General features: G+C 44.1%; 2 long non-coding RNA genes across 2 annotated transcripts; both read right to left on the bottom strand.

Moving 5' to 3' along the window:
• Nucleotides 1-14,508: 14,508 nt before the first annotated feature.
• LOC125944051 (uncharacterized) lies at nt 14,509-33,125 on the bottom strand. The gene is made up of 3 exons (XR_007466084.1): nt 33,045-33,125; nt 32,012-32,054; nt 14,509-14,693 (listed from the first exon to the last, which is right to left on the bottom strand). It is a non-coding gene; the product is annotated as an uncharacterized LOC125944051 (long non-coding RNA).
• Nucleotides 33,126-52,238: 19,113 nt separating this feature from the next.
• Nucleotides 52,239-55,663, bottom strand: LOC119444096 (uncharacterized). Its single transcript, XR_005190454.1, has 3 exons — nt 55,640-55,663; nt 53,491-53,570; nt 52,239-52,510 (listed from the first exon to the last, which is right to left on the bottom strand). It is a non-coding gene; the product is annotated as an uncharacterized LOC119444096 (long non-coding RNA).
• Nucleotides 55,664-72,089: the final 16,426 nt, after the last annotated feature.

The following is a 72,089-nucleotide window of genomic DNA, read 5'->3' on the forward strand; positions in this document are numbered from 1 at the left end:
CGTATTTGGATGATTGTGCGCGTTCTTTTGCGTTGCTAGGCTTGCTCTTCAGCAACTTTGTGTTCCGCAGAATTATGACACAAGCTTGAGGTTTAGATGCTAACAGATCTGCAACCGGTGACACATTCATTGCTCTATTCAAAATAGCGCTGGTGCTACCCCGGGGAATCTGGACAGGTAGCTCCTACGGTTCACTGTTCACCATAAGGGGTTCTTCATACTCCATAAAGTATTCTTCTTACTCTTCAAGGAGCTTCGAAGAAGTGAAACAATTAACCAAGAGGGAAGTCGTGTGTTCACGTGGTGCTGCTTCATTTCCAAACTAGGTGGCGCAGGCGGTTTCCCGCTGCTAATGAAACACCTAAGACATTTTGATGTGTTCATTGTGCTGCTTATGGTTTCAGACGGAAATTAAAGGTGCAGATGTCCGCAAAGTCCATGGAATTCTAATAAATCTCTGAACGCATGGCCATATTACTGACTTCACAGAGAGCATTTTTACCAAACCGTTTCTCTTTAATAATTTGTGGCAATTTCCCGCAGTCAAAAACACAAAACAGTGGCGCTCTTACTCCGGCAGAAAAGTTACGCCAAGAACCATTTTAGATGATTATCTAAGGTCAATACGAACCAATTTTCCCATGCACATTATTGAGCAAAGCTCGAAGGAGTTGACGTCCTCCCAGGAAAATTCTCGCTCGAGGACCGCCACTTGGGCGGTACGCGACATCCTGGCGACGTACTATGGCAACCAGAGGCAGTCGCAGACGCTACACGCCGCACCAAAGTCGTCTTCGACAAACTGCTTTAGAAAGCAGGCATCTGCGACCCCCAAGTGCCGTTCCTCCAATCGGCACCGCTTGGTCTCGGCGGCCTGTTCAACGGCCGTTCGCTTGGCGTGCTGCTGTTCTTCGGCCACGCGTCTATTCTTTTCTTGCTCGAGCTCTGCGGCCGCGCGTACCTGCTTTGCCCGTTGCTTCGCCTCCGCCTCGTCGGTTTGGTACCCATCGCATACCTCTATAGTCTTTGCAGAGCCTTTGCACTCTTTCGCTGCTTTTTCGCTTGGTACTTTCAAGGGCGCGTTTCTGTATATGCGTATAGAGGCCTACGAGCCACGTAACGTGCCTGCTTATTTACCGTACGACCGAGTGGAGAAAGAACGCACCAAGCCGACAGCAGCGTACAAGCGGGCGCGTGGTGGTGCGCACGCATGCGCAGAGTCAATAGCGGCAAGCGAGAGCGCATGGGGTAGGGCGCACATCGGCGACGAACTATGTGACAATGGATGGCCTCGCATTTGACCTTGGCTACGAATATTCAAAGAAATGCTTCGCATTTACAAACGGACTGGGCTAGACAATAAGGAAGGATAAGAAAAGAGCACTGACTAACGACTGAGTCACACTGTGCTTTCAATTTTGTTGGTTTGCGCATGCGCGAGTTTTTGATTTATATGCGATTTATTAGTAATGAACTTTTCAGCCTGAGTCAGAGCTCGTCTCCTGTCATCCTTTCTTCGTGTCCAGTTGGTTTGGTTCGCGCTGTTGGCAAAGATGATAACACCGTCGGCACTGTGACCGGCTCAATGAAGCGTACGAAGAGGATATGCATTCGGGGTGCCTCCGATTTCATTGGGCGCCACGACGACGTAATTCACTAAGCGCTCCTGTATTGGTGCTCTCTTTTCAGTACGGTGGTGGGGGAGTTAAACGCTTCATGAATGAGTCGTCTGCACACGCCTGATCCTGCCTGGCACCATGCCCCTCAACAACCTTTACCTACGGTGACTAACCACGTCTTCACCAATTTTCTTCCTCATCCCGCCGATGCGCCTGATCCACTCTCCCAACTGTTTTCGATGATAACCCACAAGGCGGAGCAGCCATGGATGGTTTCTATAACGCCACTAATAAAACTACACAAATAATAAACTAAGGAGACACTTAAATGGATGCTAATGATCATCTTATACTTACTTTGTTTCCGTTTTTTTGTTCGTGAAAGCTATCTGCACGTATTTCTATAGTTGCCTCGCATTTAGACTAATTGTTCCATGCGTTGCTGAAGCCGCTTGTTTGCCTGGCACGCTTGATTAATTGTTCCAAGCGTTTCTGAAGCCGCTTGTTTGCCTGGCACGCTTGATTACTTTCCAGCTTCAACTCACATCGGACGCAGTGTTCACGTGGTGTTTTCATAGTTTTACTCATGTTTCACGATACATTTGGATGCACAATATGACGTCGCCTTAGGCAGCTTTTTTCTAGCTACATGCATAATTTTTCAAGCCAAAAAGAAGTCACGTGTCTGCCGGCACACGCCGCACAGTCGCAGCGTACGTAAACTGCAGGAGCGGCTCCATAGGAGCTCCATTTTCGGCAGCACGCACTAGAGGGTCTTCGCGGCGAAGTCTCTGCCAACCTTCACTTCGAGGACACAAATAATATGTCTCGGTAAGGAGGGTACGCCCCTTATTTACTAACGGCAGCCACTTCTTTCCCATCTTTGCACACGGCTGTTTTACATGCCAGAAATCCATCGTCCGCTGTCAAAAGCAGGAACACTGCACAGCTTTCGCTGACCTGCAAGGCGTTTATTGTACATATTCTGAAACACAGTGGTTTCACTCTGTGATGACACGTTAGCATGAATTCACCAAAGACGGCAAGTAGATTCCCAGGTCGTCCGTGGGGTGGTACGTGGTGTACGCGTTGCATGCGCGCTCGTTTCACACCTTTTACTTCTTTCAGTCCAATCTGGCTGCAACAACAGTCGGGCGAGCACGGACTAGATAAGACAGTGGAAGAAAACTTGGAGACTAACGCAATGCTGCTCACACGACACCTTTGCCATGGTACGACACCTACGGGGCCTGCCCACACCACCATTGTGCTCCGACAACATGGCCTCCACAGTGAAAAAATGCCATTTGACTTCCTCCACACTTTACTCATAGCACGCGGAGGGGGTAGGGCCTCTCCTCAGTTTTTTTCCTTCCTCCACGACAAAAACCGAGTTGATAGTCTCATACTAATGGTGTACACTAAGAAACAGTGCTCATGTGGTTGCGAAGATCTGTGACTGAGCTTAGGTTTACACACACAGTTACAGATAGCAACAGCGATGGTGGTGTATTTCGTTGAGTTTTTAGTACGCCATAGAGAACCTGATGTGACTATGAACATTATAGATTCCATCGCTCACATATAGCAATGGTAAATGAAATGTTAAAAAACAAAGTACGGTTGTGTTCGGATCAAAGAACAAAACAATAACAGGGATTTCTGCATGAAATATCGCACCAAGTGCCATGTCCGTGAATCAAAAATCACGTTTCTTGGCTTTGCATTTCAAAGTAATATTTTGTGACCAGAACACATACGATATTTTACTATATTAGTTGGTTCTATAGGCAGAATAAATAAATTTCGGTATGCATTACCCGTTAATGCAAATGTGAGAGTGTATTAGTCTTTTGCTTATTCTTATTTTTATTACTGAGTACTAATGAGAGAATTGACTACTGAATGCAACCTAATTAGAGTTTCCATACTTCGAAAAAAAAAAAGCTGCACGCGCCATTAAATATGTGTAACTTCATGAAAGTACAATGAGTTCGTTTTTAAAACACAGCCAACATACTTGAGGAAATTATCAGCCTATAAGACAGAAATGAAAAACAAACGTTTGAGCAAGAATATTTACACGTTAACATATCCTTCGATTTAGGACAGACATTATGAGGGTATTACGACAAAAACAGTTACGGTGCATTACGTTGAAAAGCTTATGGTTATCACACCACGAACCTTAAATACTCATGAGCAAATTGATTTTCTAATAAGGAATAATTTGAACGGCACCCGTCTTTCCGAACATTTAAACAATTTGCTGTTAGGAAAGATGTATTGCCAGTATCATTACATTTGTCTTGTTTTCTTTTCAGTTACCTTGTTGTGTTTCTTTATCAACAATGACTGCTTTGCTACTACCTACGGCTGATTTTTTCAAGTTACTGTTTAGCATACCAAATAATATTTTCCATTGATACAATGCATTGCAGCATTGTTTTGTTGTAATAATACACAGTGCACAGGCTATAATGTCACTATCTTCTTTATTTCTAACTCCCGGGCACTTCTTCGTCTTTGTTCCTTCTCTAGCTTCTGCTTCACAACGTCCACGTACAATTGTTATTTTGGCATTTGTTTCTTATTATTACACTGGGACGAAGAACATGTTCTAATTCCACTTAGTGAATATTTAAAGACTATGTGAAACATTATGTAACGTTATGCAGCAACCAAATGTGCTTGAATTACCGTGGCGAGGCTGGACATTTTTCGGGTGTTGCAAAATACATTTAGCGCAATTTCCCTCCGTTTGCAATCTACACTGTGAATGAAATTCAAATGTTTTGTTATTGTTGTTGCAGGAAGGTTACCGCGGTACATAAGTGTGTGTGTGAGCGCACGCCTACTTGTCTTGCGAAGCAAGGAGTGCCATCGACGTGAACATATGTAGCAATTCCTCTAAATACTGCGAACTTCCCTCCCCCTGTATACGCTACCCTGTCATTTTAAGATCGCCTGCAGTTCGCGACGTAGGCATCGTACAGAAGCGTTACAGACGTTGGCGATGGCCGACTGGTGCTATCTGGTTTTCCTACGCCCATAGAAATGCACGGGAGAAGACGTTTATTTTGTAAGATCTAATACAAACGACATTTATGCAGTGAGCATTTAATTGAAGTCTTTGTCGTAAAACAGCGCAGGCAGTATTTATAAACAGGCCACATATTAAAACAGGGATCTGATGGCAGAAGCAAAAGCCAGGTTGCGCTCACCTATTAGACTAAATGTTCAAGAGTGCTTCACAGGCGCCTCAATTATTTTTGTGCTGGCCAATAAATGCAGGTAAACTAAGCAGCGCGGAATAAACAAGAAAAGCCCGAGTAGCGTGCTTTTTAACAGCCAAGTACTTATCTTCAATCCGCCAGCCACTTTTATTGTGGATTTGCCAAGTTACGAATAGCGGAGTTACGATGAAAGCGTCGGGCTTTGATGTGTTGTACTTAATTTTTTTCCAACCAATACAATAATTCTGCTTCGTGGGCACACATGTAAAACCATCTGCAATTTGATGTCGTTAATTTAGTCCTATGTACTAGAAATAAAGGTAACCAGAACACAAAAAAGAGTAATTTCCTTTCTTTGTTTTTTACTGCGTTATCTGCATCATTAACAGCGAAAATGGTACGGGAATGATTAATTTGTTCCTGTGAGCAACAAAATGCGTGGGGCTGAATTTTTGTTTCTCATAAGCCATGGTACAATGCTCCATCAGGTGTGAAACAAGGGCGCGATTAATATTGCGCAGCAATAAAATATGCCCGCTGTCCAAAAACTTGACATATCGCGTAGTCCGCGGAAACTAGGGCATTATTTTTGTTGTCCTCGCAAATTTAGAACACAGTGAAAGTTGTTCTTTACTGCAATTAATCGAGCCGCACGTGATAGACTTTGTGAAAGACATTGACTCTACGCGGGAAATAGCGTGGACATTAGAACTCAAAGCAGATCGTGTTATCTTTATGGCTCTATTTCACTTGCTAAGCACACTCAGAAGAGCTACAGCTCCAAGCAATACACTTATTGAGTTAGGCAGGGTGTCTCAAAGGTCACTGTGATTGAAAACGAACGCAATATTTTTTTTTGTAAGAGAGTCTTTCATGATACAAGAAAATATCAAGCTGGACCAGCGGCTATGCGTCGCGCTGTAGCAATTTGAAGTTACAACAAAACCGGGGATGTCGGATGAGGAGAGTGTGCAGTGTATAAAGAACAAAAAGTGAACGTGTCTCAAAAATTAAGTTTCTTATGCGATCATATTGAGCGCACGCGTTCCGGAGAAGACAGCCCTAATGCTGCACTTATGGTGTGTGTGCCTCAGTGTGCATTTCTGGCGCTGTAGTAGCCAAATATCTCATATTATTACAGTTCCAGTAAGTTCAAGGTTCCCTCGCTGCGTAAATGCAATCGACATCCCCCCCCCCCCCCCCCTCGTGCTCTCCCGACCATTCCACGACGCTCCCTGTATTTAACTTCTTGCTTCCCGCTGCTTGCCCTGCGTTATACCGCTAGACAACGGACTCAATTTATGCGTAAAACCCTCATAAAGTCATTTAGACAAGCAAGCCAATTTTCCAATTAAGACACAAGAATACGACAACAAGGTAGGAAATAGCATCACAAGCCGCGTTCAACAGTAATACATTTTTAATAAGTTCTAGGGTTTTTACGCGCCAAAACCACGATCTGATTGTGAAACACGCCGTAATGGGGGTTCAGGATCAATTTCGACTAGCTGGGATTCTTTACCATTTACTAATTTCAGCGCACACGGGTATTTTTGCATTTTACTGCCATCGAAACGCGGCTGCCACGGCCGCGATTTCATCTAGCAACTTCATGCTTGGTAGCATAACGCCAAAGTCACTGAGCAACCACGGTGGGGCGTTCAGCGGTATTCAGACTGCACGGATGTTAGAAAAAGAACTGATGGTGGCCTGTAGCACAACTTCGCTTTTGCGAGCACAACATGAGAAGAAACAGCGAAGCAGCAACCGTCAGTAGTGAACCTATCTGAAGTCCCATATATTGGCTTTCTTGACATATTGGTTTCAGAACTTGCTGTGGTGTCTTAGGGGTTATGACGTTCCTCGGGTGAGCCGTCGCTGTGTTCGATTCCCAGACGTGACGGCCACGTTGTGATGGAGATGAAAAGCACAAGCTAGTCTGTGCCTAAATTAGCGGGGTAAAAATAAATAGTGGTCATGGATACGATGTGCGTGAGCACCAGATCTACCGCTTCTGTAAGCAAAGCATCAAACAGTTGTTAACCTTTTCGTGCCTAAATGTGATTACTGAACAGGAAAGATATTTAATTTCTTTGAATGAAAAAACCGCAAAGTTAATGAAAGAAATTCCGACGGATTTTTCGGCAACTCATGAGGCTTTCCCTTAAGTTTTTAACAATATACGACGTTTGAGATAACTTGTGGTTCTGGGGATATTTTTATTTGCACTCACAACGGTGCGATGAATGATAATAAATTATTAGAAGACTACCGTTTTGGCACACAAATATCAGGTATATGCCTCAGTACCGCTTGCCTGAGACTGCACAGAAGCCTAACCTCGGGGTATTGAAATGCATGGGCATTTGTGATATTTCAGGGACGCCAATGAACTATGTTTATGCGTAGCACTAAGTCGACAAATAATTAAAAAGAGATGCACACAGTAAGATTCCTGGTATTAGAATTGATTTGTTTTTCTGCATATTGAGTATTTCTTGTGCAATATTACGATTCCAAAAGCCACGTTATAACCCCAGAACGGGTTATAACGTGGCTTCACCAAATTTCTGAGACTATCGGTGCCCAATCAGCTACCCTCAATGTATACTATCATTTAATACTTTGATTGCACGGCAATATGCATAGCTGACACACGAACAAGCCTCAATAAATAAATGACAAATCAGCAATTTGAACTGGCAAAGTGAACTGGCAAATGAGCAATTTTTTTCCAGATGGATGGCGTTGATTCGCCTCCGATGCCCGTAGACGTGCAACCCTTTTAGTTTAGTTGTGCTCATTTTTCACGCAATTAACGGCTAGCTGTTGTCGGCTGGAAACGGGCAGAACGTGCCGATTCTTAATTTCACACGATTTGGAGCAGTGGGTATGGCTGGGCGACAGGGATGTTTGGAGACCAGATTTTTAGACGCTAGCATTGTGAGTTTGATGCACCTTAAGCAGGGACCTGTAATTGCGAATTTTAGCCACAGTAGGGGCCGAAAGAGCGACCACACCTTCTTCACAACGACGACTTGCTTTATTCTTTGAATGTTTCTAGCCTGCTTTCATGGTAAGAAAACCGACGTAGCGTTAATGCATGATGTCTCATCCACATTTTGCAAGCCATAAATTTACGGGGTTTTGCTGAACACACGAGAGGCCAATTTCTGTCAATCCAGATAAAGCAACCAACAGGTTTAATGCATTTTTTCTCATACAACAAGTAGGTTGTGTATAATTATTAACTAAGCTTTGCTACTTAAAGCGGCTCATCAACTTAAGCAAGCAGGACAACAGAAAATATTTCATTGAAGTGCTAAACTCTTGTGAGAGAAGTTAAAATTCGTGCCTTACGAATCGAAGTCAACAAACGTTTCTCTAAGAGGAGAAGCCTTGAATAGAGAGGAGAAGCGTTGAAAAATTAATACACCAATGACTGGTCCCCTTTGTAGACTTTTCCTGACTGCGATTTTGCACAATCTTTTTTGACAGCGGGTGCAATTAGCACACACAGGATGCATAAATATGTGTTGTGGTGTAGTAGCTGTGCCACGACTTGGGATCTGTTTACAAGGCACACACAGGATGCATAAATATGTGTTGTGGTGTAGTAGCTGTGCCACGACTTGGGATCTGTTTACAAGAACTATGTCTTAAACGGTATTTCTATATCGCTATGACGTCATTTTCGTCAAAATGTTTATTTTACAGCGAAGCTGTTCTGGGCTCAGTCTTCGATGGTCGCGTCCGGATGTAGAAAAAAAAAACTCTCCATGGCCGTATGCTGAATGTGTGTGTGAAAGCGCCCCAGGGACGCGCGCTTTCACAGGGAGCGAACGCACGGCGTAGAGCAAACGCCACTTCTTCCATCGCGCGAAAGGCCGTGGGGGGACGGTAGGTAGGGAGGGGAGGCGACGTTTAGCTGCGGCACCAAATGCACATCTTGCGACCGGGCGCAAGGAGAACTGGCGACTCAATCTCTCACGCGAAAGGAGGACAGCGGGAGTTCTGTTTGATCGTTACAATGTGCCGGTCTGAGTGGATACCCTAATCGACGGAAGAAGCGTTCGGCCTTACTCCGTGGCATTGAGCCTTTCTCGTTGTGCGATCAGTGTTGCAGGCACGAGTTCCTAAAAGTGTTGCTAATACCCATTGCCTCAAAATAGCTGTGCTAGTGCAGATCGGTAGACCAAGCGGCGCCTTATAAGCTGCGCGTATCAGGGCGTTTATTTTAGTTTCCTCGGAGTTTTATACTTTTTGGAATGGAAGGCCGAATGTTACACGGCTTATGATAAATGCCTGCACGAGCTTTATCGTCTCTTCCTCCTTGAAGCCTTTTCTGTTTCTTGCCACTCTGTTATCATCCTAGACACACTGTTAACCGTTTTCCGGAGATTTGCGATCGTGTGTCCTAGCTGCTCCATTTTCCTGTGTCCATAGTCCGAGTATACGAGCTTTAGAAACCTCCTGTATCGTTTCACCTCCCAGAGCAAGCTTTATCGGAAGTTTATCGTCCTTTCGTGTGTAAGGCGCTCTTACTCGGATTAGTTCGGACTTCTCCGGGCGCAATTCACGCTAGCTTTTGCCACATGATCCTCTACAATGCTAATTGCCTTCTGGAGTGTTTCCTGACGTTCCCCTAAAGATCCCTTTATGGTCCAAAGAGTTACGTCGTCCGCGCAAATCGCATGTCCAATAAGTTTAGAATCCGTTGTAGTTTCACTGCTAGTCGTTTCATCCCTATATTGAAGAGAAGCGGTGAAAGAATTGAACCTTGCAGCGTTCCCTTTTGGGGGTCTGTAGAACGTCTGAGCGGGTGAATCCTAGCCCTATAGTGGCTGTGCGGTTGTCTAGAAAGGATTTTATGTATTTATAAGTCCGCTGTCCGCAGTGCATGTTCGATAGTTCCGTTAAAATGCTCTCGTGTGAGATGGTATCGGAAGCTTTTTTGGCTATCTAATGCCATTATGAATATGTCTGCATTTCCTCTCTCTGGGTTTATTACTTCTTCTTTCAGTAGGAGAAACACGTCTTGTACCGACATATGCTGCCTAAAGCCGAACATAGTTTCCGGGAAAAGGTTGCTGTTTTGTATGTACCTAGTGAGTCTCATCTTTATAACGTGTTCAAAAAGCTTACCCAGACATGAGGTAAGGGATATGGGTCGGACGTTTGTTATGTCCCCTGGTTTCCCTGGTTTCGGTATTAAAATTACCTGTGCATGCCTCAATGCCTGTGGGATTTGACCTCCTTCAGTCCATACATGTTTGTTAAAGAGATCTGTTAGCCCTGTCAATGCATTGAGGCTAAGATTGCGAATCATGGCGTTTGTTATTTTGCCCGGTCTGGGCGCCGTATATTTCTTGAAAGTTTGCGCTGCCGCGAAAACCTCTGCCACCGATACAGAGGCATCTAGCTCCTCATTGTTCCCTCCTGAATATGTGGGAGTATCATGATTTTGCGTGTAATTTGCTCCTATATATATGTCTTCTATGGTGTGTAGGAGATGCGTGTCAGCGTCTTGAAATTCGCATTCAAGTAATCGAAGAGCTCGGTTTGTCGCTGTTTTTGTATTTACAGAATCTATCATGATTCTCAAAATGGCCGATGTCTTTTTTGTGTGTAGGGTTCCTTGTAGAGATTAACAAAATTGGTGCCACTTATTGTTTTCTAGTGGCTGTGCATAAGCATTAGCTTCCTGTGTTAGTGGTGCTATGCGTATTTTTAGCTTTCTATTTAATCTTTGTCTTTTCCATCGTCTCGTCAGGCTTCTGCGTGCTTCCCATAAATGTAAAAGGCGGCCGCCTACCGCTGTTACATCCGATGTTGTAGCGATCTCCTTCGTTGCTCTTCCGTGTGTTTCTCGCATTTGTTCCACCCAGGTTTCAATATCTTCTGTGCAAATGAGCTGCTCTTGTTTATCTCGATATACAGTCCAGACTGTAATACAAGCCCTCCCCAGGGAGTGACGGATTTTTGGGGAATTTAGACCTATCGAGACAATGTTATGGTCACTGCCCAAATGTTCCTCCAAATTTGTCCACCGGGTCTCCCTTGGATGGCTCGAGAAAGCTAGATCTGCGCTTGTATCCGCAGCTACACTATTGCCTAAACGTGTGTCACACCCCGGTATTGTGATCAGTTCTAACCCACATCGATCTGTTGTCTCGACTAGTGATTTTCCCTTTACTGAGTCTTTGTTGTAACCCCAGGCGGAGAGTGGTGCATTGAAGTCACCAACCACTAGCAGCTTGTCTTTTCGCTCCATGTCTGATATTCCATAAATTTGTAGAATATCGAAGCATGGTGCTCGCTCTCGAGGAGGACTGTATATATTTACGATTTATTGCCTTTGCATGGCCACACCGTTAGTATTTGATGCTGTGTGTCGTGCTGTGGCGTATACGTGATGCTGAGGGCCAGGTCTTTTCTCGCAAAGGATAATCACCTTTTCACCCTAGGATAATCAGGATTGGAATATGTCTCGTATCCTTTTAGTTTTTGTGTGATTTGCCCGATTTCTTGTAGGCATATAATGTCGGGTAGGACTGGCGCTGACTGTATATATTGTGCAATGGCAGCATGTTTGTTACGTAACGTGCGGCGATTCCACTGCCATACCTCAAGGTTTTCAGTGTTTCTGTGCGTCGAGTTAGCCATGAACGGCACTATCGCTATCCGTTGTCTCTATCACTTTAGGACGACGGGTAGGAGCTCCTGGGCTATCATTAGTGCGTTTTGATGGAACTTAGGGAGTCGTCTATGTGTTTCTTAAGAGCATGTAATTGAGCGAACATTATTTGTACTTGATGTGTGATTGTTTCCAGCTGCTTGCCCATGGGCTCCTCTGGTGTTGGTGGGGGTTTAGTAACCTGTGTTGTAGACGCTTCTTTGGTTTTGTTTGCGAGGTCGTGTATTGTTTGCTTAAGGGCAGCCATCTCTTTCTTCAATTCTGCCAGACTGGTTTTTAGTGATCTATTTTCTTCTATGAGTTTCTGATCGACTACCTATTTGTCATTGTTATGATGTTGGGCAGTGGGAGCTGCAACATGAGCCCAGCTTACTTTGGTGCCACCATTTGTGGTTGGCCAGTGTTTTCCTAGACTGAGGGTGTTTCCCTGGACTGAGCTTGGACTTCTCTGCTCCCCGCCTGGTTTCTTGACGGTGTACTTCCAGGAAATTTTCCTGATCGAAGGGAATAGATCCTTCCATGGTATACCCTCGCTCTTCTTCCTCCGACTAGAGCCACCTGCGTTTACGCTTGAGTCTACGTTCTTTTGATGGCTTTCGTGCTTGGCGCCCTGACGACGGTTCTGGTCGGCGAACCTGTTTTAGACGCTTTTTGCAGCTTCGGTCCCCCGTTAGATGGGTTTCACTCATGAGGCACACTTCCGGTTACATTCTTGTCCGTCTGCAGGATCTTTCGTTCCACAAATCCTACACACAGACAGTTCCGGTTGTGGGCACACATCAATTCTGTGACCCACCCTCTGACATGTTTTGCAGACTTGCATGTGTTTCGATACTGATAGCAGGCCATTTCGCCTCCTTCGTAGTACACATATCTTGGTACTAGGTTTCGAAGAATACAATGACGGCACTCTTGGTGTCCCCCAGCATTCGTGCGTGAGCGACTTCTACATTTAGCGTGCGCACTCTGATTTTCGATTTAAGGACGTCTGAGGGCGTATGTGGGGTGAGTCCATGGATTACCTCCCGAACTGCTCCGTCCCCCTAAGCTACATACGCTTTCATCGCATGGGGTTTTCCATTTATCTTGAGTGATGTATTCTGGCGCAATGTGTTGGCGACTTCCTTTACTGGGGTTGAAACAATTACAATGTTCGATCCAGGATTGATACGTAGCAGAAACTGCTCACTTTGGATCTTTTCATCGCAAGCCTATAGCACGGGCCATCACAGGAGTTGTATTTGCTCGAAGCGGGAGTCCTTGATGCGGTCTCACAATGACCTTGAAATCATTCTTTTGTAAAGGTGCTAGTTTCTTCCCGTTGCGTGCTCGGGCGAAATCTTGGATTGTCTGCGTTCTTCGGAGAGTCGTTCTTCCGGTGCTCCTGGGCACGTTCTCTCCGTTGAATTTTTCTTTCCCTGATGGACACAACCATGGTCCATGCAAGGCAGCCTCCTTGGGTACATACCTATTGGGCGTCTTCCATGCGTTTGTCGGTCGTATTCTCACCGTTGTTGATGGAGGACGGTAGTGGGCTTATCCCTGCTTTGGTGGTCATCGTCTGGTGCGGTCGGATGTCCGTGATATCCATGCGCTCTTCGGTGTTGGAATCATGGCTGGTCTAGGCTCTCCACACTGAGCCGCTTTTCACGCAACGCGCAGGAGTTTGAGACGCCATCTGTGTCGGCGTCGCGGCGGTGGCGGAGTCGCAGCCGGCGTCGCGGTTGCCGCCGCTCGCTGCTCGTCGGTAGGCTTACACTGGCTCACTTGGGGGGGTAGCAATCCCTTGGTAGTATTTCCGTGAAGAATGGTCCAAGGGCCAAAATACTGGCCTCCCTTGCTGCCGCTTGACTTCTTGGAACGGATGAGGTGCACTTTTCGTAGGTTCGAAGAACTGGACCTTCAAAACACGCTTCAAAAACACGCATGTTGGATGTGGCTACTAACTGTCGGTCAAGCTTGGGAAGGACAAAGCCGGTCCGCTTCACTTAGCATGGTCAGACTGGAGCATTTGAGCGCGACCATGTACTGAAGTCCTGTCGTGCATAAAGCAGACGCTGCGCATACGCACTACGGTTGCATGCAGCTGCGGGTTGCTATGGGGCGTACATAGCGTGCCCAACACGCGGGGCCGCCATGAGTCCACTGTCTAAGCGCAGTGCGGTTCGAGTCGTAGGCGTCATAATCGGAAGTAGTGGCGTCTACGTTAACATCCAAAATCAAATTTGAACTGCGCGCCACTATGACATTTACAAGGCGGAGCCTTGTGAGCTCGCCCCGCTCGGCCGTAAAAGGAAGAGCGGAAGCACAGCGAAAGCCGTGTTTGATTGCCAATAACTGCGCTTCTACCGAACGCATAAAGTACTTTTTGTGGCAAAATATTTATGAAATAGCCTATTTTCATTTCAAATGCATTTCTCCACTTCGATAAAAAGTGGTTCTGGGCCCCTTTAAGCAAGTCCGTGTAGTAGCATCATTCTAATGCCGGCTGAACCGCCTTACATGCAGGACGGTTTATTGGGAACTCTATGGTTCATTGTCATAGGCCTAAGAAAGAGAGCGTGCGTCTCTACAGTCTTTCATGTCAGCAACCGTTTAGGTGAGACACTGGACATTTGTGCCTCAAGATGAGCTAGCAGTAAATTTGCTGACGCGAAATGGCAGCATATGCTTCTGAAAACTCTTTCCACCGATCGCTAGGCTGTGTGTTATGGCGCTGTTGTTGACAAGCGAAGTTTCTGAGCTGGTTACCCGACTATGGTCAGCTGTACTGAATTTTATCACAGCTTCTTCTGGGGATAAAAAGGGATGAGTATAAGCATTTCGTCCGTGTTTTAAATAGTACATTTCTACAGCTTCCTTTGCACTTAGGATACAGAGGGCTATTTAAAGAAACAACACCAGAATACAAGCAAAGCCAATTTATTTCGAAACATTTCGATTCAGTGACTCCAACCACCACGCATAACTTGGCCATATACTGCTGGTTTTGCGCGGGAGTGGCTGCGCATCCGAGGGTGCCGCTAGCCATCGCAGCGACCAGAATGGTCACCGCATCGAGCCGACTCGCTGGACATTGCACCGCTGTCCTGGCGGGCCTCGGCCGCTCCTTGATCGCTGCGGCCCTCGCCGCCACCGCACCTTCCGGACTCGGAGCGGCCCTCACCACCGCAGGCTGAGGTGCCTGGTTGAGGAAGATAGATATAAATTTCTTTCTTGCGGCATATTATTCTTTAGGAAAACAATTCGGTCGTTGGAGGCCTTAAAGAAAAAAGGGTGTAAAATTACGTCGGCGTTTTCGTGCATTCATTCATGCATTCGCCCCACGTGCATGTCCAGTGTTTACCCGCAATGATGGCAATGGGGTTATGGCGGTCTCCTGCTGAACAGGAGGTTGCAGGTTTAATTCTCGGCCACCGCGGTCGTGTTTTAGTTCGGGCGTAATGGAAATTCACGTGTACTTTGGGTTTGGAACTCGGTAAAGAACACCGGAGTCTTCGACTATGGATTGTCTCATACCAGCAGCATTGTAAATCAACGACGCCTAATGTTCACTGAAAAATTAAGCAATTGCAAGGCTGCATTATAAAAATTGTCTATTTCAAAGATGTGGAAGGGAGTATATGGAAAAAAGCCTGAAATTGAACTTCTACAAATATTTTATGATTTCTTTCCTGTAGCATGACCATGCGAGTGGGCCGTGCTAAAGACAGGTAGTCATAAACAAGCCAAGTATGGCCTTTAGTGAAATAATGGTGCAGTAGTAGCGCGACATCTGGCCTGGCAATCGACTACCAAGCGAAGACCGCCTGCAGGGTCACCACGATCGGATGTGATAAGTGAGGATGGCTGTATGTGGCATGACCTAGTCAAAAGCCTAGTCATACGTCGTAACTTAGGTCAGGGAGACGAAAAGACCATTTTCGATGTGGTGACACATTTATCAATGTAATATTATGCTGCGTCAATAGACAACTTTATTGCTGCAGGCAGCAGTAATAAGAACTAAGGCATACAAATATACTCCCCCTTTATAAAGTTATATTATTAGTTCGACTTGCAATAGATAGAACTGTGAACGCAAATAATGTGACGCAGTGCTATGCACACAAACCTGCAACAAGTATAGCGCATACAGCCAGTACTGCAAGGATTGCCTTGGCGTTCATTTTAGCTTGATGTGGTAGAGGACACCTGCGAAAAAAATAAATCAGTTTTTATCAAGTGAAAAATAATTTACCTTTAGTTTTGACTGTTTTTAAATTTCGACAATGAAGACAACAGTCGTATTTGACATTAAAATCACAGTCACATGTTTACTTGAAACCTGTTTAATTCTAGTTGTTTTGAATAACGTGTTGTGCCGGTTCTTAAACCACACGTTCTAAACTTCTGGCCAGCATGTGACCAATACCATGGTCTACATTTTCTGCAAGTTTCAACTCGGAGTCACATTTTCTTCTGGTCGGATATCTTTGAAACATGTGTATCTAACGCTCAATAAACACTTTCGAGCGGTGCAACAACTAATTTGCTGTTAAAGCCATGAATATTGCATAGATATTAAACTTTGAGGCACATCAGCTGCAATGAAACTATTTCCTACAAAATAGGAACACTGGTGCCACATTTGAATATTTCAGTACAATGGGCAACATTCTACGTGATTCTTTACACGCCTGTTAACAATTCGGAGAGCTTGAAGAAGTCTTTCCCTCCAAAGACCTAACGTTTCCACCACAATTTGATTTTATGACCGCATGACAGATAGAAGGCCCCATTCCCTGCAATTTTTTATGTGGTGCCAGATTTTGGTGCTTGCGGGGAATATGAAAAGTGGCTCATTACGGCCTGATAACCGTTTCTAGCACTTCAATAAGTAATTCATTATGAATTGTTCCATTAGCACACAATAAACTTCAGGCAACCCTGTTCGCTACTTTGACCAATTATGAACAATGTTACATTTAGCACATCGAAAACTCTGGTGAGATCTACCACACGCACGCATAAACCTGAAACCAACGGTAAAGAAGTATTCAAGAATTACCCGTCAATCTTTGGCCAAACATCAACCGTAACCTGCCCTCCTTGCAACGAAACGAGAAGGTGGAGCTTATACGCTTATAGGAGGGCACTAGGAAACATCGCTTGTAAAAGCTTCTAACAATCTTTAAAATGAGCTTGTAAAAGCAATTTCCTACAAACACTTTAATTGTCCACCATGAATATGCAAACTCTGTTTCGGTCCCAGGTTTAGTTTGGCGAATACAAATCAAAGAGATCATACACGTTGTAGATATAGTAGTTGTACTAATTATTGTACTATAGCTTTACCAGTACAGAGGGGCAGATTTATAGGCGTTCCTGGTAATGCCCCGATACAGTAAGAAAATGAGGGTTCATCAATACTAATTTAGCCCCTAATTTACAAAACACTTTATTATTAGCCCGCACATCACCCCTAAGATTACCCCGAATCCCACCCAAATTTGAACTCGATGTATCATTTACTTCTCCCAGGACACCTGAAAACATGCATATAATGTTTTCGAGTAGTCACACGAACAATTTCTCTGGAAAAACACAGTGAAATGCTCGGCGCCATTACAAAATACAGCTCCTCGTAGGCCCTGAAGAGAAGTGGCCCTGCTAATACAACATTTTGCTGCTTCACGTATTTACAAACTTTTTCAAGAACACAAGAATCACTGAATCGGCAAACAAACCCAACGCTCATTTTACGTGAGAAATGAAGCAAGCACTCACCGCGTGTGGTGAAGTCGTTGTCGAAATCTGGATCAACGCTGCCACGCGAACTTCTTTTATACGAGCTGTTCAGGAAAAGAGGAAATGAAAGAATAGACAACGAAGAATTGCCCAGGATGAATTACCCAATAACAGAGCGCCGTTTGGATAACATACAAATGGCATAAACAAACAATATGCTTCCTGCTTTACCATTGGCTGCAGAGCCTCAACATATGCGTCGCACGCCAGGTAAGCGAAGAGAGGGGCTGGCCAATAGAGAGCGCCCAATGCGAAGAAACGCCACGTCGAGTTGCGCGAGGCGTCAGTATACTCACTTTTTTTAGAGGGAGAGGGAGTGGAAACGAGAAACCATGTGGTGCAACATTTGAAGGTTTGTGCAATTGAACTCTGCAGGGTTTCTGTTTTTTTTTACTTGTATATGGGCAGGAAGTGCCCTAGAATCTTTTCTGAATATTGTACTAAATATGTCGCGTACATACAATGTTCCGGCCAGCGGATTGTTCCGTGAAGAACGATTTCATTTCGCAGGCTTCGCATACTAAAACCCTTTCTGCGGGCCCTAAGAAATTTGTGTCTCAATAATTTGTGAATTGATAACAAGCGAAAGTCGCTTATTCTGTATCCACAACATTGCTCTGTACATTCATATGCACGTACCATTGCCCTGTTGCAAGCTGTGGCTCTAGCATCGGCTGTGCTATTGTTGCGAAGTTTTGCTACAGAGATTAGTCTTGAAGCCATCTTTTGACAACTTTCTCAAGAACGCCTCCAATGTGTTAGCTACGTCTTGTTCCGTGTCTTGTTCTATTTCAAAGCAATGTCCTTCTTATAGCGCAGCTCTTTTGCGCCGGTTCCTGCGGCGGGCGGCGGCGGCGTAACCGAGCGAACAAGCACAGCGAAAGGATGAAAGCGGACGCGTATCGCAGTGAGGGATGAAAGACGCCAGGAGGAAAGCGGAGAGGAGAGTGCAGTGGAACCATGAGGCGGAAACCGGAGGAGGGTATGGCGAAAGCGTGAAAGGAAAAGCGTAGTGCGGCGATGATATCTACGAGATGGCGCCAGAGTAGCGGGCATTTTCTGGTATATTTGTCGGCGGCGGCTGCTGCGAATCGCGCCACGCGTCACCCACGCGCTGGCTCTCGCGATATCCAGAATAGCGAGGCAGTCGCGCAACACTTCGCTCCGCTTACAACGTGCCGCACGAGGCAGAATGTCCGCGCCAGCCATTATATCGCGATATGAAAACACGTATACAGCTGCGCTAAAATTTTGAATTAGGGAGTGACGTAAACATCGGTTAATTTTTTTACTGCTCTCGGAAGCATCACTAACGATCGTCTATTCGTTCTACAGTGTGTATGCGGCACTCTCGGACGTGTTTATGTACCTCACGGTAAAAATGGCGTTGGTTTGTCATAGGAAAAGGTGTAGTTAGGACATTGGAGGTGAGCTTGAACTACACGTCAAAAGGTAGCTTCAATCATGTTATCTAGGCTTTGTAGAAACGGTAGAGCGCTACCATTGCACTTACTAGAGAATATGAAAGTGACGATGGATAATTTCCGGAAATAAAGATTTCAGATCATCAGTCTCATTGTTTATTGAAGTACCCTAGTATTTATTTTTCACCCGTCTGCAGACGCCATAGATAGCACCGAAGTGGCCAGCAGGTCCGAGTCATCCCTATAGCGTTGCCCACATTCCTTTTACTTTGTCGAGATACCGTGCGGCTGTTCAAACATTTCGGTTGCCTCTGATCCGTAAGGGCAATAGCGTGGACATGTGCCGGTATAGCACCTAGAAGTAGAAAAAGCTTTCTTTCTACTGCTCAGACTTGGTGTGTCTCATTTGCCTTATGTCTTTAGGCATCGAAGAGCCCCCCTAACTTGGTTTGTCTTTTGGTCGTTTGCTCCAGGGCACTCCTTGCCACCATGTTTCACCAAGGGCCGATAACAGGACAGTTGTAAATTGGAGTTCAAGTGTATTATTCTTCTAGTACAGACTAGAAACGTCCTCCGGGGCTAAAAGCTGCTGTTAGCAGCTTGACTGGACCCAGGAGGCGTAGTACATGGCAGAGCGATAACAGTAACATTTTTTTGCTACAGAACTAAAGCAGAAGTTTACTAAACATAAACATAAACTAAACAAATTTACAACTCAGATACATGCCTATGACAGGATATGTAAGATTCCGCAACAGACATTTTTGTACAAATAAAACAAAAAGACAAATAACATGGTCATTTTATATGCATCGATATACATGAATATGTATGTTTACATGGTAACGAAATACATCTTCAAATCTTTACGAGAGAAATTAGTAGCATGAACATGATTATTTAGAATTTTTGGCAAATTGTGTTCAATAGACTGTAATTTAAATTAGGTGCGAAAGCGCGGTTCAAGCCAAGGTTCAGGGTTTCTGAGATGCACATGTATGTCATGGTGTTGCAAGGTCGCTAGCGATGTAAGAAAATCTCTACATTCTTTCCTTGCAAAATAAAATATTTGTAAAAGACGATATTCGTAGTATCGATCTACCCATACGATTTGGTATGTTTGTGACAATTTTTTGTTGTTGATCGGGGTTCGATATTAGCAATGTGCCGAAGAAGCGCCTTTGGAATGTAACTATTTTATTTATGTTAGTTCGTGTTGGGGTTGCCCATACTAAACTGCAATAATTAAGCATTAAGCTCATGAAGAGCCTCCCCTTCGCTGTTCTTTCGTAGCAAGGTAACTTGACATCCGTAGCTTGACATCAGAAGGCCAGCGGTTGCGCCTTGTCGAAGGCAAGAGGCATCGCTCGACTTCAGAAGACTTCTCAACGGGACTCATTTTATTTCAGCGGATACAATTTCATCAAAAGAAAAAAAAAAGCATCGGCGGTTTTACATGCGAAAACCGCCATCTGACTATCAGGCAAGCCGTAGTGAGCGAGTTTATTATTTTTGAACACCTGGAGTTTTTGCATTTCTCCACCTAAATGCGGCTGGCGTGGCCTTGATTTGATCCGGCGACCTTGTGCATATCACAACAGCACCCTAGCCACTAGGCCACCACGGCGGTTTTCTCACTAAAGACGGTTCGGTACAGTGCAAGAGAAGCATCCGAGAGGTCTGCAGATTAATCGTCAATGGGCTAAGATTAGTCCGGTTACGACGAGAATATACAAACGTTTTCAGCGAAGAGCAACAGCGTCTTCAGCTATTGTATTGTAGGTCCGCCGTCGGCTTGTGCTAAATTTAGGCACCAGCGATCTTTCCAACATAACTTTCGATTGTGTTGGTGAGCATTGGCTATCACAATTCCTTATTTAATCTAATGATTATCTTACGTGCAATGCCTTAAGCCGGTGTGCAATACATTGTGTAGATCTAATGCAAAAGGCGTTTATGCAGTGGGTGTTTAATTCAAGTATTTGTCGTATACATAACCGAAGGGCGCAGGAGACAGCGTGAGCACTATTTGAAAGCCGGCCAATTTTTTAGAAAGAGGTCCGCTGGCAGGAGCAATAGCCAAGTTGCTCTCACCTATGAGACTAAATGTCCGAAAGTGCTTCACAGGCGCCTGATTTATTTTTGTGTTGGCCAATAAAGGCAGGTAAATTATTCAGCACGGAATAAAAAAGTAAAGCCCGAGTAGCGTGCTTTTTAACAGCCAAATACTTATTTTCAATCAACCAGCCAATTTTATCGTGGATTTGATATGTTAATTAAGACCAAAGCGCCATGGTTTAGTGTGCAGTACTTGAATTTTTTCAATCAGTGCAATAATTCTGCTTCGTGGGCACATATGTAAAGGCATCTCCAATCTGATGTCGTTTCATTCAATGCATCAGAAATAAATGTAACTGGAACACGCAAGAGAATAATTTCCGTTGATTTTTACTACGTTATCAGCATCACTAGCAGCGGAGTGATGTGGGAAAATTAATTTCTTCCCGTGAGCGAAAATTGCATGGGGTTGAATTATTACTTCTCGTAAGCCATGAAATAATGCTCCACCAGGTGTGAAACGAGGGCGCGATTAATATTGCACAGCAATAAAATTTACGGACTGTCCAAAAAGTCGGCATATCGCGCAGTCAGCGGAAGTTAGGGCATTATTTTTGCTGTCCTCATGAATTTAGATCGCAGTGAAGGTTGTTTTGCACTGCCATTAACAAAGCCGCAGATGATACATTTTCTGGCAGACATTGACTCTCCGCGGCAAATGACGCACACATTCGAACTAAAAGTAAATCAGTTGACTTCTAGGCTCTATTTGAGGAGCCTGTGTTGCTGAGCACGCTTACAAGAGTTATATCTCTTAGCAATACACCTTTGAATTAGGCAATGTGCTTCAAAGGTGACTCTGATTGAAATCAAACGCGGTAATTGTTGTAAAAAACGTTTTATGATACAAGAAAATATCAAGCTGGACCAGCGGCCATGGGTCGCGCTGTAGCAATTTAATTTACAACAGAATCAGAGATGTCGGTTGAGCAGCAGGTGCAGCGTTTGAAGAAAACCACAGAAAACGTGATTGAAAAATTACGTTTCCTATGCTGTCAGGGTGAACGCATGCGTTCCAGAGAAGACAACTCTAACGCTTCCATTGTGCTGTCTGTTTGCCTCAGTCTACATTTCTCGCGCTGTGTCCACTACGTGATGCAATACCAAGTAGCCCGCTGTCACATATTTTTTTTTGCAGTTCCAGTACGTTTGACGTTCCTCGCCGCGTAAATGAAACAGACATCCCCCCCCCCCCCCCCCAACGCTGCTTCCTGAGTGTAACTTCTTGCTTCCCGCAGTTTACCAGCATGTCTCACTGCAGTTTACCGCTAGATACGGACTCTATTTATGCATCATTCATCGTCAGCCTATATTTATGTCCACTGCAGGATGAAGGCCTCTCCCTGCGAATTCCAATTACCCCTGTCTTGCGCTAGCTGATTCCAACTTGCGCTTTCAAATTTCTTAACTTCATCACCCCACATAGTTTTCTGCCGTCCTCAACCGCACTTCCTTTCTCTTTGCACCCATTCTGTAACTCTAATGGTCCACCGCTTATCTACCCTACGCATTATATGGCCTGCCCAGCTCCATTTCTAAGCTCCATTTCTCAGCAAGTCAGCTAGAATATCGGTTATCCCCGTTTGCTCTCTGTTCCACACCGCTCTCTTCCTGTCTCTTAACGTTAGGCCTAACGTTTTTCGTTCCATTGCTCTTTGTGCGGTCCTTAACTTGTTCTCGAGCTTGTTTGTTAACTTCCAAGTTTCTGCCCCATTTGTTAGCATCCGTAGATGGATGCATAAACCATCACAATGTCATTTAAGTGAGCATGAAAACTTTGCCATTAAGAAACAAGAACACGAAATGGTACGAGTAGCAAGGGAGGCAATAGCATCGCAAGCCGCGTTCAACAGTAATAACTTTTTTATTAAAGTCTAGGGTTTTGACATGCCACAGCCATGATCTGATTATGAAGCACGCCTTAATGGGAGCTCGGCATTAATTTCGGCTACCTGGCATTCTTTTCCGAGCACCCAATGCATGGCACACAGTTATTTTTGCATTTAGCTCCCATCAAAATGTGGCCGCCACCGCCGGGATTTGGTCCAGCGACCTCACGCTCAGCAACATAACGCTCAAGCCACAAAGCAACAACGCTTTGTCGTTCAGCGCTATTCGGACTGCACGAATATTGGGAAAAGAAGTGATGATGGTACGTAGCACAACTTCGCTTTGGCAAGTACAACATGAGAAGAAGCAGCGAAGTAGCAACCGTCATTAATTAACCTATCTGAAGTCCCTTGTTTTGGCGTTCTTGTCTTACTGGTTTCAGTACCTGCAGTGTTGTCTTAGTGGTTATGACGTCCCTCGGCTGAACAGTCGCTGAGTTGAATTCCCAGTCATGACGAGCACGTTGCGACGGAGGTGAAAAGCAAAAACTGGTGCTTGTCCACATTTATGGGCCAATAAAGAAGTCTAGATGGTGAAAATAAATAGTGGTCAAGGATACGATGTGCGTCTTCACCAGATCTACAGCTTCTGTAAGCAAATCATCAAAGATTTGTTAATCTTTCGTGTCGAAATGTTATTACTGAAAAGGAAAAATATTTCGTTTACTTGAATAAAAAAGACATGGCAGGCAAAGTTAATGCAAGACATTCCAACGTATCTTTCGGCAACTCATGAGGCTTTCCCTTAAGTTTTTATCAACATGTGGCGTCGAAAATAGCTTATGGTTCTTGGGGCATTTTAATTTCCACTCATAACGGTGTGCTGAGTGATCACAAATTATTATAACACCACGTTTTCGACAAACAAAAATCAGGGTATATGCCTCAGGTAGTACTCTGCAGTGAAACGGCACAGAGGCCTAGCACAAGCGCCTATAATTCCTAATGTAGGCACAATAGGGGCCGAAATAGGGATTGTAAAATATTTAGAACCACGACCTGTTTTATGCATTGAATGTTTGTAGCCTGTTTTCATGGTGAGAAAACCGACGATGCGTTCACTTGTGATGTCTGAAAGGCAGCATCCACATTGTGCAAGCCATGAATTTACGGAGTTTTTCTGGGCGCTCAAGAGCGTCATTTTAAGTGAACCTTTCTATGTGTCACTCATTCGTACATGAGCGCCGAAAACGCACTGTAGGAAAGCCAGCTTACACAATAGAACAACTATCTGCGCATCTGTGCACACAATAGAACAATCTGCGCATCTTCGGACAGAATCGTAGAATACCACAGTTTACAGTCGCAGTTGTACCGATAAGAACAATGGGAACTGCAGCGCCACGTTACCCAGACGAAGTGTGCACATCTCCATTGAATTACGCGCGTCACGCAATGCATTCCCGGCCGTCACCATGGTAGGCCGCGGGTGCAGCGCACGGCAGAAGAGGAGGCGGCTGTACGCGAACGTAAGTGCGAACGTGATCGTGCCCGTAAGGTTGATCGCGTGTATCGGCAACGGCATGCAGTCCGTGGAAGTGTGAATGTGTGCGTGTAATCAACGGCTACATGATCTAAAATAAAGGCTATGCAACTTAACGAAATGTGTCTTCATTCAGCTTCAACGTTCAAAAAATACAATCCTGAACAAGCAATAAATCACATATGTAGCATCAAATCGCTCAGCATTTCTTGGGTTCGTTGCGTGGTCGTTTGCTTTAGACTTTGACTTTGATTCAGTTTGCATGGGCGAAAGCTTTCCGTTCAACGAACTTGCTTTAAGAAAGGGGCTTTGATTTTTTATCAATCCAGATACAGCAACCAACCGGTTTAATCAGTTTGCTCTGACACTACCAACAAGCTATGAATAATTAACAGCTAAGCTTTGCTGCTTACAGAGGAGCATCTACTGAAACAAGCACGAAAAACGGGAAATATGCCAGGGAAGCTGCTAAACTCTTATGAGAGAAGCTTAAATTCGTGCCTTACGAATTTGAAGTCAAGAAACGTTTCAATGGTAGAAGCAGCGCTGAATATTGTACATGTGCAAGTCTTTTAAAAGTCATTAGAACAGTGATTGTAAGCCTTTAAGGTCCTTTCCTGGATGCAATGTTGCGCAATCTTTTTGACAGCTGGTGGAACACACATAGGATGCAGAAACATGTGTTGTGGTGTGGTAACTGTGCCGTGACTTGTGTTCGTCTGATCCGTTTAGAAGAACTGCGTCCTAAACGCTTTTGTATATCACTATGACGTCATTCTGATCAAAACCGTTTCTTTTTTATCACACGATGGAGTTAAAGGGGTGATATCGCCTGACAGACAACAAAGAAGGGGGGGGGGGTGGTAGGGTGAACGCCGGGTTTATTTTCAGATAAAGATCCTTGGGCTGGTTGTCTCTCTGAAACCACAAAGGAGCGGAGGAGCCGAAAGAGGGGACAACGAAACAACTTGCAGCCGACTTTGCACGCTTCCGCTTAAAATACTAAAAGTGCACTCTACAGTCTACAGTCATTCGCAGCTACAGCCACGAGTGCACCTTTCTCAACATGTCGGGCTCTTTTCTCTTAAACCCCGCCTGGACTGTAACGAAGAGTTGCGTGTCGCCTGCCAAAGACGCCGACTTTTCGCGATCTTTTTCTCTGCCATTGCTAACCATAAAGTGTCAGGGAGATGGAGAAAGGACCTCAAAAGCTCGACTTGCGTTGACTATGCAAGCGCCTAATAAAACTAAGCTTTATTTGCTAATCCTCTAGGACTTACCTGACCCTGGCGATTGCCTTGTGGAGAACTATTTTTGTATGAAGGTTATATGAAGGTATGTGCGCAGTCGCTCACATCAACCTTGTATGCTGTGCACGCATTTCCAGCTTTGTTCTGCGCAACAAAAAAATTACTTATTACGTAAATCCTGCACATATAATGTCAGTTATGGGGCATCCCTAAAGCGCACGGATTTATTAATAGAAAGGTTATTTACATTTAACAAATTCTTTGGTTTACTTTCTTTGATTTAGTCACTCGACATGTGCCACAGGGGGTCTGCTTATTCTAGGCCAAGCTTCCCTAATCGGTGTGTCCCACTGTGACACAAAAGGAACAAAATTCCTAGTTGATGGATGATACCTTGTGGCACTTTTCTAGGCATACACCTTTCATCACCTATCTGCACGCATGGCCGTTATCTCCGAAGCCCTTATTTTTCGCTTTACGCAAGCTTCACTACTCATTAATTCCAACATTTGCATTTGATTTGGTGAAAAGACACCTACCTGCCACTGGGCTAGCCGGCCGGGTATCTGTAGTGGCAGTTATCTCGGAGCTTGTAAAACATATAACTTTAAGTTCGGTAATCAATTGGGCAAATAAAATCATCCGAGAATTATCCTCGCTATCCTGCAGGTGTTCTTTGTGGCGTTTCAGACCTCCCTCTTTCAATGCTCACAGAGTATTAACTTCTTGTCCTCATGGCATAAACCAGAATGGAACTTTCAATGGAGCGGCTTGCAAGGTCCGGTTAGAAGAAAGAGAACGGAGGCATATAAAACCCTCCCAGAGTAATATTATGCTTTATAGTTCTGCCCCCTCCACCCTCCGCCGCCCCCCCCCCCCCCCCAATTATCTCCTGAAAACATTTCGACCAGGGGAAGTGAGGGCATAAGTGGGCCTGATTTTATTTTACGTACGGGTATCTCGAGGAAACGGACAATCTTATCAGAGCTAGCATAGCAGAAGGTTATTGGTAAGTTTAAATGAAATGCCGAAATACCATGGTGCTTATTCCTGGCACCGTGGGAATCAGTTTAAGCGAAACATTCGTGGGTTTTTGCCAACAGCCCTGTTTTGTTTAGCGACCATTTGCAAGTATAGAGCACGTGCTTGAAAAAATATGTCGCAGTTTCACCCGAAAGGCGAAGCATCAATCGCAATAGCAAATTAATATAGAGCTATACGGAGTAAGGATAGTAGTTTTATGAGCTGTATGATCTTTTACATGCAGCAGCATCAGCAACGCGCAGATATGTTGTCGACGCCGTCGGCGTTTTGCCCGCGTTCGCACCAAACGCGCGCGGCGTTGGTGACTGTTGCCGGTACCTCTGGGGGCGGCTCGGATGTTGTCGACGAGATCAGAACGGGAAACTCGTCGAGCAGCGTCGGAAGTCTATCACTTTCTCACCTCGCTACGTCTTTATATAAATAGGCATTTGGTGCCGCAGCTAAACATGCCCTCCCCTTCCTCCCTCCCGTACCCCCCACGGCCTTTCGCGACGGAATAAGTCGGCTTTGCTCTATATATATGGTGATTGTAAAGGAGGAAAGAGACGCTTAATTCTGCAGCCCTTCATGGAGCACGGCGCAGAAGGCGTGTTTGCTCTTCGCCGTGCGTTCGCTCCCCGTGAAAGCGCGCGTCCCTCACGCCCTTTCACTCGCACATACGGCATACAGCGCGCTCGACGATTTCATCGCCGTTGACATCATACGGAACTTCACGGCGACGGCGACGACGGCTGCAGCAATTCCCTTTGAGTGTGCATATAATTGCTATCGCAATAAAATGTGGATCCCGCGTTTGACGACCAAGGAATGACGACCAAGTAGTAAGGACGATTGAATGGCGTCGATGGTGTGACCACATCGGGATGATGACGTAGGATTGACGATGATGGAATGACTAGAGCAGCATGACGACGATTTAATGACGAAGATGGCATTACGATTACGGAATAATGAAGGAATGACAATGACGGCATGGCAAGGAATTAGGGATGACAGTGAAAGGACGACTGTAGAATGACGTCACGTGATTGTACGGCGACGACGGCGTGACAATGATAACATATGCCCACGAAGGCATGGCACCAATTAAGCTGTCGCAGCGGCAATCCTCTGCTATCGACTTATGGGGTATTTGTGTATGTGTACAACAATAGCCCTGTGAGTGTTATCTGGCGCGACTCACACCTACTTTCACTTACATCCTTTTAATGATTCATACATTTAAAACAAACATAAGAAGTACTTGCTCTGGCTTCAATATCTTGTATTCGTTAGGCTTACTATACACTAGCTTTTTGCTTTACAATATGGCAACAAGTTTTTACGGAAATGAAATACAGAAGGAGGTCCCCTTGTAAAATTCTTCATTAAGACCTCCAGTAATGTTTGGGTGGTGAGAGTAATCACTATATGAGAGCAAAATAAAGCCTCATTATGGTATTAACATACTGGTCATATAAAAGCAGAACAAAGGAGACGGTACAGCGATCAGATGTCCCAGCAAATCATTGAGGTCTTTTGACTGTGTCAGTTACGAGCCACTTGTGTAAGCGCCCCTTCTATAGCTCTTTGCGATAAGAAACTTAAGTTCCTTAGAAGTTAAACAGATTGGCCTGTGTCCATAATGTGTATTTTTAGATTTGTTTAGTTTCACTTTTTTGACGCATGAGCAGGAAGAGTTAATTGACGATGACTCGCCTCCCCTTTCTTTTTTTCTCTCTTTCAGCACATTTCGAATAGTATATATTCGTGCAGGCTTCAATAAAGATGTTGGCAGTCAGCGCTCATCCCGTGTTCTCCCTTGTCCTTGTTTTTTGGCGCTGTGTAAAATAAATGATCCGTACCAGCTAGCTCGCGCGCGAGCTCTTCTGAATCTATTTTGAAGTCTGTTTTTAAAGCCTACATATACTAAATCTGCAACACACGCAATAAACAAGACGCGGGGTAATATTTCAGAGATATACGCGCACACTCTGTGCCTCCTAATGCATGTAAACTCTCTCGCTCCTCTTCTTTGCGAATAAGGGCCAGGTAGGGGCCACAAAACGTCAATTATGTGTTTGTTTTCATTCATCTTTAGGCAAATGCTGGTTTTATTTTGACCATGTACCACCCTCGCTTCCGGAGTTTTCATCCAACATTGTACTTCATCGTTTAATTGTGTTGCTATAAAAAGGCACGTAAGAGGCTGACGTCGTCTACCTGTGAATAATGTACTGTTAGGGGTCATGAATTAGCATTGAATTTGATATCTTTTCTTTCACACTTTTAGCTGCCAATTTATTATGACTACGTGTCGATTAGCGCACAAATTTCAGCCAATGTGTTATTGACGTAGTGGAATACCCCAAACTGCAAGAAAAAGGCAACTAGGCATACAAACGCGTCATTGTATTCTTGCCTTGCTTCTTAGCTTGTGTCCGCATTTTCGTGTATTGCCGTACTCAGTGCATTTACAGTAACAGTAGAATGTACGGCGAACGCGGACACAATAAAGCGTGATTTGCGCTTCACCGTCCTCAGGGAGAATATTAATAGAACCGGGGTCGTTGAAAGAATATGCAGATACGCAATATAGAGACATAGGTTTTAGTGAAGAAAGAAATTAGTAAGGAGAGATAGGCCAAATGCTACACTTCGATAGATGCTGCAAAACCTGATTAGATTAAGGAGGCTAGGTTGACTATTGGTCGGCGCCTCGTTTTAACAGAGATGCCTATAAAAATCATCATTATCGTGTTCCAGTTCTGTCCTGACTCGGTTGTCATGTTATTTTATGCACATACTGTAGGCGTATATTACTGCTTGCTATGGGAAACCGGCGCTGGCCAGGACGCGCTACGGCATCTCGTGTGCGCAACTGAATCATGCCTACACCGCCTGCTGACGAGACTATGAATATGACACGTATTTGACCAATAATTGACACGCGTCCTTTTTTTATTTATTTCGTACCACCAGCCTGTTTTTACAGGCCCTAGGCAGGAGTGGGATCTACATAAAAGGTTTCACAAGCTAATGACATGTGAAACACAAAAAAGAATTTCAAAAAAAGAAGGTGGAAACAAGCAAAGCGTCATCTCGTTACAATGCAAGAAAAGGAGAAACAATATTGAAAAAAGGATAAAAGGAAGCAAGGAAGATATCGAGGAATTCTGCAAATACAGCACACGTTTACACTATGGCTTATGCACACAAAAATAAGGGTGCCCTTAACGTCTTTTGATCTATATCACGTAGTATATGGAGTAGGACAGAGATCGTGGGAAACGTTTGGGTCATAGATTAACGAGAACGTGCATGATAAGGTTGAGCTTTGAAGAACGTTTTCAGGCACAGCTTTCCAATCATGAATGGTTCGGGGGAAAACGACTGCTTAACTAAAGTGGTATGGTGCGGACACTCGTCTAACCTGAATGAATGTGATGAAGAAGTTAGGCGCCGGTTGCAAGGTGTAATATAGAGTATTTATGTAGTTTTACATGCTCCCGATGAATTAAATATAAGAGTCTGAGCCTCTCTGAATATAGCCTTCCCTCCAGGGTTTCCAGGTTCGCCTCCTGTAAAAGAGCGCTAACTGATGTATGACGGCGGTAGGAATTAAAAATAAACCTGACTGATTTCTGCTATATCATCCCGTGTTCCGTATCCTTATCAACGTTTCCTTTGGGCCTATGCGTCCCGCCGCGCTTTCATGTCATAAAGTTTTGCGATGGTTCGGCTACCATGAGAAATATAGATCGTGCATGGATTTGACTGATCTTCGTGCTTGTGGCTACAGATGCTGTTTTGGCTTTGGTTACTCTACTTTATCTCTTTTTCCGGGCTTACCGTTTGAAGGAAACCAGTTTGGTAATCGCAGAATACAAGATTACTCTCAGAACTTGCATAATTCCTGCGAATTGTGATATTCACAAGGCAATATTTTGTTAAAAATAATTCATACCAAAGAAGTTAGGACATCGAGGCTACTTTCTATGTTCCACAATATGAGTAACATTAAAATATCTTTTCCCACTTTCGCAGCGGTCATTGAATCTTTTGAATACCTCCTGAGTGGAAATTTCTCTTTTATGTATTTCATTATTTACCGACAAGCTTGTTTCACCTTGTACGTCCTGAGCTATATTCTGTGCGTTGTTTTCGCTGCATCACGCAAACGCTTTGCGGTTCGGTGGATTGAAACATTTGGAGAAAGTGAATCTCACCTGAAAGAAGTAATTTCCCCGAGCTGTTTTCGAGATACCTTTTCACCTGTCACAGAGGCTACTTGACATAAAAGCGCTGCTAATTTCATGTGTTTTGCGCCGTCTGATGTTATAAAAAAGCGCATATCCCAGTAATGGGGCTTCACTGCAGTAATCCTTTACAATATTCCTTTTTAATCTCAGAAACATTGCGCATTTATTCAAAACTTCACACGTAGGAAGACTGAGGCAAACCGATCCGGTCTTTTCAGTGATTTGGGCTGATGAGGGATTTCTGTGGTATGAATTTCTAATCACTATAGAATTTACAATGGTACAAAAGGGGCCATTGAACTCAGAAAAGTTACTGCACTAAAGCCAAACTTTGAGCATAGAGCGAGAATGACATAAGAATTATTTGAGTGAAAAATACTTGAGTGTATGAAGGAGCGTTGCTGTTTGGTCAATTTTTGAGATTCATTTCCCATTGAGTGATGCGACCTCACATCACCAGCCTCCGACAGACGGTGCTGGTTGTCGACGTCTCAAAATCCTACAGACAAATTTGCTGAATCAAAATGTCATTTGAAGACCTAAAGATTAAGTTTAAGCAAGTCCATGTGAGGCATCATTCCAATGCTGGCTGGACTGCCTTACTTGCCGGACTGGTTTGAAGGAAACTCTATGCTTCATGGCATGCGTGCTGTAAGGAGCGCTACTCCCTCTTATTGTCCCGTTTAGGTAAGAAGGTGAACATGTGTGCATCTATGTGAGAATTAAACTTGCTACGCAAAATAGCAGCATATGTGCTTCTGAAAACTGTTTCCACCGTTTGCTAAGCTGTGTGTTAAGGCACTGCTGTTGGCAAGCGAAGTTTCAGCGCTGGTCACCCATATCTGGTGAATTGTATGTTCCCACAGCTGTTCCTGTGGATGAAATGGCATTACCGCACGCACTTCGTCCGTATTTTATATAGTACATCTATCCAGCTTCCTCTGCAATACGGATACACTTGGCTACTTAAACAAACAAAAGCAGAATACAAGCAAAGCCAGTTTATTTCGAACAATTCCATTCAGTGCCTCCAACCAGCACCCATAGGTTGCCCAACTACTGATGGCTTTGCGCGCAAGTGGCTGCGTATCCGAGGGTGCCGCTAGCCATCGCAGCGACCGGATTGGCCACCGCAGCGAGCCGACTCGCTTGACATCGCATCGCGGTCCTGGCGGGCCTCGGCCGCTCCTTGATCGCTGCGGCCCTCGCCTCCACCACACCTTCCGGACTCGGAGCGGCCCTCACCGCCGCAGGCTGACGTGCCTGGTCAAGGAAGAGGGATGTGAATTGCTTTCTTGTGACATAAAATACATTAACGAAGACAACGAGGTGGTCGTAGGCAGCAACGATTAAACGAATGTAAATTTAAGTTTCTGCATTCCTTCACGCATTCGGCCTACATACATTCCTAATGTCCACCCATGACGATGACTCAGCGGCTAAGGCGGTCTCCTGCTGAACACGAGGTTGCGAGGTTCGGCCACCGTGGTCATTCTTTTGGTGGGGCCAAATTGGAAGAAATGCACATGCACTTCGAGTTTGAATTTCGTTAAATAACACCAGGGACCAAGACTACGGCATGTCTCATAGCACCATAATTGCTTTACCACATTAGGCACTATGAGTCAATTACGCATAACGCTCACTGAAAACTTGAGCAATTAAGAAATTGCTTTCAGCTACATTAAGAAAGTGAATATTTAATACACGTCCCAAAAATGCAGGTAGCCTGCAAATTTCTGGTGCATCTTACGTGGGACTGAGTATATGAAAAAAAGCGTGAATTATAATTTCTACAAATGTTTTATTAGCGTCTTTCGTGTAGCATACCCATAAGAGTGTGCCGTGCAAAAGACAGGTAGTCATAAACAAGCAAAGTATGCCTTGAGTGAAAGAATGGTGAAGTAGTAGTGCTATGTCTGCTCTGGCAAGAGACTAGCACGCGAAGCGCGCTTGTAGGGTCACCAGGATCGGACATAAGTAATAATGGCTGTATGTTGCGTGGCCAAAAGCCTAGTGATAGCTCGTAAGTGCGCTCATGATGCCTTAAAGACCATTTCAGATGTGGTGACATGTTTCTCGACAAACTATTATTCTACGTACCTAAAAAATATAATTGCTGCTGGCAGCAGTAATTAGTACTAGGGGATGTAGAAATATTAACTCTTTACAAAGCTATATTATCAACTGAGCTTACAATAGACATAAGAACTGTGAAACAAAATGCTGTAACGCTGTGGTGTTCATACAAACCTGCAACCAGTAGAGCGTATACAGCCAGTAGTGCGATGAATGCCTTGGCGTTCATTTTAGCTTGATGTGGTACAGGAAACCTGTTTAAAGAAGAAATGAGTGTTTTTCATGTGAAAATAAATTTCTCCCTAGTTTTCCTTGTGTTTTTCACCTTCAATAAGGAACATAACCGTCGTAGTCGACCTTGCAAACTCACAGCCAAATTGTTTCCCACAAGACCCTTTAATTCCAGTAGGTGTATAAACAAGGATCTAATGCGCGTTCTCAAACCATACATTTAAACCAATTGTTCACTATGCGATCATACTCACCGTGGCACTTACCGAGGCACTCACCGAGGCACTCACCGTGGACCACATGGTCCACATTTCTCGCAAGTTTCAACACACAGTCACAGTTTGTTCTGATACGATACCATTGAAAGTTGTGGGTAAAACACTCGTTTAACACTTTTGAGCGGTGCAACAAATAACTTTCTGCTAAAGCCATGAATAATGCACAGACAATAAACTTTCAGGCACATCTGCCCTAATGTAACCAATTTCCTACAAAATAGAAAACAGGGTGTCAATTTTGAATGTTTCAGGAGAATGCGTAAGCATTCTACCTACTTCTTTAAATGGCTCTTCAAAATTTCGAAGAGCTTCAATAGTTTTTTACTTCAACTGCCGCATTTTTCACCACACTTGATTTTATCACCACATGAAAGATAACATGGCCCCATTCTGTGCAAATTTTTATGTAGTGTCGCATTTTGGTGCTTGAAAAAAATGAGAAATGTGGCTGATTACGAGCCAGATAACGCTTTCGAGTACTTCAATGGGTAATTTACTACAAAATGTTCTATTACCGCACAATAAACTCGGCCTGTACATCACCCAATCCTGTTCCCTACTTTGATAAATTATAAGCTATGTTTTCATTGAACACATCGATAACACTGGTGAGACTTAAAGCACACGCCTATAAGCCTGAAACCAACAGTAAGTAAGTATTCAGGAATGAGCTTCGAATCCCGTACTAAACCAACCAACTTTAAACTTTGGCCAAACATCAACTGTAACCTATCCTCATTCCACGAAACGAGAAATAGGAGCCATATACAGTTATCGTAGGACACTGGGAAACATTGCTTGTAAAAGCTTATAACAATCTTGTAACTAAGCTTGTTAAAGCAATTTTCTACATACGTTCTAATTACCCGCCATACACACGCTAACTCCGTGTGGGTTCCAAGTTTAGTTTACCCACTACAAAGCAAAGAACCCATACACGCTTGGTATAACACCTAGAGAAGAAAGCTCCAAATTAGCTTACAGATTACCAGTAACATGCCACCCAGCCTGTCGAAATGTAAAAGAGTTGTAGATGTAGTACTTGTATAGGTTATTGTAGTTTTCTTTTACAACTGCATAAGGGCAGGTTAATAGGCGTTTCTGATAATGCCCTAATACAATAAGAAAAAGAGCGTTTGTCAATGCTTATTTAGCTCCTAGTCTACAAATACAATATTATCCCTCACATCACTCTTGACATTCCCCCCAATGCCATCCAAACTGAAACTTGATGGATCATTTACTTCTCTCAGGACACCTGAAAACATGCACACAACGTTCTCGAGCGCCTCTAGTCACAGGAACCATTTCCTTAGACAAACACAGAGAAATGCTCTGTACCATTAGAAGATACAGCTCCTCGTAGGCACTGATAATCAATGCCTACGAAGGACGTTAACATGAAATTTTGCTTCTTTATGTATTAACGAGCTTTCTCAAGAAAACTAAAATAACTGACACCTGTCTTTGCTCGGTAACGTGGTAGCATATCGACAAACAAACCCAACACTCATTTTACGTGAGAAATGAAGCAGGCACTCACCGTCTGTAACTTCAAGAACTCGTTGTCGAAACCTGGTTCAACGCGGACATGCGAACTTCTTTTATACGAGTTCTTGAGGAAAAAAGGGAATGAAAAAATAGACAACGGAGAATTGCACTGAATGAATTACCCAATAACAAAGCACCGTTTGGCAAACAAACAAAAACAATAAAGAAACAACAGGATTCCTGCTCTACCATTGGCTGCACAGTCTAGAATATACGTCGCACGTCAGGTGAGCGAAGCGGGTTGGCGAGAGAAAAGGTCGTGATGCCACGAAAGGCCACGTTGAGCTGCGAGTGGCATCAGGACAGAGTTTTTTTGCGTTTTAAAGGAAGTGGAAAGGATAAAACAGATGGTGCAAGATTGGAAGGTTTGTGCAATTGAACTCTGCACGACTTCTTTTTTTTTACTTATAAATGAGCAGAAAGAGACCTACAATCTTTTACTACGTTACCAAAAATGTTGCGTGCATACAACGTCCTGGAGAGGCGATTGTTCCGTGGACAACGAAAACATTTCGGAGGCTTCGTATACTAAAACCATTTCTGCTGTTGCTCATCAATTTGTTTCTCAATTATTTGTGAACTCGCACCAAGCGATAGTAACCAATTCTGTAGCCACAGCGTCATATCCCGTACGTCATATCTCTATGTCATATCCCCGTACCATTGTCCTGTTGCTAGCGCTGGCGCTCGCGTCGGTGGCGCGATTGTTACGAAGTTAGCTTGTGAGACTAGACTTAAAGCTATCTTTTGCTAACTTACTGAAGATCGCCTGCACTGTCTTAGCTACGGCTTGTTGCATGTCTGGTTTGATTCAATGCAATGTTTACTGTCCCCCGAAGCATCACTAACGATTCTCTAATTAGCTCTAAGTCTGGATAGGGAACGCTCGGACTTATTTGTGTACCTTGCGAAAAAAAAAGGATATTGCTTTGTCATAAATGAAGATGCAGTTAGGACATTGCAGGTGATTTTCCAGTTGGCGTCAAAAAATAGGTTCTATCATGTTATCTTTAGCTTGGCAGAAGCGGTGGAACGCTGGCATTGCACTTTCTGGAGAATATATAGAATATATGAAAGTGCCGATTATTATTTTTAAGAATAAAAATTTCAGCTTTCCAGTATCAGTCTTTATTGAACAACCCTCGTATTTATTTCTCATCCTTCTGCTGAAGCTATAGTGCCAAATTTCATCCCTACACCGTTACTCATGTTCCTTTTATTTTTCTGTGGTCCCCTGTGGCTGTCCAAACGATTCAGTTGCCTGTAATCCACAAATATGATAGCGTGAGCATGCGATGGTACAGCACCTAGACCATGAGAAAGCTTTCTTTCTCGTGCAAATTTAGTCAAGCAGACTTGGTGTGCCTTAGTCGCATTAGTTGTTTCAACATCCAAGAGCCCTAACTTGGTAGGCCTTTTGGTCGTTAGCTCCGAGGCACTCCTTGCCACCATGTTTCATTATGTGCCGATAACAGGACAGTTATCAGCTCTTTATGTGCCTCCCATTCACTGTTCTTTTGTCTCCAGGTAAGCGGCTTATGGCATCACAAAATCAGCGGGTACCTCTTGTCAGACGACTCCTCAACAGACCCATTGTATTTCGATTGAAACTATATAAAAGAAATTGGTGGTTTTACATCCCAAAACCACAATCTGAGTGCTAGGCAAGCCGTATCGAAGGACTTTATTATTTGTGACCACCTGGGTTTTTTACCAATGCATGGTACACGGTGGTTCTTGCAATTTGTCCGCTAAATGCGGCCGCACGAGGCGTGGATTTGCTCGCGCAACCTTGCGCTTAACAATGCAAAACCATAGCCAATAAGCCACACTGGCGGGTTTCTCATTAAATACGCTTTGGTGCAGTGCAAGAGCAGCAGGTGAGAGGTGAGCAGATGACTCATCAATGGACTAAGATCAATCCGGTCACGATGACAGCGAAGACCAGCCGCCTCTTTAATTACTGTGCTTGCATCCGCCCTCAGCGTGTGATAAAGGCACTAGTGATCTCTCATGCATAGACTTCAGTTGTGATGGTGAGCAACACTCACCTACCCTTACGTATATATGTCACGTTCTTCATAGGGCAATGAACGCTCGCTGAGTCATGTCCTGCGGGTGATATATAAAGTAACGCAAGTTTGAAACGAAAATCATTGATATTATATACTGTGTCGGTATTTTGACCTAATGAGAGAAAAAAAAACGTGTAGCTATAGTGTGCGTCTTTTGCAAGGACTCACAAAGTTTAATACGTGTACTATGAGGCAGCCTTTTACGTACCTTAGAGTGAAACTTCAAAAATATAGTGCGCCTTAGACAAATGACACCCATGAAATATTGTTTGTCATCGTCTTGAGTTACTCAAAGCCTTTATGAACCGCGATTAGCTAGTGAATTAGTTCCGTTTACTTACGCACAATTGAGATATTCGTTTTAGGGCAGAAGTCGCATTAGAGAAGTTGTAGTTTGTGCTGAGAAACACTAACAAAGTTGCTTTCTCGTCGTTTTCTTTTTCCTATAGGCCTCTTTTTCTAACAATAGAAAAGCCCATGAACTGCGAAAAAAAAGTGATGTTGCATTCTGTTGAGTGAGAGCGTCTGCATTGCCGCGCTCTCACTCGTTTTCCTAACGAACGAAGCCTGAATACCCAACAAAGGAGGTGAAAGCGAGTTATTACGTCGTCCAGCGTACGTCCGTCGCCTTAGTTGGGAACAACGAAATCGGCCATGGTATAGGAGAGAAGCGCGTGCTGAACAACGATGAAAACACACCCGCCGGCCTATAACGGGCATGCATTCTGCGTTCTTCAGAAACACGATTGAAGGCGCTTCTATGCAGGCTTGGAATTTACTAAGGTGCACTGTTCGTACGCCATTTCTTAGGGGAAAAGTTCTTACGCTGAAATAAGGGTGCATCTGAAGGGGAAGAACACTTAAGACGTCGAATGAGAGCGAGAAGGAAGCAAAGCTCGGATTAAACGACAAGGAAAGTAAGAAACGCGGTCAACTGATAGCATTATCGCACATCATGCATTTGTAGTTAAGGCTATATGGCTATATCCTTGCAGCAAATAACGGCACACCCCTGAAGTTTTCGACTGCTTCTTTTTCCGTGTGTCTGCTACAGCACCCACAAGCGCCACCACGCTCGCCTGGCAGCAACACGATTACGCCACTGCCAAAAATTTACACCAGCAGCGAAGTAGAATACACTTGGTTACTGCAATATTAGCTGTTTTTGTCTTTTTGAGCTCTGTGCCACCAAGTGGCAGCACCATACAGGCCGCTCACGTTTACGGTGCCGCCCGAGCGCCCCAACGCCCGCGTTTACCCGATTACCGGACAAGCTAAACCTCTCTATTGTCTGCTCATTCGGCAGCCGGCAGTGCTAGTTGACGATGTCGGCGAGCGCCATCTGACGACAAAACGTGCGCTCCCTTCACATAGGATCCCTGTCGAAGGCACGGAGAGATATGAAAGCAGCCATGAAAGGTAAATGCAGAAAGAAGCCGCATACCGACACTGTCAGATTTTTGGCAGAAAACTTAGTTACGTGAGATCTGAAACGTGCAAGTTTTGCTGCCGATTGCACTGTGACGTCGTATCAGCGTTCAACTCTTCAGCTCTTCTCCCTGGCATTTCTTCCACTGCGAAAACAGGATGACACCTCGAACCGAGTGAGGAGCTTGTTTTGAAGGTTCAGGTGGCCGCCTTCCGGCAGATGCAAAATGCACAAAGGTGCGTACAGAGCAATTTTAGAGCCCGGTAATAAATCATAGGTTGGCGTACGTGAAGATCTCGAGCTCCTAACTGCAGTGTATGTTGTAGCCCTAGTGGAATAAGATGACCACAATGATCAGCGTCAACGTTTCTCTTAGTAATTATTTACCAATCCCGGCTGCGACGGATACATTTCGATGGCGGCGAAATGTAAGAACACCCGCGTACTGAGCATTGCGTGCACGTTGAAGAACACAAGGGGCGCTATAACATAAAATGATTCCAAAGTGTTTTGATTCCAATTTCTGCAACCAGCCTCCACGATTGGTCAAAACATTTTCGTGCCACTTCCAACTTCCCCTGTCTGTCACGCGACGTCACGAAAACCGCGATAGCTCCCCATCTGATATAACATGTACGCACTGAATATGCATTATTAAACTGCACAAACGAAAAATAATTATTCCTGATTCCACGCCTTCTCCCCATTAGCCTTCTGCTATTAGTCCAATGTTTTCTGGCTACGCCCACTTAACCTGTCTGTCGTGCGACCGCACAAAAGCGCGAAAACTCACTACGTCAAAGTGACGTGTAGCAAAAAAATGCATTAATATGCCGAACAAAACTGAAAATGTTTCCGAATAGCCACATACTGCCCCTTTCCGAAAGGAATAGAAGATGGCTGCCCGCCGATCTCTCAGGCCCTCGCTACTCGCACCTGCCAGGGAGCATGTATTTATTTGCGCATAATAAACATTTTTTTCGTGGCAGTAAAACGTTATCGAGCCGTTTCGGCATGCGTACGACATCACTCTGCTAACTCTTCCTTGCTGAGGATCTGTTTTAGCGGCATTGTTATCCTTCTGTTGCCCGCCGCCGCAATTTTCGACCAGCCACCGCAAGCTAAGTAAGGCGAAGAGGACCAATCGGACAAGCCGGCACCACCCTCTTCATGCGGTCGTCTATTTTCACTGTGCTGGCTCGGCGCCATCGAATCCCTCTCAACTAGAACGTGCACCTCGGCTCTTGTCAGCCAATTAGATAAGAAAAACCGCTGAGTGTAGACAATGTTATTGGTTTTGAAAGCGAACAAAGGTGACCTCCTTTAACGAGGAGAGTGTTTGATTGGGTTGTTCAGACAACGCTGCGGGTGACTGCCCGATGCTTGCGTCGGTGGTTACGTAAATTTGACGTCAGGAGTTTGGAACCGAAACAGTTTGGAATCATTTTACGTTATAGCACCCAAGGTCGTCAAAATCAAATCCGGAGTCCCTACTACCGCGTGCCTGATAGCCATATCATGGTTGTGGCACGTAAAACCCCAGAATTTTTTTAACTACTTGCCAGCTTCACAAGAACAAAAATTCAAGTGCACGTCAAAATATGGCGCAGGCAACTTACCCAAAGCAAATAACGGTTAAACACTCAATCTGGTTTCGAATGCAACTCGCTGCAAGTCATCGATCTTGATACACTGACGTACTTTGTTCGGAGCCATTACTACCCATATAGTACGTATCCAAGCGGCGGCAGGAAATGCGAATCAGGCTTTGCAATTCGAAGCGAACTGCGACTCAAAGCAACAATGCGTCAACATTCCCAAAAGAATTTTGCATGTTGTAAAACGTGAGGAGCCTATTTTTAAGATAAGACATCAATCACCCTGAGATCTACAACTACCCTTGACCTGCGCTAGCTGACTGTAACTTGCGTCTGCAAATTTCCTAATTTCATCTCATCATCTAATTTTCCACCTTGATTGACAACATTTCCTTTCCCTTAGCAGCCATAGTGTAACTCTGTTGGAGCACCTATTATTTGCCCTGCGCATTACATATCGTGCCAATCTCCAGTTTTCCTTTTAATGTCAGCTATAATATAGGCCACCCCCGTTTGCTCTCTAATTCACACCACCGTATTTGGGTCTCGTAAAGTTACACCTAAGAATTTCCTTTCCATCGCTCATTGCTCGGTCCCTAACTTCTCAAGCTTTTCCGTTAACCTCCAAGTTTCGCCCCATATGTTTGCACCCATATAATGCAATGATTTCACACTTATTTGAAGAATAACACCAGGCTCCCGGTCATGATTTTGTAGTGCCGGCCGTATGAGCTCCGACCCATTTTCATTCTTTAGTGACTTACTTCTCAAGGTCATGGTCTCCTTCGGATGATTAACCTACATAGATTGCTGCTGCGCCGATTCTAGGTGCTAACTGCCGATTACGAGTTCTTTCTTGTTCACGTGACAGGCTATTCAAAAATACTTTTGCATAAAAATATTCAGCTCTACTCTCTCACTCTCCCTTTTAATTTTAAGGTCCTCAATCTTTTTTTTTTGCAATGTGTCCCCAGCGTTGAAGAACAGGAGAACGTCATCTGCAAGCTGGAGGTTGTTGGGATATTTGCGATTGATCCTAACTCCTAATCCTTCGCAGTCTAATAGATTGAACTACTTTTTCTAAACATGCTGTTAATAGAATTACAGTGATTGTGCTTCTTTGCTTGACCCCTATATTGCTAAGTATTGTTCCGCTTTACTTTATGTAGAATTTTAGAAATATGTGAAGCCAAAGCTACCACCGAGACAGAGTCGAAGCCATGGCTTCGACCTTCCCGAAACATCAGACCGCAGTCTGATGCCAGACCGCCGAATGCTGCAAGAATTATGGCCTTCAGGTGAAGTTTGTTCAGTTCAGTTTATACAATATGCACCTACACCGCTCAATACACAAAATGCCTGTAGATTAGTCAAAACGCACTGCATTAGGTGATTGAACAGTGTGCCGCACGGAGGAGACACAAGGCAGCTTAATTCGAGCCACCCAAATGGTGATCCTTGCGTATACGACGCGTTTTAGGCAACACGCTCAGTGTCGTGCAAGCTTCACTTCGCTCACTTCGCGAAATCGGGCCACGGTGGCAGGCGTTTTCACGCCGTCATGTTGATTTGACTACTGTGGCGCAGGCAGTGGAACCCCGTAAGATGGTCGATAGCTAGAAGTAAATTCTTGCGCCGAATTCACAAGCGCTTTTGAAGGATCTCGTAAGTGAAAGGAGCAAAACAGAGAGATAACATCACACGAAGCTACCGAAAGATGTGAATGACGTCATTTTGCCCAGGACTGATGTTAGCCTACAGTTTAAAATAAGCATATCCAGTCAGTTATAAGAGTGCGATAACTGTTTTCTGCTGTCGCTTTTCTTTGCCGTCGGGTCTTCCCGTGGCCTGTTGCCTGTGACTCCAAGCTTTAGGCATGCCAAACCAAAACGTATTAGCGTCTTTATGAGCGTTATGCTGCGCACGTTTTAACCAAAAACACCGTGTATCCTGCGATACGCATCACTGTGGCCCTATAGGTGAAATTGCGTGTGTTTGTGGGTGGGTGTTGTGTGTGTGAGTGCGTGCTTCCTCGAGCATATATACTCGACGTAACCGAAGCCTCACTCCATCCATAGGACACTTCTATTTACATTCTTAAGCACCCTAACTGGGCTTCTTCATTGCATTGCTAAATAAATTCCAATTTAAATATAGGGAAATGTTATAGTGATCTGCTAAGTGCCGAGATTATGAAATGGTAACCTATAGGGCATAGTTCTTTTTACACTAAAGTACGTTAGCAATTTGGAGCAATAAAAGTCTGGTTTCATCTCACATTTTATATGTTGAATTGTAGGCCGCTTTATGACGACACCCTGTAGGCCAATTACACGATGCTTCTTGGCGGCATGAATTTTGTAGTCCAATGGCATCTAGAGGCAGAGAACAACACGAAAAGTATTGCCCGCTCAAAGGTTGTTACACGCACAGAACAGTATTCGTACATTTTCCTTTATGAATTTCACCCCCTCCTTTCTGTAACGCTTGAGCGGCCCTGAAAGTAATAAAAATGAATTGAAACACGATCGGCTACAAGAGGACTCATACGACGATTAATATGAGATGTAATAATATTTCCCAACATCACGCTTGTTCAATAAGTCCACGTGGTTTTCGTATCAATGCTGATACGTCATCTTAGTCGCCATTTCTAATTTTTTTGTCATCGTATTGACATCCATCTTCGTGTGATAGGTAGGATCGATTGCCGTCAGTCGTACGCATACATTCGCTCACACCGCTACCTGCAGGAGGAGGGGAAATGTAGGCACAGCACTAAGCATTGTAGATCCAAATGGGTCACGAAGCTTGGGCGAAAAGCGGTTCAACAAGGTTATGACGATTATGGGAGCAGTGACTGAAGCCCGACTAGCTTAGGAAGGAACAAATATTGGGAACAACAATCGTTTTGAGTTAAAACAAGACACAGTTTGATTTCATTTAGTGAAAATTTAGAAAAAATTTCATTTAGAAAAGAACCAACCCTTTTGTCTTTAACAATAACAATAAATAGCGGCTGCTCTAAACGGAGGCGTTCGCCCCACTATCAAATGCAATACAATGCAGCTCTTGAATTGTGCAGAAAGGCGTGCTCGAAAGTCCACTTGATATTATACGCTCCCCTCACACGTTGGGTTGTTTTGCTCGTCGATGATTGTGTGAATTCTGGTGGTGCGGCATTTTTCAGATGTATTAGATCGTTGCTCTATACATGTTCAGTTAAATGTAGTGAGTTACGTCTACCAGATATACTTACTTAAGCTGTGTTCGTGCGGCTTCGTTGGCCGAAGGGCATGGCGTCTGACGATGCCGCTAGCATTCAACACCCAAAGCTATCTTTTGCCTCAAGAAAAGGATGTTCTGTGCATGGATGCAATTTCGACACTCGTACGGCTGAATTGTTGCTGCATCAGTGAGCGCGCTAAAAGCTCAAAACGTCCATCCAGCTGAATTGCGGGTAATATGAAAATACAGCTCTGAGGGCTCACCAACAAAACACGTTTCGCGCCTTTGACATCAAAATGGCTTCCCTTCCATTTTTAACGATGGCTTCACAATATTTTTTGTTCCGTCGGTAGTGCTCCCTCGTCCCAGAGAAGCCGCTGAGGCCCAGGAACCGCCGATGAACCGCCATGTTTTGAATGCATGGGCTTCTATGACAGCTTCGCTACTAGGTATATTTTTACGGCTGCACTACGTCACTCCGACTTGATGCAAGGACAGGCACACTCCCAGTGGCACATAATAATTGGCTAAATCAGTGCAAATAAAGCAAATAAAAAAGATATGGTTGATCCCTCTTGGTTATGGTTGAACACGAATGTGACACGTGTCTTCACAGGAAATTGTTGCATGTTTGCTTCGTGAACTCACGGTCGTCTGCAGCAAAAGGCGTATGATTTGCAGGTCGGTGACCGTGTTGCAGGTTTTCTTGGCGCGCGACGCCGTGATGGCCAGCGACATCCTGCTGCCGAGTCGCTTCAGCGAAAGTACGAGCATTTTGGTCTGGTTTCGTAGTGTCTTGGGCAGCCAGAAGAGTTGCGGCGCGCTGAGCTTCAGGAATGCGAGTGGCAGAGTTTGCAGCGTGCGCGAAGCCGTTCTGCTTCCCGCTGGCGTGTCTCTCGCCGGACCAAAGCGAGATTATCAGCTCGACGTCGCTGCCGTTCTGTGCCGCTTAGCGTTGCAGTTATCTTAGTGGGTGCCATCGCAGGCGAAGGAGCAGGCGACGTGTAAGCACGGCTGATGCATGTTGAAGCTGCACTCCGTAGGCGACGAAATGTCACGGGATAATCGCAAGCGAAAGACAAACTATGTGCGGAAGTTGCATCATCACTTCACCGCCTACACCGGGCTGCATCGCGTTGGAGCCTCCGCTGCGCTGAGACTACCCAAGCGCTCACTGTCGGCGCTCCTTAACCCCGTATTCAGCCATGCATCTTAACTTGAAGTGCATGCTTGACTTGATATCATTGACGACTGGCGTTACCTTGCTCAGGACACTCATTGCGTTCCTTCGGCGCAATCACGACAGGCGTCATTTAGATCAAGTCAAGCATGCGCTTCCAGTTAAGATCCATTTATGAATACGGGGGTTAGTGTCATGATGCACTACTTCACTTCACCGCTCCTAGATGGCGGCGCCATCCCTGTCAAGAGATGGCATATTTTACGCGTTCTCGCCAACCCAACAGCCGTTACAGGAAGTTGATGGTGGACCCTGGCATGAGACGCTTTCATGGTAAAACCAATTAAAGACAGTCCACATTTCATTAATAGATCAGTGGGCTTTAGAGGTACCTTTGAGCCGACATTAAACAGTGAGGTTTGATGTAGCAAGTTATCTTTAGGTACGCAGGAGAGAGATACGCATACCTAATCAGCATACAAGGGTTATATCACCCCGTGCGCTAGTACGTTCATTAGGAGCTCGTATATATATATATATATATATATATATATATATATATATATATATATATATATATAAATGCGTACACCGACATAACGACCGACTCAACACAACCCAGCAGCCAGGTAGCCACGTCAAACCTGCGACAGGAGACAAAGAAAGGTTCGATTAAGAACGCAGAGACAAGCTTTCTCATCTCCTCGAAAATCAACCATGATAGCCTCTCAGCGCATGTTTTTGTGCTGATATTCAGTGGCCGCGAGGCTACGGAAAACAACGTCGTGCGTTTACGGAGTAACTCCCCAGGAACGCTTGCCTAGTGTGCTATCGACAGAGTACAGTGCTGTGCAAATTGTATAAATGATTTTTTTTTAGCGGGGACTCTTTGCATGCTTCGGGAATTGCGTGCGTTGGCGAAATCCATTTGTAAGCGCAAGCTCTAGGGACACCGGGGTCACTGGCCTTAGAGATGCTCGATGAATGCATCAAGCACCAACACTTGTTGGTCTCCAATAGGCTTTCGTGCGTCTCTTGGAAACTATACTTTTCTGTGTGGCACCCTTATACACATTGACTGATTTATTTAATGATATCGGAAATGATAACACTCCTCAGTGGCTTTGCACAACAATTAATTGACTAATAAACATAGAAAAATCACTTGACGCAATAGGGAAATAAAGAATTAAGCACGCACATACACACGACGACGAACAGTTAGCTTCAGCGCTCTTGAATATGTGAGCAAAGTATAGGGCACGGCAGGATAAGTCGTACACCCTTACAGTGCAGCAACGACTGCAACTATTACGGAACTTTTGCTATTTTAAATCGATGAAAGCCTGTGGTGTGATACAAGATGTCATGACGATGATGACTGAGGCGACGACAGCACCAAATGCAAGACAAATCCCCAAAGTTATCATTGTGAGAAATGACTGAGAGCCCTCAGCGAGACTACAATGCCACTTTCACTACTTTGCAGTATAAATAAGGAACGAATGAATGCATTGATAATAATTGAGCTATTATTAGCGCGACATCCAAATTGTTGTTCTGAAATATAAAGTGCGATCAGATGTCGGCCTTAGAAAAGCAAAATTCGCATGGGCTTCCCCTAGGCCCCTGACATACAGTAATGAAGGACGTTTGTGCAGGCATGCCGCGTGACGTTTTGGTTTTTTTGCTTGAGAAAATAACACCGTAAACACCCGTGTTTTCCAAACACTTGCCTTGTTTATTGTCTTATTGAACCCTTCTTAAGTGTACATAGAGGTCAAGTGCAAATGTTATATTGTTCGTACATTCCCTAAATATTTGCGAGCAATCTAAGTTTCGACTAAGGATGATATGTGATTATTGAGATTGCAGTAGCAACGTTAAATTGACTATAGCGTAAAAAGATTAGGCTGCCTCATTGCCACTGGCACTGGCTGTTAGATACTGGCGTCAACCATTTCGGATTGATTGGTGCGATAAACCTGCACCACATTCCACACGTACATATTAGGCAAGCAGCGGGTATTATGGGCAGAGTGCCAAGGATAGAGCCTGCTGTGCCAGAGACTATGCCCCATAGTTAGCACGAAGGAAGCCGTGCACAATATTATTTCCTTGACACCGTTCCTCTTGAAATGGCCGTGTTATGAGACAGCAGAATCAAGATGACTCAAATGTGCAACTGCCGTATAACCCTGTTAGGACAGACTCGTTGGGACAAACTGGGTAAATCTTTTCTTCAGAGATAAAACATAAAGAATGTATGCCATGCAAGTTGGTTCATCACGCGGCACACCTCTCAAGCAGTGAAAATACGGATCGTTGTACGTACAAAACAGTGACCTGTGCTCATTTTTTCCTCCATTGCTGACATCGCCAGGAGCGACTACTCTACAAGGATAATTCATGATTTCCTGCTGCACCGATGTGCTGTACTTCATTGAGCGTGAAACTGGTGCTTAATAAATTTTAGGAGCAGTAAAGTTTTCTGACTGTCAGAGAAGCCAACATGTCAAGCACTTAGCGGAAAGTAGGGCGTTATTTTTGTCGCTTGCATTGGTTGAGTCAGGGCACACTGAATGCAAGTACTGAGTGTCAACAACACAAGTGTTACATTTTATGACGCACATGGGCATATGTGTACAATAAAGAGAAGCTTCACAGTTAATGGGGCTCAAAGAGAAGCTTCACAGTTATAGGGGCTTTTTTATGGCGACATTTTCGGAACCTGTGACGCCAAATGCCAAGTCAAAAGATGCAGATTTGACGCTTAGGAGCTTTATTGGTTAACTTAGGAATAGACTACACAATTCCCCTTGAATAAAACATTAAACTATGAAATGTTTAACAAACACATTCAATATGCGAATTAAACATGCTGGAGTTACTTGCACTTGCGTCGAAATCCTTTGTGTTATAACAGAATCAGGGATATCCCAGGGGCTTGGCATTGCTATTATGAACAATCGCACTTTGAGTAACGAAGTATTCGCTCTGCGAGCAGTGCAAAGGGCTAATTCTCCATGAAGGATGTTCTAAGAGGATTACAGTTTCGTTGCCACGTTCAGGTAGCGGCTTTAAATTTCACAAGGTAATCGGCCTATAACTTGCGTCCTACGTTCCTATACTGCAGAAACAGGGCTAGACATATGTTTTGTTGCGACTCGGGGTAGCGTTTAGGCGAGGAACCCTCCAGGCATAAGGATGAGCAAGTCTGGGATTAGAGGTGAACGAATAAGTTTATGTGTGTATCCAAGAAAGTAGCCAGATTCTTGTCACAGCTATCTCGGTAACACTGGAGGGGCCCTTGTTCCGGTGAAATATAGCAATATAACTATTCACAGCACTCCGCCCATGGTGGCACCTCCCTGCTGGACTCCACCGCTGATGTCTAACGTTACAATGATGATGCAATGACGAGGCAATCGGGAAAGAGGGGTCCGCACTATAACCGCTAAAGTCATCGGCATTGGTTCCTTGCCGCATTTAGTGGGCTTACCATGATGTTAACCTTGTCGTTTGAGAATCTTGGCCTTCACGGTTGATATCAATTCCACAGAAAGTGACGATCGCTGTCACCTCGAAAGGAGATTCTTTGTTTGCCCGTAAATAATCAGCGTCGGCCTCCATCGTCGTCTAGGCAAGAGCTGGGGAAGGTGATGCCTCGTCAAAAGAATCCCAAAGAATGCCCATTGCCGTTTCGATAACGCAAAGAGTATACCACGTGCCCAACCTAGTAATAGCCAAGGTGTTACACGAAAAAAAGATGAAAAAACATGGCTAAAAAGTAACCACCATCCCCCGACGCGTTTTTGTCCCACATAGTTTCAATATGTCGTTATAAAATGGGACGTAAGAGGCTGACCACGTCTATCTGTGAGTAATACGCAGTTTGCGTTCATCAATGCGCGTAGCAACTTGACAATTTCTTATTTTTCGCTTTTACCTGGCAATTCATTATGACTATATACGAGTGGACTACAACGAAAATTTCAGCCAATGTATAAACGCGACAGCGTTAAGAGCCCCATGTCGCATAAAAGCCAGTGTCGCTGGCGGCGACGTTGTCCGTCAATTAAATCATCCCGAACCACAGCCACCCTGATCGTCCGCGTGGCGCACAGCCATTAGAGAACTAATTGGATTTGTCAAAGTAAAATGTGTCAAAAAAACAACCTACACACATGATGGCGTCGGATTGTATTTTGAATTCTTTAACGCTGAAACTGTTAATTCTGTTAGTAATAATTCTGTTACGCTGAAACTCAGGTACAAGTCCATCATTGTTTGCGATGAGTTACTGCTTGCAGCCTCTGCCTTACGGGGGTATGGGCCATTGCTCTGCCCTGCCCTATCATCGGGATCGGACCACCATTGTTTTCTGTCGACGGTAGGCCACGAAGAAAACTTCCTGGACCTTAGCCATAGAAAGCTGCGCTGTAAAAAGAAGTGGAGCTGGGCAGGCCATGTAAAGCGTCGGGCAGATAACCGGTGGATCATTAGAGTTAAAGAATGAATGCCAAGGGAAGAGAAGCACAGTCGACGACGGCAGAAAGTTAGGTGGGTTGATGACATGAGGTAATTTGCAGGCTCAAGTTGGAATCAGCTAGCGTATGACGATCGGGTTCCACTCTTAAAGGCGAAGCTTAAGCATTATCCAAATTCTTATGGCCGTAGTTGAATAGCACAAACTGCAAAACCAGGTAAATAGGCATAAACAAGCGGGACTATATTATTGACTTGAGTCCTTAGCGTGTATTTGCATTGTTAGTGTATTCCCATAGCCACTGCATTTTTAGTCACACTAAAATGTACAGCGAACGCGGACAGAATACAGCGTGGCTTGCGCTGCGCCGACCTCAGGGAACATATTAATAGAACCGGGATTGTTGAAGTCATATGGAACTGCAGAACATAGACCGAGGTTTTAAAGAAGAAAGAAAATAATGACGAGAGAGAGGCAGAATGCTAGACTTTGATCATCACCTCCATCAGCCTATATGTATGTCCACTGCCGCACGAAGGCATCTCTCTGCGATCTCCTATTACCCGTGTCTTGCGCTAGCTGATTCCTACTTGCGTCTGCAAATTTCCTAACTTCATCAACACACCTAGTTTTCTCCCGTCCTCGAATGCGCTTCCCTTTTCTTGGTATCCATTCTGTAACTCTAATGGTCCACCGGTTGTCCATCCTACGCATTACGTGGCCTGCCCAGCCCCATTTTTTTCTCTTAGCCTGAATTAGATTATATGATATCTCCGTTTTCTCTCCTATCCACACCGCTCTCTTCCTGTCTCTTAACGTTAGGCATACGATTTTTCGTTCCACCGCTGCTTGTGCGGTCCTTAACTTGTTCTGGAGCTTCTTAGCAAACCTCCAAGTTTCTTCCCCATATGTTAGCACCGGTAGAATGCAATGATTGTACACTTTTCGTTTTAGCGACAGTGGTAAGCTCCCAGTCAGGAGTTGGCAATGCCTGCCGTATGCACTATAACCCAATTTTATTATTTTGTAAGTTTCCTTCTCATGATCAGGGTCCCCTGTGACTAATTGACATAGATAAACGTACTACTTTACAGACTCTAGAGGCTGACTGGCGATCGTGAATTCCTGTTCCTTTACCAGTCCATTGAGCATTACCTTCGTTTTCTGCATATTCATCTTTAACCCCACTCTTGTACTTGCTTGGTTAAGGTACTCGATCATTCGTTGTAATTCGTCCTCATTGTTGCTGAATAGGACAATGTCCTATTAAGACTTTGATAGATCTAACGAAACCCTATTATATCACGCAGGCTAGGTGGACTATTTGTCGCCGCTCTCTTTCAACAGGTATACCAATGATGATCATCATCACAACCATCGTCCAATTTATTCCACACTTGATTTGGATGTTATTTCGTGCGCTTACTTCCACCGTATATTATTTGTTTTCATGGGAAACCAGCGCTGGCCAGATGGCGCCACGGCAGCTTGTGTACACTGCTGAAGTAGGCCGACACCGCGTTGTAGGGAAGCCGAGAATATCACCTGCATTTTAACAATACTCGGCATACGCCTTCATCAACGTTTCCTTTAACCCATGCGTCCAGCCACGCTATGGTCACCGGATAGAGTTGTGCACTAAAATTTCCAGCGGCAACTGTGGCACTGCGATGCTTCAGCTACCGTGGGAATGATGGTGGGTACACCGTCATGGTGGTGGGTACATGGTGGGTACACCACTTTGGTGGTGGGTACTTGCATTTTCACTGAACTTCGTGCTTGTGGCTTGAGATGGCCTTGTGGCTTTGTTTATTACGCGTTATCTGCTTCTATCTTCTGAATAATCTGCTTAGCGTTTGAAGAAACGGCAGTTTTCTAAACGCAGAAAACAATATTATTCTGCGATCTTGCGTAATCACTGCGAATCCTGGCAGTCGTGACACACTATTTTGTTGAACATAATCCGTACTCGAGATTTTGGGACATCAGCGTTACTTCGCATGTTCCACAGCATGAGTAACCTAAGCCTTGTAGTGGGCATTGCATCTTGTTAATACCTCCTGCGAGAAACGGTCTCGTTCATTTATTAAACTATTGGCCGTGAAAAATGTTTGAACTTGTTCGTTCGCAACTCTATCCTATGCCTTGCTTCCACGGCACTATGCAAGTTCTTTGTGGTTCGGTGGATGCAAAATTTTGAAAGTAGTGATCACATACCTATTATTTGAGTGAAAACACCTGGGTTTATTAAGGAAACGTTGCTCTGTAGTCAATTTTTTAATTTGTTTTACCACTGAATGACGCGATCGCACAGCGATCGCCACAAACAGATGGCGCTAGTAGTCGATATGCCAAGCCGGTTGCCTAAGGCCGGTTGCATAAAGACATCAACATACCGTAGCAAATATTCGGAACTGCAGCATGTGTACGCTTCATAAAAACTCCAGAAAGCACTCAGCACAACCCAATGGAATGCGAAGGGATTCACGCAGTGAGAACCGTAGGCAACGTACAGCTTCCTGAAGCGCTTGGGTTTAAAGTGGACAAAAGCGTCAACCGGTCAGCAATTGAGATAAGCAAGGGACTTTTAGAGTATTGGTGGAAGAAAAGCATAGAAGAAATTGATACGACCAGATCAAATAGCAGTCATCAGATACCTTTAAAAGGTAGATTTTCAAGGCAGAAAGATTCAGGAAATGTATACAAGAATGCCAGATAAAAACGTGTACAGCCTACCGGATTAAATCAGTCACGCTAGATGACTATTTGTCACCGCCATGTTTCAAAGGGGTTACCATTAAATCATCATTATCGTCATCATCACCAAAATCCTGGACGTGACTTTGTTAAATCGAAATATCTTTCATACGTTAAACGTATCGAGGAAGTTTAGGCACGCCCATGTACAAGCATCTTTCCAATGATGGCTGGACCGCCTTACTTGCAGGGCGGTTTGTAGCAAACTTTAAGGGGAGCGTGTGCTCCTAGTGTCTTTTACGCCAGTACCAATTTTAGTTGGAGATTTGTGCCTCAAGATGAGCAGTAAGCTTGCTGACACTAAATGGCAGCATGTGCTTCTGAAAACTATTTCCTCCGTTCGCTAGGCTTTGTGTTACATGTAAGCAAGCGATGTTTCATCGCTGGCTGCCAATATGTGGTCAAGTGTATCTTATTTTCTCACAGCTGTTTCTGGAGATAAAAAGACATGAGGACAAGCAGTTCGTCCGCATTTTCAAAAGTACATCTGTACACCTTCATCTGCACTTCGGATACAATTGGCTACTTAAACAAACAACACCAGAATGCAAGCAAAGCCAGTTTATTTCGAAACAATTTCATTCAGTACCTACAACCACCACCTATCAGTTGGACAAATACTGCTGGCTTTGCGCGGGAGTGGCTGCGAATCAGAGGGTGCTCCTAGCCATCGCAGCGACCGGAATGGTCACCGCACCGAGCCGACTCGCTGGACATTGCACCGCTGTCCTGGCGGGCCTCGGCCGCTCCTTGATCGCTGCGGCCCTCGCCGCCACCGCACCTTCCGGACTCGGAGCGGCCCTCACCGCCGCAGGCTGACGTGCCTGGTTAAAGAAGATAGATATAAATTACTATCTTTCGACATACAATTCATTAGCAGAACAGTTAAGGGCGTAATGACGAAAGGGGTGTAAAATTAAATGGGTGCGTTCTTTCTGCACTCACTCACGGATTCGCCCTACATACATTTCTAATGTTCACCCACCACGAGACTCAGCTGCTAAGGCGGTCTCCTGCTGTTGCGGGTTTGATTCTCGGCCACCGTGGTTGTTGTTTTTGTGGGGGCGAATTGGAAGGAATGCACATGCACTTCGAGTTTGGAACTCGGTAAAGAACACCGGTGACCACGACCTTGGCATTTCTCACGGCACCAGAATTGCTTTAGCACCTTAGCTACTCTGAATCAACCGCGCTTAATGTTCACTGAAAAATTTATAAAATCCAAGGCTGCGTTAGTTAATTGCATATTTCATACACGTGACAAAAATCCACGTAGTCTGCAAATTTCTTGTGTACCTTACGTGAAATAGAGTATATGGAATAAAAAGCGTGAATTAGAATTTCTACAAATGCTTTATTAGTGTCTTTGGTTTAGCATGACCACAAGAGTTTGGCGTGCTAAAGAGAGCTAGCCATAAACAAGGATAGTATGCCTTCAGGAAAATAATGGTGCATAATTATTGTGATGTGTGCTTTGGGATGCGACTACCAGGTCAACACAGCCATTAAGACCACCATGATCGGATATGATATGTCATAATGGCTGTATTTGGGAGGACCAGAAGCCTAGTCAGAGGTCGTAACTGAGGTCATGAACACGTGAGGACCATTTTCGATGTGGTGACACGTTTCTCCATAAACTATTGTACTACTTGCCTAAAAACATCATTACTTCAGGCTGCAGTAATATGGGCTAGTTGATGCAAAATTAGTAACCCTTTACAAAGCTGCTTTATCAGTGCAATTTACAGTGGACCGGAAAACTGTGAAAGATAATTATGCAACGCTGTGCTATTATACTGACCTGCAACAAGTATAGCGTATACAGCCAGTACTGTGAGGATTGCCTTGGCGTTCATTTTAGCTTGATGTGGTCGAGGACAGCTGCGAAAAAATAAATGAGTTTTTATCACGTGAACATTCACTTATACCTAGTTTTCAGTGTACTTTTTACCCATTCAGAAATGAACATAGCCGTCTTGTTCCACATTGAAAAATCACAGCTCATTTTTTCCTTGCAAATCCATTTAATTCGAGTAGTTGTATACATAACAATTAATGTCCGTTTTTAAATCACACATTTTAAGCGCTTGCAAAGCATGTGACTAATAACACGGTCCACATTTTCCGCAAGTTTCAACTCATAGTCACAGTTTGTTCTGATACGATGCCATTGAAAGATGTGTATATAACACTCGTTTAACCCTTTCGAGCGATGAAACGAATGGTTTGCTGCTAAATCCAAGAATAATGCACAGACTATAAACTTTTAGACGCATCTGCGCTAATGTAGGCAATTTCCTACAAAACAGGGTACAGGGTGCCACATTTGGGTAAGCATTCTACGTGGTTGGTTATTTAAACGCCTGTTAACAATTTGGAGACCTTTAATTAGTTTTTTAATTCAAAGGCCGCACTTTCCACCCCACTTTGATTTTAACAGCACATGACGGATATCATGGCTACATTCCCGCGACATTTATATCTGATGCCGCATTTTGGTTTTCGCAGAAAACGGGAGCTTGTCAGAATACGGCCGGATAACGCTTTCTAATACTTCAATCAGTAATTTACTACAAATTGTGTCATTAGCGCACAATAAGCTTGACTTGTACATTAGTCATATGATTTTCCCTAGCTGAACCAATTATAAATAATTTGTTACATTTAGCGCATCGATAAAGCCAGTGAGACTTACCACACACTTATATGAACCTTAAACTAAGGGTAAATAAGTATGCAGTAATTACCTGTGAATCCCGTAATTAACCAACCAACTTTAAAGAATGGCCAAACATCAACCGTATCAGCCGTATACAGTTATGACAGAACACTGCGACACATTGCTTGTAGAGCTTTGTAACAATGTTGTAAATGTGCTTGTAAAACGAATTTCCAACAAAGGCTCTAATTAAACCACAATGCACATGCAAACACAGCCTCGGCGCCAGGCTTAGTTTACCCACGATGAATTAATCCGGAGCCATCCACTACGGCGTGCCTCATAATCAGAACTAGTTTTGGCACGTAAAACCCCAGAAAGAAGAAGTACCCACTACGAAGCAAGCACACCATACTCGCTTTGTTTAGCACTTCTTCATCTCCTTCTTCTTCTTTACGAGGTTTTACGTGCCAAAACCAGTTCTGATTATGAGGCTCACCGTAGTGGAGGGCTCCGGATTAATTTTGACCACCTGGGGTTCTTTAGCGTGCATTACAATGCAAGCACAAAGGCGTTTTTGCATTTCGCCTCCATCGAAGTGCGGCCGCCGTGGCCGGGATTCGATCCCGCCATCTCGTGCTCAGCAGCGCAACGTCTTAGCTGACTGCTTGGTATAGCGCCTCGAGAAGAAAGCGTCTCATTGACCTATGAAGTTTAAACTCCTGATGCACTTTACTTGTAACATGCCACCCATCCTCTCTAAATGTAATGTAGCTGTGGATGTAGTAGTTGTATTCTTGAAGTTTCGTTTTGCAAGTACACAAAGGCAGATTTATAGGCATTTCTGAATATGCCTCGATGCAATCAGAAAGAGAGGGTAGACCAGTACTTATTTAGCCCCTAATTACCAAATACACTTCAGTATTAGTCCGCACATCACACCTACCATTCCCCCTAATCCCATCCAATATTAAAATCGATGCATCATTCATTTCTCTCAGGACATCTGAAAAAAAAACATGCGTACTACATTTGCGAGTGCCGCTAGTCGCACAAACAAGTTTACTACAAAAGCACAGTGAAAAGCTTGGTAGCCTTACAAAATGCACCTGCTCGTAGGTACTGAAGAGCAGAGTCCCTGTTTATAGGAAATTTTGCAGCTTCATGTATTACCGAGCATTTTCAATAAAAAAAAAGAATAACTGTCACCTGACTTTGCTCGCCAACATGGCAGTATTTCGGCAAACAAAACAAACACACATTTTATGTGAGAAATGAACCACGCACTCACCGTCTATAACTTCCAGAACTCGTTGTCGAAACCTGGATTAACGCTGCTTTGTGGACTTCTTTTATACGAGTTGCTCAGGAAGAGCGAGAATGAAAGAATAGACAATCGAGAACTGCACAGAATGATTTACCCAATAAGAGGGCGCTGTTTGCGACAGGGCAATAAGAAACAGGCTTCCTGTTCTACCATTGGCTGCACAGCCTGAAAAAAAATATCGCACGTCACGTAAGGGAAGCTGGTTGGCCGAAGAGTGCACACGGTGTCGAGAAAGGCCACGTTGAGGTGCGAGTGCCATCAGGACCATCTCTTTTTTTTAGAGAGAAAGGAAGTGGAAAGGAGAAAACGTATGGTGCAGTATTTGAAGATTTGTGTAATTGAACTCAGCACGGCTTCTTTTTATTTGTTTATGGGAAAGGAATGCCCTAGAATCTTCTCTGACTAATGTACTGAATATGTTGCGTACACACAACGTCCCGGTCAGCGGATTGCTCCGTGGCCAACGGAAACGTTTCCGAGGCGTTGGATACCCGAACCCTTTTTGTGGGTGCTAATAAACTTGTTTCTCAATAATTTGTCAATTTGTACCAAACGAAAGACGACAATTCGGTATCCACAACATTGTTCTTTGCAGAATATGCACGCACCTTCGTCCTGTCGCTTGTGTTGGCAATAGCGTCGGTGGTGCTTTTGTTGGGAAGTGTTGCCCCGGAGATTAGACTGGAAGCCATCTTTTGCCTACTTCCTGCAGATCGCCTCTAATGTGTTAAGCTACGCCTTGTTCCATGCGAGGTTCGATTTCAAAGCAATGTGCTTTTTTACTGCTCACTGAAGCTTCGATAACGATCCTCTTCGTTATACAGTGCGGATGCGGCACTTTCCGACCTGTTTATGTGCCTCACACTAAAGAAATGAGCTTGCTTTGTCATAGAACAAGGTGTAGTTAAGATATTGGACGTGTTCTTGAAGTAGGTGCCGAAACATAGCTCCAATCCTGTTATTTAGACTTGGTAGAAATGGTGGAACTCTTCTATTCAACTTACTGGTACAGGAAAAGGGATAAACATACCGAGTAATAATTTGCAGAAATAAATATTTCAGATCGTCAGTTTCAATCTTTATTTAACAACTATTTTATGTATTTCTCAGTCATGTTTAGGAACAATAGCATCACATTGATAGCAGGTGTGAGTCATCCCTATAGCGTTACTCATGTTCCTTTTATTTTGCCTAGGGACTCTGTAGCTGTCCAAACGTTGCAATTCTCTGTAATTCACAAAGCCGATAGCGTGGGCATGCGATGGTATAGCACCTATACGTAGGCTTACTTTCTTGTGTTTTGGTCATGAGACTTGGTGTGTCTCGGTCGCTTTAATTTTTTCAGCATCACATAGCCCTAACTTGGTGGGCCTTTTGGTCATTTTCTATGGGGCACTGCTTGCCACAATGTTTAACCAAGTGCCGACAACAGGACAGTTACCAGCTCACGATGGTAACTCATCGTGACTGTTCCTCCCATTCACTGTTCTTTTGTCGCAAGGTAAGTGGCTCTAGGCATCACAAAGAAACTGGGCACCTATTACCCCTCAAATGTTCTTTTCTTCTCACTTATGTTTTCCAGGACAATGGTAAGCTCCCAGTCAGGATTTGGTAATGCCTGCGGTATGCACTCCAAGCCATATTTATTCTTCTGTAATATCCTTCTGAAGACCAGGGTCTCCTGTGGATAACTGACCTAGATAAACATTTTTTAGGGTTCTAAAAAAAGGCAAGAAAACAAGAATGACGTGAGAACAACTTGTTTGATGTTTCTCAGCACAAACTACAACTTATGGAATGCGACTGATGCCCTACAACGAATACCCTAAATTTTGTTTATGTAAACGGATGTAATTTTCTAATAATTGCGCTACATAAAGCCCTCTGAGTAACTTAAGACGATGACAAATAATATGCAATGGATCTCACTTGTCTAAGGCACTCTAGTATATTTTTAAAGTTTCTCTTGAGGTACGTGACTGGACCTGCATAGCGCACATATTCTACTTCATGGTTATTGCTTGAGGGGCAAAAATATTTGCACGTCATTGTTTTCTGCCTCTAATTAGGTCACAATACCGACACAACATACAATATACATAATTCTCGCTTTTAAATTTGTATTACAATACTTCGTGAGCAGAGGTCACTCAGCGGGCGTTCCTTGCTTTTTGGACAGTCTGACTTACGTAAGGTACCCTGATATATAATGATTAGAGGTCGGATCTTTAGGCATTAAAAAAGCGCATTTTAGGTGCCAAAAATAGGCAGGAAAAACAACGTTTTAGGCCTCCAACGTCGTAAATACAGGCAACATAAATATTTACATAAATGGAAATAATTTCAATCGAAGACGTGCGCGGTCTATATCTACGATAGGAAAACAAGAAATGTTATTATCTACAATGGCACAAAGGCGCCAACAGTTGAATATAGCCGTGCAATTGTCCCATAAAACTGCTGAATTAATGACGATCAATTGGCTTAATTCAATAAGCACACTGCTCATATTCATGTTCAATGGCCACTGTACTCGAGCGTCGCATATAGTGAAACAGGCATGAAAAAGAATACTTGAAAGCTGGGAATACTGATTAAAAAAGCAATACTTTATGTCTGCCTGACGCAATTAAATTAAGACACAGCAAAAAACACAAATAACAAATGCAAGAGAGACTACGATTTATTAAGAAATTAGCATGTTCTTACATGAGAACTGTTAGGTACAACTCTTGGCAATTTTCTCATGTACAATGATGTAGCGATCCACATCGCCAGTGGCCACGGAGCAGGAAGGTAGAAGAGGACGACGAAGAAGAGAAGCCTGCTTAAGAATGCCACATGCGTGATAGGCTACAACAACAAGAATGCCACAATAAACAGATAGAGTCACTATGTCTACGTAGAAACTTTACACTGGCGCAGTCGAGGTCTGGAACCTGCAAATGAAGATCAAGTTCGACAGCACGAGCAGTGAGGGGCGACCCGTCATCGTGGGCTTCCAACCGGATGGTGAGAGATACGTCGGGCTGCCGGAGGACACCACCGCTCCGAGTCTTCTGGAGACGATTTCCCATGTAACCGGAGCCTCTGTAGATGACCTCGTCACTCAAGGTAGTGTGACTGTCAGCATGAATCTGGATGATTTGGATGCTTGTTTAGGAAGAGCCCCACCGGCACGTGAAATGCAGACGCCAGCTAATTTCACTGATTCTGAGACAGAATGTACCATTCGCGCATTACAAGAAATGCAGATGATGCATATGGCACAGCAGCAGCAGCTGTTAGCACTTGTTATTTGAGCTGCTAATGTGAGAAGGAAGCCCGAAGACCTTTTTGTGAAACCAGACTTGTTTGATGGCACTTCATCAGGCGTAGCTTTTTGGCTAGATTTCTATGAATATGCCTGTAACGAAAACAAATGGACAACAGATGAAGACCGCATACGTAACATGAGACCTTTTCTCTGTGGGAACGCACGGAAGTGGTTTGACTTGCAAATAACATCGCATGCAAACACTTCTTGGACGGAATGGAGGAAAAGCTTCTCGAGTGCTTTTCAGATGAATCCTGTAGAGCTCTGGAATAGTGCTATTGTCTACAGGCAGAGAGGCACTAATATCAAAGAGTACGTTTTTGAAAAGTGGCGGTTGCTTCGTACTGCTGACCCGACATTGGCGGAGTCTTCTGTCATCGCTCTTGTTGTACATGGTATGACAAGACATTATCAAAGACAGATTCAAGTGAGGTCGCTTACTACTATGGACGAATTGCTACTAGCACTCACATATACTACATATCCTGAATACCGTGCACCTGATAAGGAGATGTCGGTCGGCAGAGGCGATTACCGTGACAAGAACACAGCCACATCATTGGGGGCAGAAAAGACTTGCACTGATTGTAACCGACACTGCAGCGTGACGCCCAATGTACAGGCTCAGGACTTGGATGAAGAGAAATGCACTGTTGAGGAAACAGTATTTCTCACGAAGACAGGCATTTTGAGTGTCCAGATGCTAGTGGATGGCCGCACTTTGTCAGTATTAATTGATACTGGTGCTTCTGTAAGTTTATTCAACGAGAGCCTAGTCGATGCTGACGACATTGTGCGTGGGAAGACAATTCGTGTCTGCGGCTACGATGGTTCTTGTCGAGAATATAATAGATGGATGTCAGCTTATCTGGAGTTTCAAGGTGAAAAATCAAAGGTTCAAGCATTGGTGGTGCCCAGAGTCAATTTTGATTTTATCTTATCAAGACGTGATATGAAACGCATGAAGATTAATATCCTCTGGAATGATTTGGTCACCATAGGAACAGGCTGTCATCAACTTCATATCGCCCAAAATACTGATCGCAAACTGTCTTCCGCAGAAGATGTGCCTTTGAAGTTTTCAGAGCTTTTGTGCATTGGTTCATATCCAGAAGCCACAACAGCCCTTGAGGTGCCTTTCCTCTTACGCGACAGCACTATAGTCAAGAGAAAGCCATATAGCCTCAGCCACGAAAAAAAGGTATGGTTAAAGCAGGAGCTTCAGGGAATGCTGGAGGCGGGAATAATCAGGCCTTCTACTTCGTGTTTTGCCTCGCCTATTACGATTGTTCCAAAAGAAGATGGGTCATTTCCCCTCTGCACAGATTATAGACTTGTAAACAAGCAAACAGATCTCTTCCCATATCCAATGCCGAGAATTGATGAAATAATTGACGAGACTGGAGGATGCCAATGGTTTTCCCGCATTGACCTATGTAAGGGATATTGGCAGGTACCACTAAGAGAGGACACCAAGAAATTTACAGCATTCGTTACCCCTTTCGACATATACGAGTACAATAGGCTGCCGTTTGGATGGAAAAACTCCGGATCATGGTTTCAAAAGATGATGAACGATGTGCTAAAGAACTTCATCGGAAAATTCTGCAATGTGTATGTGGACGACCTAATTGTATACTCTTAAACAAGGGAATATCATGAAGAGCGTCTGGGAAAGGTCCTCGAAGCCCTCAGCACTGCTAGACTGAAAATCAACATTAAAAAAAGTGAATTCTTCTGCAAGAAAGTGGTATTCCTTGGAAGAGTATTTGATGGAAGAACCAAGGGCACTAAAGAGGAGAGCGTTCAGCGCATCAAGAAGCTGGCCAAACCATATGACATTCATTCTTTAAGAGTGTTCCTTGGACTCGCAGGTCACTTCCGCGCGTTTATAAAAGACTATGCGAGAAAAACTAAATGTCTCACTGCACTGACACAAAAAGGCATGCCGTTCGTATGGTCCGAAGAATGTGAGAATAGCTATCTCGAACTTGTAGAAGCCATATCCTCCAATGCTGTGCTGACACTCCCAGACTTTGATTTGCCGTTTGAGCTTTACACGGACGCATCTCACTACGCTGCTGGAGGGATTCTTTATCAAAGAGATGAAAACGAACAGCCCGGCCGGGAACTCAAGGTCATCGGATACTATTCTTGTACCTTCACGAAACCACAAGAAAACTACACGACAACGGAAAAGCAAGCACTAGCGGTGGTAATGGCCCTAAGATACTTCAGAAGCTACCAGGAAGGTAAACACTTCAAGCTCTTCACCGATAACCAGGCTTTAACGTATCTCTTGGAGCTCGCACTGCCAAAGGGCAGAATAGCCCGCTGGGTGAGCGAGATTCAACAATTCAGCTTCGACATAACGCATAGGCCAGGCCAGAGGCATCAGGACGCTGATGCATTATCCCGACTCCACGTACCGCAGGAGATTTCGAAAGGAAGTGTTAATTTGATGCAGCTCTGGGAGGGTACGCAAGAGATGGAGCTGCGCAAGGGGAAATTCTATGTTCCTGAAACAAAAGTGCCCACAGTGCTGAAGTTATATCACAGCAGTCCACAATCGGGAGGACATGACGGATTTTGGAAGACTTACCACAAGCTCACCAAGAGGTTTACGTGGAAAAACATGAAAGCAGATGTTGCCAATTACGTCAAAACGTGTCACGAGTGTCAGATGGTTAAATCAAAATACAAGCCTCGTGGGAACAGAATGGTACTGCCAGAATACTCAACGATCCCATTCGAAGTCATTAATCTTGATTTTGCTGAGCTCAAAAAGAAAGGTGAAGGCGTTAGAAGAACTCAAGCTTTTCTGGTCGCCGTGGATGAATGCACACGCTTTGTTGCCGCCAAAGCTGGAAGAGAAGATGCGAACTGCGTCATATCTCTTCTCGAGCGGGACATCTTCAAGAACACTAAAGTAATTGTTGCGGACAATGGACCAGCGTTCAGAAGTGAGAAGTTGCGCAAATGGGCTAGTGAGAAAAACATTGCGATTCGCTACCCAGCACCATATCATCCTGAGGCTAATTCTCTCGCCAAGCGCATGATCCGGGACCTGAAAATGTTTGTCAAGCTATACCCAGAGTTTAAGGGAGGCTGGAAGAATGCCTTGGAGGCAGCAGTGTTGCACCACAACAGATCATACACCACAGGCATATGGTGCAGCCCGCACTTTGCTGCATTCGGCACTATTCCTTGGTTGCCGGCTGACCGAGAGCTGGGCTTAGTCGACCGGATTAACTTAAAGGAACAGCCAAAAACCCAGCTGCAGCGACAGAAATACCGGATGACTATGAAGATGCACTTTGATCGTCGCCACAAAACAAAGATGCCAGAGATCGACCCTGGATCCATGGTACTGGTGCGTAAAGGATTGAACTCAAAGACTCCATTCACTGGTTCGTACTTCGTTGTTAAAACAGCGAAACAACAAGGACTGTTGAAGACCATCTATTATAATGGACCAAGTGGTAGAATTGAAGAGGCATCTGTTGGAAATGTGCTGCCATATTACCATCGTCAGGGCAACGACAGCCGGCCGGGAGAGTGTAGCGATCCACATCGCCAGTGGCCACGGAGCAGGAAGGTAGAAGAGGACGACGAAGAAGAGAAGCCTGCTTAAGAATGCCACATGCGTGATAGGCTACAACAACAACAACAAGAATGCCACAATAAACAGATAGAGTCACTATGTCTACGTAGAAACTTTACAAATGACATTATCCGAATTGTACAGGCAAGACGTTCCAACACTGCCAAATACAATTCCACCGATTTGAAGTGCACATGTTTGAAGAAATCTGTTTGGAAAGCACGCGGAACGTAGCCTGAGAATCACGTGAAGATTGTGGAAACAATAGCAAACTACCACCATCTCCACATTTTTGGATTCAAAATTGTGCCTCTTGTCACTGAGAATGATCTCATACGCTGAGAAGGAACGCCCAACGGCGGTGAACACCTTAAAAAGTAAATTACAATCAAAACAAAAGCCGCGTGCACATCACATTTTTCTTTCTTCTTTTGCTCTTCACTCTCCTTTCCCTTGACAGCTCTCCGCGGTTTCGCATGTCAGCACGGCGGCGTATGCTGGCCGGCGCGTCCCATTTCAATGCTGCTAGCAGTTGTTTTCCGGGAGTTGGTTGAACTAAAGGACTAGGTTGAACCCCATGGAGTTCCGAACAGTCAATGTTGCCCGGTAACATGAATAACGGTCTGTAACTGCGCTCGAAAGCGAAACTTGAGGCTAAATAGTGTTCACAGAGGCGCTGATATTGAAAAGAGGCATTTATAGGCATTTATAGGCCTTTAGGCACAAACGCCAAAATAGGCATTGATAGGCACTATAAAAACACCATAAAAGCCCTTCTTAACCTCTAATTCATGCTCATATGTCAAAGTGGGGCGATAGGAGCGCAAGGAACAAAAGAGGCCTTTGCCTAAAATTCGGTGTCTAATAATGATCACCAGCACAGTTGAAGGCCATGTTTGAGAGCTCGCTGGTGCCTTTCGCGCAAGACGACGATGGAGACAAGCACAATAATTTAAGAAGCTGTTGGTCTACGTGGAAAATGCTTCGGTATTGTCATCGTCACCGGACTGATCCTAGTCTATTAACGATCCATCTGCTTACCTCTCAGCGGCTTCTCTTGCACTGCACTGAGGCGTCTTTAATGAGAAACCCGCCGGGGTGGCCTAGTGGCTACGGTGTTGAGCTGAAAAGCTAAAATTCGCGGGATCAAATGCAGGCCGCGGCAGCCGCATTTTGGGAGCGAAATGCAAAAACGCCCGGGTACCGGGCATTGGGCGCACGGCAAAGAGCCCCAGGTGGTCAAAAATCACGACGGCTTGCTTGGTAATGAGATCCTCATTTTGGCAAACGATACGGCTTAAAGACTAATTTGAGTAGCAAAACTTGGCAGTAATAGCTCCACAGACGCTAATGCCAGCACTAGCAATAGGAAAACAATTGCACGCGCATATGCTGTACAGGGTGACGTCCCTGACGCAAGCTGACGTGCCTGGTCAAGGAAGCGAGATATAAATTTCCATCTTGCCACGTAATATTCATTAGGAAAATAAATAGGTCATTGGCGGCCCTAATGAAGAAGGAGGTGTATTATTAAGTCAGCGTCTTTTCTGCATTCATTCACGCATTCGCCCGCATCCATGCCTACGATGGCAATGAAGCTATGGCGGTCTGCTGCTGTACACGACATGGCGGTTTTGATTCTCGGTAACCGCGGCCGTGTTTTGGTGGGGGCGATTTGTAAAAAATACGCATGTACCTCGACTTTCAGAACTTGGTAAATAACGGCGGTGACCTCGACTATGGCGTGTTTCACGGCACGAGAATTTCTTTAGTGCCTTAGCTACTAAAAATTAATTGCGCCTAATGTTCACTGAAAATTTAAGCCACTGCAAGGCGGCCTTAAAAAGTGCATATTTTATACGCATGACAATATTGCGAGTACCATGCAAATTTCTCGTGCATTTTATGTGTAAAAATATATAGATTACGATAGGGTGTCCATTATTATTCCTACAGATGTTTTAATAATTTCCGCGCTGTAGCATGACCGCAAAACTCTGCCGTATTATAGGCAGGTAGTCAAAAACAAGAAAAATATGGCGTCAGTGGAGTAATGGTGCAGTGGTAGCGCGATATGTGCTCTGGGAAGCGACTGCCACGCGGAGACCGCGTGTAGGGTCATCACGGAGGATTAGGTAAGAACAGACACACCCCTAGTGACACATATCAAATTGATAAACGAATGCAAATAAAGTAAATAAAAATACAATAAAGATAATACACCGTTGCATAAGCATATCGGGGTGGTTTAGAGGTGCCTGTGAACCGACATTATATATGTAGGTTTGATGTAGCAAGTTATTTTTTAGTTACGCAAGACAGAGATACACGCAAGTTATCAGCATACAACGGTTATATCATCCCGTTCGCTTGTATACGTTCATTCGGAGCGCGTGTGGCTCTTTATATATATATATATATATATATATATATATATATATGTATGTATATATGTATGTATGTATGTATGTATGTATGTATGTATGTATCCGCCTACATAGCCATCAAATCAACAGCACCCAGCAGCCAGGTAGCCACGCCTAATCTATGACAGTAGGAATAGAAAGCTTCTCTTAAGAACGCAGAGGCATGTGTTCTCATCTCCTAAAACATGGACAGCGGCAGCCTCTCAGCGCATGTTTTGTGCTGATATTCCACCAGGCTATACGGAAAACTGCGTCGTGCATTAAATGGATAAACTCTCCAGGAACGCTTGCCTAGTGTATTATGGACGGAGTACGCGGCCGCGCATATTCCCCGAGTGAATTTTTTAGCCGTTACTTTTAGCAGGCATCGTAAATTGCGGGCGTTTACAAAATCCATTGTATGCATAAGCTCTGGGGACACCGGGGACAATGACCGTTAAAGATGCTTGAGGACGGTATAAAGCGCAAACACTGGGTCGGGCTCAATAGGCCTTCTTACGTCTCATCGAACACCTATCCTTTTATGTGGGGTACCCTTACGGATTCATTGTTTCATTTATAGATAATGGAAATCAGATAGTGGAAATGCGTCAACGGCATTTCCGCAGCTACTCAGTGTCTAATAAACATACAGAAGTAACTTGAGGAACCCAGCAAGTAAAGAATTAGGCATGCACACACACTCAATGACGAAAAGTTAGCTTCAATGCCCTTGAATAGATGAACGAAGTATTGGGCGCGACCAGATAATTGGTACACCCTTACAGTTCCGCAACGACTGCGAACATTACGGAAGTGTTTGAATTTTAATTTATAAAAGCCTGTAGAGTGATACGAGATGTGACGATAACGACTGAGGCGACGAGAGCACCAATATCAAAACAAGACTGCAATCCCCAAAGTTCTCATTGTTAATAATAACTGAGAGCCCTCAGCGAAGACCGCAATGCCACTTTCATTACTTTGCAGTGTCAAGGAGGAACCAATGAATGCATTGATAATAAATGAGGTTTTATTAGCGCGACAACAAAATTTTTGTTTTGAAGTTTAAAGTGCAATCAGATATCTGTCGAAGAGGAAGAAATTTTCCAGGGCCTTCACCCATGCTCCTAAAATACAGTAATGAAGGACGTTTCTGCGGGCATGCAGCGTAAAGGTTTGCTGTTTTTTAACAGCGGAGTTGTTTAAGACGGCGGTGAGTCCGTTAGTAGTGCACAAAAATGTGGGCCGATCCTGGCAGTAGCGCAGAAAGATTGGTAGCGCAATGGCACATACCCCTGTGAACTGGCGAGGCTGAATAGGGGCACCACCCTGCTGGACAAACTCCGTCTCTAACCCCCTACTCCCTCTGGGGGACTGGGGTAAGAGCCTCTCCGGTTTCTGGATAAAGTTTTAGTACTACCACTACTACTACTATTACTACTACTACTACTGCTACTACTAGCGAAGCTGAGCCTTGCTAAGTATAGCTAAGCATGGTTGGGACTACTTCAGCTTTGTCAGTCATCGATAGCCAAACGATTGCCAATCAATCGATAATCCATCAATATATATAAATGAATTCCGGAAAATGGTGGGAATGACTTGGTAGTGCCTAAGCCTAGCCCAAATACGTGGCCAATACCTTGCAATTGCCAATCGATAGCCAATCAATAGCTAACCAATAATCGATCAATAATCAATAAATTTTGAAAATGCAGGGGATGACTTACCTTGCCCAAATGCGTGGCCAATACCTTGCGATAGCCAATCAATAGATAATCAATTATCGATCAATAATCAATAAATGCGGAAAAAGCTTGGGATGACTTGGTAGTGTTTAGCCTAGCCAAAAAGCCAGGACTAGCTAGTAACCATCAGCTCCGCTGTCGCCACGAGAGCAAGCTACGCTATTTTTTAAAGCGAAATTGTATATGGCTAGGCAAAATCGCCTGTGTACAGAAAACTATCATCATCTGCATTGGCTCTATTGTCGTCGTATTCTTCCACTGCTGGCTTGTTGGCCCCCCTCGGGTTGCGCTCGCGCTTGTGCTTGGCGCTGCTCCCGCGTTCGTCGTCGTCTTCTTCCACAGGTGGCTGCATTGCCGTTCATCATTCCAATGTAGCATTTCACTTCTCTTCTGTCGTCGTAATGAGGAGGCCACGTTTACGGGGATATCAGCCATTGCTTAAGGGGGTATGAGGCTTTCAATATCTTACGTAATGGACATATCTAATTTTGAAACAATTTAATTTCGAAGAATCGCAAGCGGCAATGGCGGGCAAATGCTGCTAACCACGCCACCGAGCAAACTCGAGATATCGAACGCATGCGACAACGGCGGACTGCGGGCATTGCGTCAGTGACGTCGTTTTCTCCGTCGCAGCCCAACGTTCGCGTAACCTTAAAATTGAGAAGCACTTTAATGAGGCCTCGGCATTAACCCAGTGATAAACACCGGGGCCACACGTTTCAGCTTTGCTGGCTTAACCATCTCTATGGAGTGTAAGGAATGACGATGTTTTTTTGCTGTAGAAATTAACATCGTAAACAACCTTGGTTTCCAAACGCTTGCTTTGTTGATCCCTTCTTATGTGTACAACGATTAGGTCCTGTAGAAATTTTATCTAGTTTGTACTTTCACTCAATATTTGCGAGCAATCTAGCGTTCTAGTAATGATGATATTCGATTGCGGTATGCAACACTGGATTGACTACAGCACAAAGAGATTAATTTGACACTTTGTAGCTGGCACTTCGTGTGAGATACTGCCGTCAACCAGGTTGGATTGATTGGCTGTGTTGTAGGACAGCAGCATCATGGTGACTCATCAGTGCAACTGTGGTGTGACCCTGTTAGGACAGACTAGTTGGGACAACCTAATTAATTATTTTCTTGAGAGCTAAATTTTATGAAGGATGCATGTCGCGAAAGTGGGTTAAACAAGCGTCACAGCACTCAAGCAGTGAAAATACGTACAATTGTATGTACAAAACAATTACCTGCGCTCAGGTTTTTTTCTTTCCCCTCACTGGTGACATCGCTAGAAACGATTACTCTACAAGAATAATTCATTATTTCCTGTTTTGTCGACGTGCTATACATCACAGAGCGTGAAACTAGTGTGCAATAACATTTAGGTGGCAATAATTTTTTTTCTGACAGTCAGACAAGCCGACACCTCAAGCAGTCAACGGAAAATAGGGCGTTATTTATGTTGCCTTAGTCGGTTCAGGGCACACTGAAGGTCACTACTCAGCGTCAGCAACACAAGTGTTACATTTGATGACGCACATTGGAATATGTCTACAATAAGAGAAGCTTCACAGTTAATAATGTTGTTTTTAAGGCATTTTCAGTACCTGTGGCGCCAAATGCCGACTCAAAAGGTGCAGCTCTTGACGCTTATGAGCTTCTTAGTTAGCCGGAGAATAGGCTACAAAAATCCCAATAAATGAAAAAAATACCCATCGAAATTTTATAAACGCATTGAACATCCCAATAAAACATGTTGCAGTTACTTGCCTTCACACACAAGTCCTTTATGCTACAACAGAATTAGGCATATCACATGAGTTGAACGTTGAGACTATGAACAATCGCATTTTGAGGAACGAAGTGTCCGTTCTGTGTCCACTGTAAAAGGATAATTTGGGGCGAAGGATGTTCGAACTGGATTCCAGTTGGGTTACGACGTCTAGGTAGTCACTCAAAATTTCACAGGGTCATCGGCCTCAACTTTATGCGTCAAGATGCTCGCTATCATCCCCTAAATCTTTATACCACAGAAACTGGCCTACACATCTGTATTGTGGCGACTCGGGGTAGCATTCATGCCAAGAACCCTCTATGCATAGGAATTGACAAGTCTTGGACTAGCCGTGAAAGAAAATTTTTATTGATATATTGAAGCAAAGTAGTGAGAGTCTAGTCAGAGGTAACACTGGAGAGGTTTCATTGCAAGCAGTTCGTTTCGCCTAGTTGCCTATACAAGGGAATCCAATTGCCTAGTTCTGGCGAAACAGACGCGTCACACTATTCACAGCACTCCACCCATGATCGCCCTACCCTGCTGGAAGCTTTCCTACGCGAAGCTGCGAAGCTTTCCTACGATGCAGTGACAAGGCAATCGGGAAGCATGTGTCCGCGCTGTTTCCACGAAAGTCGTCGACATTGGCTACTTGCCGCAATTATTGGGCTCTCCATGGTGGACAGCTTGTAGCAGTTTAAGAAACCAGTTTTTCACCGTCATTGCCGCTTCCCTAGAATGCGACGGCTGCTGTCACCTCGAAGGGATTTTTTTTTGTTTGACCTGACTGCACAGCGCAAATGGCGATCGAGGACAGAAGAAATGACACAACACAGGCGCTTTGTTGTGTCCTTTCTTCTGTCCTCGTCTCTTGCGCTGTGAATTCATGTCGATATTGCATCACCAACTTCCCCAAGCGCCCACTTTGTTTGCCCGTCAGCAGCCAACATTGGGCCCCGTCGTCGTCTACGCGGGCGCTGGTGAAGGTGAAGTCTCGTCGGAAGCACCCAAAAAACGCTCATTCCTGTTTTGAGACGCAGCAGTATGCCGTGTGCCATATGCAAACCGTAGCCAAGCTCTTTGTATCCAAACAAAGAGATAAAAAAGACAAAGAAAAAGGCCATCTTCACCCAACGAGTTTTCGTCCAACATTGGATTACATCGTTTAAATACGTTGCTGTAAAAAGGCACGTAAGAGGCTGACCGCGTCTATCTGTGAATTATATACTGCTTGGTGTGATCAGTGAGCATGGAAACCTGACATTTTTAGTTATTTTCCACTTTAAGCTGGTAATTCTATGACTACGTGCATACTGTCAGAAGAAAATTCCGTTAACATGTTATTGACCTATTGCAATATCACAAACTGAGAGACAACTAGCCATTCGCGAGCGTGAGTGTATTGTTGCTTTGCGACTTAGCGCGTATCCGCAATTCTAGTCTATTGCCGTAACCATTGCATTTTCAGTGATAATGAAATGTACAGCGAACACGGACAGAATAAAGCGTGGATTGCGCTTCACCGTCCTACGGGAAGATATTATTTGAACCAGCATCGTTGAAAGCAGTATGTAAATGCAGAACACAGAGAATGATGTTTCAATGAAGAAAGAAAACGATAAGGAGAGATAAACTATCCACATGGAGAATTTTCTCTCTTTATCTATGTGCTTAAGACCTGTTTTGATGATCATTCCCATCTACGTAAATGCAAAATCAAATTTGTGTCAGCTCATAATCCATGGATAACGAATAAGCTCCTAGCTTCAACGCGCAAAAGGGATAATATTTACAAGAAAACAAAACGACAACCATTTAACAAAAACATCGCCATTAGGTAGATTACGTTTTCTAGGCATCTTTCTGCCACATTAAAATAAACAACTAAAAACACGGTGCGATAGGAAAATATAGGAATACGGAAAAAACAAAAGAACGAAATGGGAAATAGTGAACTCCTTCTTAAATAGAACAAATAATCTCGAAACAATAAAAGAAATCGCTCATCAGGGCATGGCACTCTATATGGCCAAAGAAATAACTGATGCGTTCCCTTATTTCTTCTTCAACAGTGAACTACAGACGCATGTGCATGAAAATCCCATGCCCCACCGCCTGCCATAGTATTTATTTTTATTTAGAATCACATGCGAGGAAGTTCTGAACGTTATAACTAACATGAAGATAACCGGTGGCGGCATTGATAAATTACACCCTTGTCAAATAAAATTTATTGCACCCTCAATAACTGATATCCTTGCGGACTTAACATCAGGTTTAAATCGGGCAGTTTCCCACAGGAACATAAAGAACGCAGGGTCACTTCAAATTTTAAGAAACATGACTGCTCTTTAATCTCCAATTATTGCACCATCTGTGTGCTACCTTATCTAGCAAAGTAATTGAAAAGCTTATTGAAAAACGCATGACTAATTACCTTAAAAATTTAACATTCTCTCACCTTTCCAATACGTCTCTCGCCCGGGTTACTCGACTCAGCTTGCTCTTGTTGCGCTAACCGATTTACTAAAGCTCGCTATCGATCAGGGTAATTACGCAGCTTCTGTATTTGTGGACTTGACGAAAGCGTTTGAAAAATAATCATCTATCTTATTTCATAATCTTGAATCATTAGAAATTAGCAGTCCATCACCACTGTTACTAGAAAATTACTGAACAGACCGCATGCAGGTAGTAACTATTTCAGGCGTTCATTCTAAAACCACGTTCACATCATACAGGCGTGCCCCAGATTTCCTAACTGGGTCCGCTTTTATATTTTTATATGTAAGGAATATGCCTAACTGCCTTTCTGCTTCTAAATGTATGCTTTATGAAAGGCGATACCATATTACCATCAACTCTCACAAATGTATTACCACTCTAATATCTAATCTTAATGATGATTTATACAGCCTGCTGGAGTGGTGCCATACTAACCAGCTACAGATAAACCCGTCTAAAACAAAATTTATGGTATTCACTTCCCCCCACCGAACATATCGCTCCATTCCTCCTCTTTTTCTTGGTGCCAGTCTTATCCCTGCAAGTTTTCTTTGAATTATCTTGGTGTAGAAGGTGACAGAAATCTAAAATTTATTGAACACATACCTTAAGTAAAACCGAAGGTTGCGTACGTGATTAGGATGCTTCTAAAAACATGAAACATAGTTAACTAGCAAATATTACTATACTTGCACGTTTCATTTATTCATTCACACATTCACCACTGCGTCAATTGTCGGGGAAACACTTACGTAACCCATTTAAACCCATTCCAAGTGCTACAGAACCAGGCTATTCGGATAAAACATTTAGCCCGATACAATCATAACGCCGCATATCTTTTACGAACTAATCACATTCTTTCAGTGGCAAAACTAATTAAATATACCCTCGGTAATTTTTTGTTCCGACAAATCAATTACACCCGATCCGAAAGCTTGATACCACAATCTTCCCTTCTGATACCACAATCACGAGGTTTGCAATAAATAGGGACTTTATCAAGCCCGTAACATGGTTGCTAGCTAGAAGTAAATTCTTGCGCCGAATTCA

Source organism: Dermacentor silvarum, chromosome 3 (genome assembly GCF_013339745.2).
Source record: "Dermacentor silvarum isolate Dsil-2018 chromosome 3, BIME_Dsil_1.4, whole genome shotgun sequence".
Classification (NCBI taxonomy): domain Eukaryota; kingdom Metazoa; phylum Arthropoda; class Arachnida; order Ixodida; family Ixodidae; genus Dermacentor; species Dermacentor silvarum.